At 32.6% G+C, this 51616-nt stretch overlaps 8 protein-coding genes across 8 annotated transcripts in view; 4 read left to right on the top strand and 4 right to left on the bottom strand.

The window, feature by feature from the left end:
- LOC107916767 (allene oxide cyclase, chloroplastic) overlaps positions 1-121 on the top strand; it is a 1246-nt gene extending 1125 nt beyond the window's left edge. The window contains exon 3 of the mRNA XM_016846139.2: positions 1-121. This exon is cut by the window's left edge and continues 552 nt beyond it. The gene's annotated coding sequence lies outside the window, so the exon portion shown is untranslated.
- Positions 122-6108: 5987 nt separating this feature from the next.
- Positions 6109-7119, bottom strand: LOC121220211 (allene oxide cyclase, chloroplastic). Its single transcript, XM_041099582.1, has 3 exons — positions 6966-7119; positions 6712-6833; positions 6109-6643 (listed from the first exon to the last, which is right to left on the bottom strand). Exons 1-3 carry the CDS (start codon positions 6976-6978, stop codon positions 6242-6244), a joined length of 537 nt encoding a protein of 178 aa, XP_040955516.1. The 5' UTR covers positions 6979-7119; the 3' UTR covers positions 6109-6241.
- Positions 7120-12081: 4962 nt separating this feature from the next.
- Positions 12082-13168, bottom strand: LOC107916775 (allene oxide cyclase, chloroplastic). The gene is made up of 3 exons (XM_016846148.2): positions 12898-13168; positions 12688-12809; positions 12082-12614 (listed from the first exon to the last, which is right to left on the bottom strand). The coding sequence occupies exons 1-3, from the start codon at positions 13112-13114 to the stop codon at positions 12213-12215; spliced, it is 741 nt and encodes a 246-aa protein (XP_016701637.1). The 5' UTR covers positions 13115-13168; the 3' UTR covers positions 12082-12212.
- Positions 13169-15152: 1984 nt separating this feature from the next.
- On the top strand, positions 15153-16241 carry LOC107916790 (allene oxide cyclase, chloroplastic). The gene is made up of 3 exons (XM_016846166.2): positions 15153-15425; positions 15514-15635; positions 15709-16241. The coding sequence occupies exons 1-3, from the start codon at positions 15209-15211 to the stop codon at positions 16108-16110; spliced, it is 741 nt and encodes a 246-aa protein (XP_016701655.1). The 5' UTR covers positions 15153-15208; the 3' UTR covers positions 16111-16241.
- A 1509-nt stretch (positions 16242-17750) lies between these two features.
- On the top strand, positions 17751-19007 carry LOC121220210 (serine/threonine-protein phosphatase 7 long form homolog). Its single transcript, XM_041099581.1, has 2 exons — positions 17751-17829; positions 17937-19007. Exon 2 carries the CDS (start codon positions 18054-18056, stop codon positions 18504-18506), a length of 453 nt encoding a protein of 150 aa, XP_040955515.1. The 5' UTR covers positions 17751-17829; positions 17937-18053; the 3' UTR covers positions 18507-19007.
- A 1151-nt stretch (positions 19008-20158) lies between these two features.
- Positions 20159-26889, bottom strand: LOC107908561 (histone acetyltransferase HAC12). The gene is made up of 12 exons (XM_016835771.2): positions 25405-26889; positions 24421-24720; positions 24054-24332; positions 23468-23596; positions 23039-23245; positions 22786-22928; positions 22351-22648; positions 21927-22066; positions 21405-21483; positions 20916-21302; positions 20612-20817; positions 20159-20508 (listed from the first exon to the last, which is right to left on the bottom strand). Exons 1-12 carry the CDS (start codon positions 26887-26889, stop codon positions 20457-20459), a joined length of 3705 nt encoding a protein of 1234 aa, XP_016691260.2. The 3' UTR covers positions 20159-20456.
- A 13882-nt stretch (positions 26890-40771) lies between these two features.
- LOC107930467 (plasmodesmata-located protein 7) lies at positions 40772-42732 on the top strand. The gene is made up of 2 exons (XM_041099580.1): positions 40772-41638; positions 42431-42732. Exon 1 carries the CDS (start codon positions 40802-40804, stop codon positions 41615-41617), a length of 816 nt encoding a protein of 271 aa, XP_040955514.1. The 5' UTR covers positions 40772-40801; the 3' UTR covers positions 41618-41638; positions 42431-42732.
- A 2726-nt stretch (positions 42733-45458) lies between these two features.
- On the bottom strand, positions 45459-48340 carry LOC107916751 (ADP-ribosylation factor-like protein 8c). Its single transcript, XM_016846120.2, has 6 exons — positions 48031-48340; positions 46521-46602; positions 46407-46439; positions 46198-46319; positions 45900-46061; positions 45459-45827 (listed from the first exon to the last, which is right to left on the bottom strand). Exons 1-6 carry the CDS (start codon positions 48066-48068, stop codon positions 45710-45712), a joined length of 555 nt encoding a protein of 184 aa, XP_016701609.1. The 5' UTR covers positions 48069-48340; the 3' UTR covers positions 45459-45709.
- Between the last annotated feature and the right edge of the window lie 3276 nt (positions 48341-51616).

Genomic DNA, 51616 nt, shown 5'->3' with positions numbered 1-51616 from the left:
ACTATATCCCAACAATCGCTCATCCAAAGGAGGCCTTGGTATTATTTTTTGTTCTTTTTAATCTTCTATTGTGGAAGATAGAATAAGATTAAAAGTGAATAAATAAATAAATGTTGTCTTATTCAAAGTTTTTCTGTAATAAGATTATTTTTAAATTATTTTAAATATATATATATCAAACATGTTGACAATATATTAAAAAATTATTCATCAACAATAACCAAAAATATTCTAAATCTTACAAAACTAAGAGAGTTACAGTAAGAATAATAGAGAAAAGTAGAAAAATGGAAGGATAATTCAACTTTCACTTGGAATACCAAAAATCTTATACATGCCCTTTATTTATAGGGTCTCAATCACCATAGGTTACAAAAAGAGAATTAATGCACCTTATAAGTTTTTTAGGGATTACAAGAGTTACAAGAGAATGAATGTGGAGGTTTGGGAGTTATATGGGCATCCATTTATCAATGGATTTACAACATTCCCCTTTAGATGTCCATTAATGAAAATGTGTCTCGTTAAAACTTTATTAAAAAAAATCCTATGGGATGAAAAACTAATAAAGGAAAAAGAGTATACAATCTCCCATTACAAGCTATCTCATTGAAAACCTTTACCAAGAAAACCTAGTAGGATAAAATTTTAATTAAAGGAAAAGAGTACAATGTGTTTTAGACTCCCCCAAATTCCAATGACATATTGCATCTTTAAGTCCAAGCATTCTAATCTTGTACACTATACTTTCAAATGTTGTGGTTGGCAATGTCTTGTTAAGATGATTAGTCAAATTATCACTAGAACGAATTTGTTGAACTCCTATGTCACCTTTGATGTAATCACCCTTCAATTGAACTATACATGTTGCATTTTGTTCGTATAAGATAGTTGATATCTTTTCTTGCAGAGGCAAATCATATATCTTTTGGATATGTTAGGTCAATAACTTAGCCAAAAATACTCTTGACTAGCCTCGTGCATTGTAATTATTTTTGCATGATTTGAATAGGCAACAACTAATACCAACTATTAGAGATCTTGAATCACTTGAATAAAATAACCTCATTCCAACGGTTTCTCTAAAATATCTAAATACACATTTAATTTTGTTTCAATGCCTATGTGTTAAAGAAGAACTAAATCTTGCTAACAAGTTCACAACGGATGCCTATGTCTTCTCAAATGGGACAAATTAGGAGAACGATGGTGTAACATTTTGAACGAAGATTTCCAAGACAAAACTAATATGGGGAGTCGATTAATAATGGAACAAGCTACAAACACACATTTACCCCAAAATTTAGTAAGTATACCAAATTGAAATTCAAGGGCTCGGGAAATTTCTAACAAATGTCTATGTTTGCGTTCAACTATGCCTTTTTGTTGAGAAATGTGTACACAAGAACTTTGATGAACAATTTCGAAAGAAGAAAATAAAGAATTACATTTAGAGTTGAAAAATTCATATCCATTATCATTGATACAAGTTGAGAATTGAGTTTGACCAAGGTAAGAAATTGTTTCAAGTGAAGAATAACACCACTCTTGAGCCTTGAAAGATACACCCAAGTCATTCTGGTATGATAATCAATTATGGCTAAAAAAATACCGATGATCATTATGTGTAGACACTCTATACAGTCCCCATAGGTCAATGTGAACAAGGGTAAAATGTGATTCAGCACGAGGCAAACTAATAGGAAAATGTAAACGTGACTATTTTGCTAAAGGACATATTAGAAACAGAGTAACATGGTTGTTTTCCACCAACTTACAACGTAATTGGGACATTTTATTCAATTTGGGCAATGGAGCTTGACCCATCCGTGCATGCCAAAGAGATGAAGTATCATGAACACTTAAAAAAGAAAAAAAACAGAAGATGAAGTAGAAGGTTGTGGTGAGGTAAAACAATCTTATTGTGGTGACAGAATATAGAGACCTCCTCGTTCCCTACCAATCCTCTTCGTCTTGCCATTGTAAAAGTCTTGTAATAAACAAAAGTCAGGTGTAAAAAGAAACAAAACAATGGAGATCACGGGTTAACTGTGAAATGGATAGCAAATTGTAATCGAAGTCTAAGACATAAAGAATGTTGGTAAAAGTATTATGAGGAGCAAAAGTAAAGTTACCAATATGTGTTATAAAGGTAGATTTTACATTTGGCAATTGAACAAATAAGGAGTTAGAAGCACAAGTAACAGGAGATTTCAAGCAATGAAGATTAAAAATCATGTGGTTAGTGGCTATTGTATCTAGGATCCACTCAAGTGAAAAGGGTGCAAAGTTAGAAGTTGTGCTTGCCATATGTGCAACTACTTCAACAGGAGGTTCCTTGCTTAACAACCCCGAAATCTGCTAGTACTACTTCGGAGTAAAGACTAGAGCCTGACAGTTTGGCTGAACTATAGAACTAGATGAAGGTTTAGAAGCTGAAACATTATTTGTTGAGACATTGTTTTGTTTTTTTCGTTTTGTAAACTTGAAGTTATGTGGATACCAAATCACTTGTAACAAAATTCCTGTTTACGCCCCTTAATCTTGTAGTGATCACAAACACCAGTAAATTTCTTCCTAGGATCCATATGTTGCACATTAGAGGAATATAAGGCAGTAAGTGGCCACGCCCTGGTGCACGCGTTTAAAAGCGACTTTACTGCAAGTGTGACAAATTAGTTGTAATATTTATATGTGTTACAATGGCACACATAGAGTATTTCAAAGATTGAACCCAAGGAATTGCCAAATTAGTAAATGTGTTTATCAAGCTAACTATAAGTTAATCAATTACTAATCTAATCAAATCGAAATTTATTAGTGCAAATTCAAATATAAAATTCTTTATAAACTAAATTTAAATTATCAATTAAACTAGCTAATCTAATTTTCTTCCCTATTATTTTGAACAACGTAAATGATAAAACGATGGGTCAATTGGTTCGTTAATCACTAACTAAGCTAATAAACCTAAGTCGATTATATTGTTTGTCACTCTTAGCTAAGAATCTCCTATCGGTCTCATCCTAGACTAAAAGATACCACCTAGGTTTTCCTTTTGATCTCACTTAGAATCTAGATCTCCTCTCGGTCTCACTATTTAGCACAATTATATTGAACTATCAAATGATAAACTCTCCTTTCGATCTCATTTATCTAGATTTTCCACTAGAGGTGTCAATTCTAGTGTAATAAGCATTTCGATATAATCGAACAATCAATTAATCAAGACAAGAATAAATATTAACTTAAACTAATAAATAACCAAGCAACCAACCATCAACCAATGTAACACATAATCAAACTTAAATTTCAAACAAGTATTTTATTAAGCACGTGATATATATATAATAAAAGTAAAGAGTTTAAGAAAATGATATTTCAATTAATGGAAATCCAATGAAGCCCAAGAGTTTGATAATCTCCCTTTTGCATAATCTTAAACAAGAAGGAAGAAATAAAACAATAAATATAAAATCTATTCTAAAAAGAAAAGAGAAAACCTAATCTAAAAATGAAAAGAAAAGACAAAGAAACCTAACCTAAAACTATGAAACTAAAGAAAGATGTTCAGCTACAAAAAATATATATCTTCAAAAACTTATAAGGTATTATTTATAGTCTACTAGCATTTAACCTAACATTGACCATTATGCCCTTAAATGGAAAAAAAACTTAAGCTTGTTTTGGCATAAAATTGCCTCGACAGTTTTTCACCAGTCAGGCAGCAGTGTCGCAACACCTAAAACCATGGAGAACTTGTGTATCTTGGGGGTCTCGGTGTCGCGACATCATTGGAGTTGACCTCAATTTTCTTCACTTTAGCACCTTTAGGGGTATCATGGCTTCCATGATCTCAGTGCCGCGATACCCACTCTGAATGACGATTTCCTCAAGCTCGGGCCATTATCAATTTCCCATATCAACTCAATCACATTGTTAGGTCCCCCATAGCACCATTTGGCCAATTTGGATCTCAAAAGGGCATAAAACTAATAAAAACTATTTATTAATAACAAAAGCTAAAAATCGACAAAAGTAAATAAAAGACTAGTGTAATGGAGAGCCTAATTTAATGTATTAAATTACGAAAGGTCAATATGTTTATTAATCATAACTGGCTCTAACACATGTTGTTGAGCTTTGTCCTGAACAATCATCAAGTATGATTGAATGATCGATGACAGGGGATCTGCATTAACAATATTTGACTCCTAACAGTTGAATATGTTTTATTTAATCCTGCCAAAAATTGAAACAATCATTGTTGTAGCAAGTGTTGGGCATTTTTACGAGATAAGTCACAATCACAAGTAAAAAATGAGACTAAGGCATTATACTCATCCCAAAGAAGTCACAACTTTGTAAAATAAGTGGAAATAGAAGAAACACCTTTAACATTATATCAATCTCTCCATGAAGAAAAAAAATACCCCAAGAACCATCAAATTTGTCATACCTCTTTTTAAGATCTGGTCAAACCAGTGCTATACTAGAAACAAATACTATACCAGCAGAAAGTTCCTTACAAATAGTGTTAAGAATCCAAGATAATACTATGGCTTTGCATATTTCCCATTGATATTGTAACCAAGAAGGGAAAGAACCTTTCTTGCAAACACCATCTATAAACCCCAAATTGTTCTTTGCTAACAATGCTATGCGTATGGAACGACTCCAAATGCTATATTTCTCAAATTCCAAAAGCTAATGGGATACTAAAAGAGAACTCGGTGTATCAAATGGATGATTGAAATCAATGGAAGTACAGAATCTTGATCATTGACCATTTCTAGAAATAACAAAGAAACAACAAAACTCTAACCAATAATTCACAAGAATCACAAAAACTAAAGAAAACAGAATTAGAGAAAACTTATCAGAAGAAGAGATCCAAAATTTTTCTTGGCTCAATTATTATGTTGGAGTAACTGATAGGAGACCAATCGCTGGTGGTGAAAGAACAAAAAAGAGAGAGAATGTATGTTTTTTTTTTATTGAATCAATAAGATTACACAAACTAACTCTCAAAAATTTATTTGTTCTTAACATTTATAGTTTCAGGTCAACAATGATGTTTCCATCATCATCGAAGTGAATACCTTAAAAGGGGTGACTTGTTCACTTTGATGGTTGTCTCTCTATCCATCTTTCTTATTCGATAATGGAAGCCTAATTCAGGTATAGTTTACTCTTTTTCAATATGACTTGACTCTCCACCAAGCAGTCATATCACTTTATTAATTTGTCTTTTCTACGTGCTTTGCTATTGTATGTGAAAACCTAGGAGTCTCTCCATTTGTAATGAATTTAAATTCCTCCTTCCATATTTTTTACATGTAAAATGTAAAAACCTTTAATTATTAAAATTTGACAACTCATATAGAAGTGGTGCCACTCACTTCAACTTTATTGTTCCCACCAAAACAATATTTTTCAATATGATATCTAGCGCTCACACGGGGCCAATTGTCTTTGCGTGTTTGGCCATAAATGAAAAACCTACAGCATCATAATAGTGTTGAGCAAAATATTCTAACATATATAATTTTTTCTAAAATATATTTATTAACAATAAGATTTGAATAATTTATCTTCTTAGTTTTATATTAGAATTATATCATTTATTATCTATCAATTATCAAATTATTTCATCCAACATTAATTCAATTAAAACTTTCGCACCTTATCAATGTTAAGAAACTTAATTCAATTATATCGAATTAAAATAGATAGTCAAGAAGCTATTCAGGTTATTTAGTAATCCTTCTCAAAGTCATCTTTCTTAGCACTTGTCTAACGTATTCAACAGGATTTGCTGGACATTAGTCAATAAAAGTTTAAAAATATTCCTCGTGAAAGGAATCCAAAAGTTAATTATATTGCTAAAGTGGCTTTGGACATCAACGAGGATCTTGATAGAGCTTTGTAATAATTTTATTTGTTCTCACAAAAAAAAACAGAATGCTTAACACGTTTATAATAATTTATACTAGAAACCCTTCTTTCTATGACAAGTCTCCATGATTTTTTTAGAGAAGTTATTCATTGATGGAAAGGGATGGATGTGATTCATGTTGGTAATAGTGAGGACCACTAACAGAAATATCCACGAAAATAACAAGAAATAACAATTTAATGATATCCTCTTAAAAAGGTACAAAATATTAAAATGAAAATAAAAATACTAACACCATTGGATTTGCAAATTATTTAAAATTACATAAGATTCATAATTTATTTAATTAGTGAAATTTGCAATGGCGGCATGTGGCTCGCAAGCCTTAGCACCCGGAGCGGCTTCAACAGCTGGGTGTGGGTCAACCGGCTTGCAAAGCAGCTCTTCTGGGAGTTCACCAATTCCCTTCAAATAGAAAGTGTAGAAAATCTTAAAGGGGAAGACGATTTGGTGGAGTTTGACCTGACCAGAGACACCTTCAAAAATGCCAGATCCACCAGTAATAGCGAGATACGAGTCCTGGTAAGTCAAGTAAGGTCCCTGCACCGCTATGTGACCGTAGTCTCCGAAGTAAAAGCTGAAGATGGCTTCGTAGCGGTCACCTTTCAGTTCGGGTTTATGCTCTATCAATATACACATCCCTGCTGTTATTCCTATCCGTTTCTCCAAATCTCCCCTATATATCTGTAATTACATATATATCAATAACTATTTGGTTAATTCGATAAATTAATTCAGAAAAAAAAACTTACTTTGTTGCTAAAAGGGACAATATCACCAAGTGAGTTAACAGGTTTCTGACTTAAACGAAGGTAAGCTGGACTACCACGATCTCTTTCATTCATCTCATATACATGCAGTTCTTGAACTTTATCTGAAACAAGCACAAAACCCCAGAAATATTAAACATGATCACCCCAAAGTGACAAATCATCAAATCGAAAATATGAATGTAAAAAATGGATGGGTTTCTTTCAGAACTGGGAAAATTGGAAATTATATTTACCCGAGGCGGCCATTCCTTCTTCTTCTAGCTGTCTTTGCTTTAGTGAATTGTGTTTGGAGAGAAGGAAAGTGGAGGATATTGTTGAGAAAATGAGGAAGAGTGGAAGTAGATTTATATAGAAAAGTGGTAACGTTGGTGGACGGTGAAATCACACGTGGAGGGATTGATGGATTTATATATATTTACAATAATAAAAAGTCTTTCCCTCAAAGCAGTCTTCACATGTGAACTATTATTACATGTGAAAAAGGTGGGGTGGCGCGTTAGATTTTGTATATTTTACAAAACACGTGATTTTATTTTAAATAAACAATTTTTTTATTTTGTTTTTAAAATAAATATGATTTTTATTTAAAAAATAATATTTTAATAATAAATAAATAATAACAATATTTTGGCGACACCCTTTTTATAAATTTTTTAGTTTTATATTTATATTTTATAGTTCTTATAATTTTGTTTTATTTAATAAAAAATAGTTAAATTGTTTTATTTTCATATTTTTTTATCATTTTAAAATTTTAAATATTTAAAATAATGAACAAATTGATAAATTTTAATAAAATTAACATAAAAATATTAGGGTAAACTATTTAAATAGTCACTCAAATTTTTTAGCGAGTTCCTATTTTGGTCATCAAATTTATTTAGTTAATTTCGTTACTTTCGTTAAGTCACTCCACTATTAAAACGTATTTGGTCATCAAAAAGAATACATTATATTTTCAACGTTTACACATTATCAACTCGGTAATTATTCTAAATATTAAAAAATATATACTTATAAAATATTAAAAATTTAAAATTATAAAAATAAAACAACTCAATTATTTTTATAAAAATAAATTAAATTATAAAATATAAAAATAAAAAGTACAGGTGAAAAAGGGGTGTGGTCACCACTCTTTTTAATTAAAATATTATTTTTTTAAGTAACGTCATCTAAAATGTTGACTATACCATCTTATTAAAACTTAATGATGCTGTTAATTTACCCACGTGGATGTCACATGTATGTATATATTATTGGTGTGACATTATTTTATTTTATATGCGACGTTAATAATTAATTAAAAAGCATAATGATTTATTTTGTTTTTTATTTAAAAAATGTTTTAAATTTTTATTTAATATTTTATTTTTTAAAACATTTAAATTTGTGTTGTTTGTCAATTTATTTCAAAATGGATGAAAAATTTAATTTTGTTAACTTTGTTAATGTGACATATACATAGATTTTCACACGGATGTCACATAAACAATTATTTTTTCTTTTAAAAATTAAAAATTATTAAAAATAATATAAAATTATAAAATATTTTTTAATGTTTTTAAATTTTTTAAAATTAATTAATTGCTAATATGGTATACATGTGGATTGCCATGTTGATGTCACGTCAGCAAAGTTAATACGCGTTAACTTTACCATTCATTTTAGGATGATTTGATAAACAATGCAAATTTAAAGGTTAAAAGAGATGAAAAATTAAATGGGTAGCTAAAATGATTTTTTTTAAATTGAAAGATCAAATAAGTCATTATACCTAAAAATAAAATTATAAAACCATGTAAATATTATTAAAATTTTTAAAATTATTAAAGAATATAAAAAATTCTTCATTGCTTTGTCAAAACATGTTGATGGATACTTTTAAATATTCGAGAAAAAATGTTTTAGACTGTAATATTTAAATATTAATTATAATTAAATTATGTGTTTTTTCAATGTTATTTGAATTGGATTGGACTGTTTGATCGGATTAGTTGGACTGAGAATCGTTAGGGTGACTAGTCCGAACCGATTAAAACTGATTGAATCAACAATTGAACCAATACCAGTTGAATCAACAAAAAATATATTGATATGGGGTTTCAGAATTAATAGTGGTGAGGGACTTGGGAGAAAGAAAGGGGGCGGGTAGAAAAAATTAAGAAATAAATTAAGAGCTTTTTTATGTAATTTAATTTATTGATTTTAAAATAATTTAAATTAAATCTTTTTTATTACATATTTCAAAATCTGATTATCTTTTAATGCACGTGGCATGAAAGGATTGGTTAGGTCTGTAAAAATAAACGGTGTTAGTTAGATACCTAAAAAAAGTACCAAGTTGGTTTACAGTTCTAAGTTTAGGTACCAATTAAGTCTGAAAAAAAAATTTAAGTACTAAGTAAGTTAAAATTTCAAGTTTAAGTACCTCCACATATATTAACCATTTTTTTATGTTCTTATTTTTATTGTTTTATATCATTTCATTTAATGTCGAAACAACTATTACATATATTGTAACAACTCTAAAGAAAATTCACAAACTGAATTCCATAAATTGAATCAGTGAGATTATGAATAGAAGAATTTATGTATTTAATTTGAAAATATATTAGTGAATGGTCGAGTTAATAAATTGAGAAAATTGTTAATTATAGTATAGGGATTAAATTATAAAAATATAATTGTTATTGAGTTTTAATTTAGAAAATAAATGAGGACTTATATGATAATTCTTTAAGGGGCTTCATGGTTATTTAACCACAAAGAATTCATGGTGAGTGGATGGATTGCCACTAATAATAGTTGGTTTTAACCATTCAATAAGCATTAATTAAAGTTTAATTAAATTTAATAAAGATATTAATCAAAGTATAAATAGGTAATATTAGTGGGAGAGAGAAACATATCACTTTCTCCATTTTGCCATCCTAATTTAGGAAGAACACAAATAAAGTAATTGTGGTCCATAATCAACAAAGGTAAGAAATTTTTTCCTTTGAAATTTTCATAGATTTATCATCAATTAAACTTGATTAAGCTAGTCCACACTTTAGATTCTTCAATTATTAAGTACATGTCAAGTTATTATTATAAGGGTTTGGAGAGATTAAGCTTGAAAATAATAATTCTAATACTCTGTACCCGACTCGATCGTTGAGTCTGAGTTATAGGAGGCCACATTTATAGCCGGAGCAACTACGATCATTTACAATCAATTTATACTATTATATGATTAAATTCAACCAAAACATTCATTCAATACGATATACAATCATATCTGAATCTTACACGAGCTTAAGAAAGCCCTAAAGCTAACCTAAGATAGAAATATGACCAAATTGTAAATAATTCAAAATATAGGATTGACGTCGTGACATGAGGGGGTTCCTTGTTGCGATGCAATATACTGTCAAGCCTCATCGCAACGACCAAAGTTCGATGTCATGCCCTATAAAATGTTTTAGCTGATTTAGGGGCGGTATCAATGTCATGCCCTATAAAATGTTTAAGCAATTAGGTCTTGGAAAACCCAAACAAACTAGGATGAGTATTCAATTAGCAGATAGAACCATTAGATTTCCTAGGGGTATTATTGAAGATGTTCTTGTCAAAATTGATAAATTCATATTCCTATTTGATTTTGTTGTTTTAAACATGGATAAGGATAGTGACGTACCTTTGATTCTGGGTCGGCTCTTTTTAGCATCTACTAGAACTATTATTGATGTTGATACAGGTGAATTAATACTTCGTGTAGGTGACGAAACGATTACACTTCAAGATCATAATTCTGTTAAGACATCTAATGATCGAGATGATTATACGAGTTCTGTTAATATGAGTAACCTTGTAGCTCAAGCTTCTTTGCCGGAAACACCTCAGAAAAACGTGATGGAACCATGTTCCAGTCCATGGGACAGAAATAGAATGACTCATGAAGAACGAATGCTACAAGTCGATGAACTAGATGAGTGGCGGACACATGTCAATGGGAAACCAAGAAAACACGATGAAGAGCCAAAGCGGCACTATGATAAGCATGTAGATAGAACGAACCAATTTAAGGTGTGAGACCAGGTACTGCTAGATAAAATGGATCCTTGAATTGCCACTTCGGAGCTTGATGTAAATAGATTAAACCCCTTTACAGTACTGAATGTTTTCCCATACAGTATAGTCGAGGTAACTCATTCTGAATTTGACACATTTAAGGTAAATAGTACTCATCTTAAACCTTATTTTGGTAATAGAATTGATAACGAGAAAGAGGAGTTTCGACTCCGTGAACCATTGTGACAGTGCGAATACGAGGTAAGTCGAGCTTAGACTTTAAATAAGCACTTCTCGGGAGGCAACTTGAGTGTTAATACTACTAATTTTCATAATTTTATTTCATGATATTTTTAAAACTAATTAATTTTCAAATTTAAAAAAAAAATGTTTCTGACCCATACGGATAGGACACACGGGTGTATCCCAAGCCATGTACACAAAACATGGTTCGACAATGAGTTACATGGCCTGGTGATATGGCTATATGACCCACACGGCTTGGACACACGGGCGTGTCCTTGGTTGTGTGGATCTTGGGACTTAAAATTTCCAAAATTCGATTGTCACACGGTCTAAAATAGTCCACATGACCTGGGCTCACGGGCGTGCCCTAGGCCGTGTAAAACTTGGAGATAATTTTTTTCATTTTAAAATCAAGTCAGAGAGTTACACGGGCAAGACACATGGCAGTGTGCGAAACATGGCCAAGCCACATGGGTGTGTGGGAGTTCACACGGTAGTTCAAGAAGCGAAGAAGGTTGCACACAGCTGTATGACACGACATTGTGTTCCACACGGCCTGGACACACGGACGTGTCTGATGCTGTGTGAAGACTGCGCCTATATTTTTAAAATGTACATGGGCTGAAAACGCCTCACACGGGCGTGTGACACGGCCGTGTAGCCCAACACAGGCCCTTACACAACTATGTCCCCCTTTTAACCCCCAAACCCCCTTAGCCACCATCAACCAATTCTCATCCACCTCTCCGGCCACCGTCATCTTCCTCCATTACCCACGCCCTCTCCTACTTTCCTCCACCCTTCGAGCCACCCCAATCCCTAAATCCCTTACCCTTCCCTTTCCCTTTATTTTCCTTTCTCCCCACTCCAACGTCTCCTCCATTCCCACCATCGTACCTCCTCGCCGACATCGTTTTTATTAGTATTTTGCCCATCGTTTTTATTTCACAAATAAAAATAAAGATGGGTAGGGCTGGGTGATTTATGTCAGTAATAATGACAGCCACTAAGGTAGGTCTATATGTATGTAAAATGCAGACCAAAGGCTAAAAGCCAAAAATCATCCATTGCACAAAAAAGTTTAAAAAGGACAACACATTCATTTCTTTAATTCATTCTAATCTTAAACTCTGCTACAACAAAATTTATACTAAGATCCCATTGACATTGCAGATGATTTAATTAGTGAAATTTGCAATGGTGGCATGTGGCTCACAAGCCTTAGCAGCCGGAACGGCTTCAACAGCTGGGTGTGGGTCAACCGGCTTGCAAAGCAGCTCTTCTGGGAGTTCACCAATTCCCTTCAAATAGAAAGTGTAGAAAATCTTAAAGGGGAAGACGATTTGGTGGAGCCTAACCTGACCGGAGACGCCTTCAAAAATGCCAGACCCACCAGTAATAGCCAGATACGTGTCCTGGTAAGTCAAGTAAGGTCCCTGCACCGCTATGTGACCGTAGTCTCCGAAGTAAAAGCTGAAGATGGCCTCGTAGCGATCACCTTTCATTTCGGGTTTATGCTCTATTAATATGCATATTCCTGATGTTATTCCGATCCGTTTCTCCAAATCTCCCCTATATATCTGTATTTATATATATATATTGAAGATTAATTTCATAAAATTAATTCAGTGAAAATAGAAAAAGAAAGCTTACTTTGTTGCTAAAAGGGACAAGATCACCCAGTGAGTTCACAGATTTCTGACTCAAACGAAGGTAAGCTGGACTCCCACGATCTCTCTCATTCAACTCATACACATGTAGTTCTTGAACTTTTTCTGAAACAAGCACAAAAACCCAGATATATTAATCAACAACATCAACCCAAAGTCACCAATCAATTGACGGGTTTGAATCAAGATTTACCCGGAGCTGAGTTATCAGATGGAATAGCCTGGCTTTTGCAAGTGAAACCTCGCTTGGGAGCTGAGAAAGTGTTGGAGTTTGATGTGAAAAGCTTGTGGGTTTGAGGTAAACAAGGGTTTTTGATGGGCTTGAAAGATGAAGCTGCAGGCAACAAGGAATGGGTGGGTGAAGTTGATCTGATTATCCCAGAAGAAATGGTGGATCTTAAAGCAGACATACTGAGAGTGTGTTTGGAGTGAAAGAAAGTGGAGGAATTTGATGAGAAAATGAGCAAGTCTAGGGACTAGATTTATACAGGAAAGTGGAATTGTTGGTGGACGGTGATTTTTGACACGTGGGCTTTTAGCTTTTGGGTGTACCCAATGACGGTGCAACCATGAATAGTCAAAAGCAGTCTTCGATGTACAGCCGTTATCCCATGTGACGGAAGAACATGGTGCGTTAGATTCCGTATATGGTATAAATACGCCTTTCTCCTTTTTTAATATTTCACGTATTTTCCGATAATTAAATTTAAAGTCTTCGAGGACTGCATTTTACATCCACGTGATTTTTCTTTTAGATTTGGACTCCTTACAATTCGATCTAACAAACGATAGTAATAAATAGTAGTTACCTCATTATGGTTTTTCTTTTACCATCTAACTATGAAAAATTATAAAATAGTCATTCGATTATTAGTAATTTTTTCTTTTTTGATAACACAATTATGAAAAATTACAAAATGACCACTCAACTATTCAATTTTATCTTTTTTTGGTTACCTAACTATCTTGGATTTTTGGGTGTTTCATTTTTTCTGTTAGCCAGCTGTGAATCAAAAAAATTAAATTAAATACTTGAGTAACTATTTTATAATTTTTCATAGTTAGATGATCAAAAAAGAAAAAAAATTATAATTGAGTGAACTATATTATAATTTACCCTTTTAAAAATATGTTTATTTGGACAGGTAGGGGTTTCTTTTTTCTCTTTGAAAAACTGTCCACGTATATTTTGGGCAATGAATGGCTAAATGATGGAAAGAAATTAATGTTGCTCAATGACTAAACAAAACTAGAATTAAATTATTATCAATACTATTATTTTTTTATACAATGTTTAGAAGTACGAAGATAATGTGTTTCAGTGCACTTAAATTCACTTCTTCTTGCACTGGCAACAATGTCGATGCCAATTGAGTAAAGACTTAATCAACATTTATACTATTATTTAAATGAGTGATTAAGTTAGTGAAACGAGTCAATTCGACAAAAAATTGATTAAGGAAATTATTAAAATAATCTTGGTAAGGATTTCTTTAATCCCTCTTACTTTCGAAATTGAGTAAATTAGTCCATCTCAAAAAAATCGGAGTAAATTAATCCTTATCAATTTCGAAAGTAAGCAATTAAGGACAATTAATCATGACGTTAATGTCTTTCGTCAATTATGCATAAATTTGATTGGTATAATAACAAGTTTAATTCTTGATATACATATTTTGCTAATTTTTCTGAAATTAATTGTCTTTAATCACTCATTTTCGAAATTAACAAGGACTAAATTGCTCAATTTTTTCTGAGAGGAACCAATTTGTTCAAACTCGAAATTGAGAGAGACTACAGAGGTTTTTTTACCCACACCAAAAAGAACTTGTCGATTATATTAATCGTATATAGATTGGCATCCTTTAAATCGATTTCATATTAATAAATTCCAAAAGATTTAATAATTAATTCTATGACAATTTAAAGTAAATTTAATAAGAGAAAAATCTCAAAACTATACATGAATTTTGGTTTAATGTGTAAATTTATACATGGATTTTACTTTTGTGCAATTTCATACATGTAATTTTGATTTGATCCTATTCTCACAAATTATTAATACAATTATTGATATAGCATCATTTTATAATTATTTAATATTATCTATAATGTGCAATGGTAAGGCACGTTGCATTTCGGAGAATATAATTTCAAACTTTTGAAATAATTACGAACTCCAAACATAAAATGTAAAAATAAAATGATGCTATATCAATAATTGTATTAATGATTGAAAATAATAAACTCACGTGTATTGTACAATAATACAAAATCTAACGCACCATGTTCTTCCGTCACATGGGATAACGGCTGTACATCGAAGACTGCTTTTGACTATTCATGGTTGCACCGTCATTGGGTACACCCAAAAGCTAAAAGCCCACGTGTCAAAAATCACCGTCCACCAACAATTCCACTTTCCTGTATAAATCTAGTCCCTAGACTTGCTCATTTTCTCATCAAATTCCTCCACTTTCTTTCACTCCAAACACACTCTCAGTATGTCTGCTTTAAGATCCACCATTTCTTCTGGGATAATCAGATCAACTTCACCCACCCATTCCTTGTTGCCTGCAGCTTCATCTTTCAAGCCCATCAAAAACCCTTGTTTACCTCAAACCCACAAGCTTTTCACATCAAACTCCAACACTTTCTCAGCTCCCAAGCGAGGTTTCACTTGCAAAAGCCAGGCTATTCCATCTGATAACTCAGCTCCGGGTAAATCTTGATTCAAACCCGTCAATTGATTGGTGACTTTGGGTTGATGTTGTTGATTAATATATCTGGGTTTTTGTGCTTGTTTCAGAAAAAGTTCAAGAACTACATGTGTATGAGTTGAATGAGAGAGATCGTGGGAGTCCAGCTTACCTTCGTTTGAGTCAGAAATCTGTGAACTCACTGGGTGATCTTGTCCCTTTTAGCAACAAAGTAAGCTTTCTTTTTCTATTTTCACTGAATTAATTTTATGAAATTAATCTTCAATATATATATATAAATACAGATATATAGGGGAGATTTGGAGAAACGGATCGGAATAACATCAGGAATATGCATATTAATAGAGCATAAACCCGAAATGAAAGGTGATCGCTACGAGGCCATCTTCAGCTTTTACTTCGGAGACTACGGTCACATAGCGGTGCAGGGACCTTACTTGACTTACCAGGACACGTATCTGGCTATTACTGGTGGGTCTGGCATTTTTGAAGGCGTCTCCGGTCAGGTTAGGCTCCACCAAATCGTCTTCCCCTTTAAGATTTTCTACACTTTCTATTTGAAGGGAATTGGTGAACTCCCAGAAGAGCTGCTTTGCAAGCCGGTTGACCCACACCCAGCTGTTGAAGCCGTTCCGGCTGCTAAGGCTTGTGAGCCACATGCCACCATTGCAAATTTCACTAATTAAATCATCTGCAATGTCAATGGGATCTTAGTATAAATTTTGTTGTAGCAGAGTTTAAGATTAGAATGAATTAAAGAAATGAATGTGTTGTCCTTTTTAAACTTTTTTGTGCAATGGATGATTTTTGGCTTTTAGCCTTTGCTCTGCATTTTACATACATATTGGCTGTCATTATTACTGACATAATCACCCAGCCCTACCCATCTTTATTTTTATTTGTGAAATAAAAACGATGGGCAAAATACTAATAAAAGTTTTTTTTTAATTATTGAAATAGACTCGGTAAAAAATTAATTATCGGAATGGCTTAATTTCCCAAAAACATATTCAGGTCAGCGCGTTATCAGGTGACAAAGCATGAAAACGCTTCCTTTTGTCCACGTGTCCTTGAGGGCGCGCTTTGCGTCCACGCGGACAAAGCTCTTCCTTGAGGAAGCGTTTTTCCGTGTCGCTACAGTACAAAAGGTAAAAAAAATCGCCGTTGGTACCCCCCAACGGTAAAAAAAAAACTATAAACCCCCATTTCATTTTTTTCACACTTAAATCCTTTTTCTCAAATTCTCTCATATTTCTCTCTAATATTCTCTCAAATTCCTCTCAAATTCCTCTTAAAGCTCTCTTTAATTATTAAAAAAAAAAGCTCTAATTTTATTTTTTGAATTTTTTTTAAATCATAAAAATTTGATCGTGTTAGCAATAGCCAGTGAATTAATTTGTCTCGATAACAAGCACATGTTCGTAGAACAAATGAAAATGGTAAGTGTTAAATTTAATTTTTAAATATTATTTAAGATTTTTTTCATTTATGCAATTTTAAATAATTTTTATTTTATTATTTCTTATAAAAGTCTGTAGATCGGATATTGCAATGCTATATCCGTAATATGCATGGTCCTCCATCACCGTTGATAGAGAATTACCTGCGGGAAGCGGATTTTTGGCACGTGGCGACGGTAGGCTGGGGATGCAAGTTGGACCCGAAACTCATTAGTGCGTTGATAGAGAGATGGAGACCCGAGACACACACATTCCATCTTCTATGTGGAGAGTGTACTATCACGTTGGAAGACGTAAATTTGCAATTGGGATTACCGGTGGACGGGTACGCAGTCACCGGGTCTGTTCAATCTAGTGATTGGGGAGCGGTATGCTACGAGCTTTTGGGCGCTATTTCGGAGAATATTAACGGAGGTCGAATCGAGATGGGCTGGTTACGAGACACATTCCCGAAGCCAGATGATGATTCTACCGAACTAGAAAGAATCCGATATGCTCGGGCATACATTCTTGAGATAATTGGAGGTTATCTGATGCCGGACTTGTCACGGAACCTTGTACATCTGAGATGGCTGTTGAAACTCGTTGATTTTAGAGCAACTAGTAAATTTAGTTAGGGGTCTGCCGTGTTGGCAACATTGTACCGGGAGATGTGCGAGGCAACACGACCGAATAAAGTGAAAATCGGAGGTTGCCTATCACTACTGCAGTCATGGGTACGGTTTCGCTTTCCATTTTTACGTCCTCGAGTAGACCACTCATATACATTCCCACTCATAACGAGGTAAATTTTATATTAGATTTTACAATTATTACGTAGATTTAAAATATAATTGTATGCTAAAAATTTATTTAATTAGGTGGAACCATTCGGCAAGTTATGCTCGATTACCTACCTCTCTTGAAGATATACGGCTTCTATTAGACCAACAGTCGGAAGCACAAGTAAGTTTTAAATAAAATAGATATACATATTGAGATAGTCGATTCGTATTTAGTATTTAGTATTTAATATTATGTATATAACTAATCTTTCCATAATGTTCATATAGTTTCAATGGACACCATACGAGGATCCGACAATTCGGGCAGTAATTCCGGATGAATACTTCCAAAATCCGAACGCTTGGCATGTGAAAGTCCCATTGGTCAACTTTGCGATCGTGGAGATGCACCAGTCGGACAGAGTATTACGACAATTTGGATTCCGACAACCGATTCCCGTGGCACCTGAGGTATTGGATGATCATCACAGAATTGACTTACGGCAATTGCATACGGATTGGCCGAGATTCTGGTCACACTATATCCAAATGTGGGAAGATCGGTATGATTATATACCTACTCGGGAACCGATCATCGTTCCAAAGTTAGCGTGCGTGCCGGAATACATGCCATGGTTTAGGATCCATGGCAAGCCGTATTTACTATCGGAAGAGGAGAGACAACAGCAATTGCGTGTCCAAAGGGAACGACATGGCCCTTTAAATCCAAGAAAAAGGGACGACGACGCAGGCGCATCAACAGCGCCCACACAATCACCAGACCAACAACAGCACCGACACAGTCACCCGACCCAACACTTCAACCGACGACACTCACAGCACAGCCTTTTCAGATGATGCCAGGTGCGTATCCTAGCCCTTTTATGTATCCTAACCCTTATATGTTTCCTTCTTCTTGTCCTAGGCAGGTTGGAGTCAATGGCCTGATTCATCTCCATTTTCGATTACGCCAAGTAGATCGCCGATCTATAGGCCACCGTTGCACGAGGGATCGTACGAGGGGTCATCGGGGAGCTCTTCTTTTTACCAATCCCCATCACCTTATGGGTTTCAAACACCTTCGTTGTCGATGATGCAAACACCTCCACAGTCACTATTCTATCAAGGTGGGTCATCCTCCCAACACCGACAACCAGATCCCTTATCGGAGGAACCATAATCCCCCCGGAGCAACCACAACCCCTGCCGGAAGCTAGACAAAGGAGGAATCCAGCACGTAACCGTTGACGACCGCCATGTGGCACTGAATCCGGCGGGCATGGAGATTGATTTTTATTTTAATATATTTGTACAAACATTTTGAATATTTTTATATTATTTCATATAGTTAATTTACTCAAAAACCCTAAACCCTAAACCCTAATCTAATTTTTTTTAAATTTATAATTAATTTACTCAAGTAACCCTAAACCTTAATTATTTGATTTTTCCTTAAAAACCCTTAACACTAAACCCTAATATGATTTTTAAAAAAATTATAATTAATTTACTCAAGTAACCTTAAACCCTAATTTAATTGATTTTTTCCTTAAAAACCATAAACACGAAAACCTAATCTAATTTTAAAAAATTTATAATTAATTTAATTAAGAAACCCTAAATCCTAATCCCTTATTTATTTAATTTTTTCTTTAAAACCCTAAACTCAAAAACCCCAAAACCCTAACCCAAAACCCAAAACCCAAAACTCTAACCCTAACGCAAAGACACGGGGAAAACGCTTCCTCAAGGAAGCGTTTTGTCCACGTGGACACAAAGCGCGTCCTTGAGGATGCGTTTTCTGTCCACGTGGAAAAACGCTTCCTTTCCTGCTTTGTCACCTGACAACGCGCCGACGTGGATGCGTTTTCAGAGAAATAGGTCTATTCCAGTAATTGGTATTTTGTCCAAAAACGATTCTACACTAAATTACACGGAAAATTTGAGGGATACAAAGAAAATCTAAAGCTTTTTTTGGAGGGTGTCCAACAATTGTAAATCTTCTTTATTTGCGGGGTCAACTTAGCTAAATAATTCACGTTTTCTTGAAACAATATACAATGTATTTTTCTTATCAGAACAAAATTTGAAGTCTTCGAGACACTTTGATATATGACTTTTACACATTTTTATTCTTTAATTATATATATTTTGAAAAAAAAGTTTCCAATTATATTGAATATTTTTATTAATTAAATAGTAATCCACATGTGGCTTGCTTATTCATTCCCATCTCCAGTTAGTATAATGTAACGATTGGCTACCTTAAAATTTTCAGATATCAACTTAAAGAAAAATGATCAAGTTTAGTGTATATTAAGCCATTAATTTATGTTTGATAGTAATAGCACTAAAACCAAGTATTAAACACAGATGAATTTATTTTAGTTTATGTTTAATATTTGGTTATATTATTATAAAACTCATAATAATGTTGTTTTTCAATAGAAACAAATACTATTTTAGTCTATTAATTCCAAAAGGTTCAAACATTAACTCCTCTGAAACACAAACACTAAAAACTGACACGATTTTATTTAAATCTGTTTAAACAAAATAACTGAAAATTAAAAAATTTATGACAACCTACACTTGTAGATAAAATGTGCACCTCGTCATCCATGTTTTCCGACGCTTTTAAAAAGCATCGATGACGAGGTGCAACTATTTCACTAATTTTTTAGGCATAATATTCAAGAAAAAAAAAACCCCTAAATCAATTATTTTGAATTGATCTTGTCAAAACATAACCTGAGTGCTCTGACCAATCCCAAGTGCCAAGAGCCAGTCCTAATATAGATATCTTCATCAAAATGCTGCAGGCTTCAGTGCCAAAGATTGTGCATGCTGCTTTATATCCCTATTGAATTTAGAGAAAATGAAGGAAATAATTTCAGGGGAACTGGTTTTAAATTAGTTTTAAGTGAGAATTGGCTTCAGAAAGGTCGCAAGTTGGATCTTACCTGCACCGTGGTACGTTGCAGTTGGACTCTTTGCAACTTCTGGAGTGCTGTCTCAGTATGAACCATATCTTATTACAGTGTTTACAACCTCCAGCAGCTCTAACAGTGCACACTTTTGAATGGAAGAATAGCTTTTTCATAAGACGGCAATCGGGGTGGGAGCAGTGATCACATCCAGAGGCATGCAACAAAACTTCCAGCAGTTTCTGTTAACACGCATGCATGATTTTGACAAAATAAAATATCAGATTAGGGACATCGGAAACCAGAATTTATTAGTATTTATGTGGAACAAACTTCCTACCGATAATCCCTTCTTCAGAGTCTCTCTATTCTTGGCCGAGGAATCGACAGCAGAAGGATGCAGAGACAACTTATGAACATGTAAGGAACAACCATGTCTGTGATAGCATGCAGCACAAACAAAAAAATCCGAACAGGTCTTGCATTGCCAGCACTGGTCTAGTGGTGTGTCTTTGTCACAAATACAGCAGGTAGTTTCAGCAAGCAATGATGTTGGATTGTGAAGGTAATATAGGATCATCATCGAGGAATGCTTGGCCCGACGAAGCGTGTCGAACTGATAGTTGTTCTTCTGACAGAACAACAAAAACCTATACCTATTTTCAAATAAACCACTATCCATGCTGGCATCATTATCATCGGTATCATAAGGAACATCCACCATGATCTGTAAAAAGAGACACAGTTGTACTTAATTTAGATATATGCATTAAATATTGCAAATTCTTAGTAATTAAGGTAAAAACAAATGGTTAAAAACGGAATTTACCCTAGAGAGTGAATGTTTTTCCCCATTGCATGAAGTGTGAGTGGAATCCTTGTAGACATATTGCTCTGCATCATGGCACCTGAAAGATGGCATGAATTAAATAGACCAATGCATAAAACATACATCACTAGAAGCAGCGCAAATAGCAAAGCTGGAAAGAGTATGATAACATTATGAGAATGCTAATTATATTTAAAGAACGAGAATAAACAAACACAGACCACAGCATACAGAATTGCCACAATGATATACTTTGATGCTTTAGTTTTAATATGTATCCCAAGATTCCATTGAAAAAACTTAAGGCATATCATATTATAGGTTTATATTATCAAATTTACTGCCAGACAGTGAATAACCATCTAAAAGTTAGTGTGTTCAGGCTACTAGCCTACTAATAACTTGATGCCTAAATGGAGCTCTGAGGAGGAAATATAGTGCCAACCAGAAGTCAACAAGAAAAAAAATGCATAAACACTGACAGAGCATATTCTAATAAATAAGAGGATAAAGAATGATTACCTTCCACAAAGCTGAAAGCTTTTACACATACGGCAAAACCATCGCCATCCATCTAATATAGTTCTATGGCAGCATACGCAGACAAACTGCAGATGGGCAATGATGAAGTCCTCCTTCATAGGTAAAATATTTTGGCCCAGCTAACAAAGCAGGAAGAAAAGAAATGAAATAATTAGTGACGATCATAGTTGCATAAGAAAAGAATTCAATAGAAAGCTATACTAAACAGATTTAAAATAGTATGTTTTCATAATAGAAACCATCACAATGATTTAATTACAATTTTCCTTCATGTAATTCCAGTCTGCTCAAAGGAATAGACAAAAAAAATAAGGCTCCTTTTATAACATGAAGGAAAGTGGACAAAGAATGTGCCAAAAACCATATGAGAGTAAAAACTAGAGGATGGTTTGTAAATTTTTACCTTCTGCATCAGCAGAATATCCTTAGTGGCATGACCTGGTGGATTTGTGTGTCCCATGGCTTTCAATGTTCTTTTTGACACAATTTTCTTATTCTTTTTTGAGTCTTCTCCACTTGCTTTCTCGATATGCTTTATCACATCCTCAGCAGCACCAGACCAATAGTCGCCATCAAAATATGGCAAATTAGCTGCTGTGACCTTGGAGTTGTATTGCCCGGTGGAGAAAAATTGATCATATAAGTTAGTCAAACCAACCACTATGCCCATTTTAGCAGCTTTTAGTAGCATGGTCTTATGCCTGCACTCACATAAAAGCTGCTGTCAAGATATATATACAAACAAGGAAACACATACAAACAGATACAAAGCAACATGCACACACAAAAGACATGCATGTATAAGAGATATGTGACAGGGAGAGAGAGAGAGAGAGACCACTGCCGCAGCTTATCAGACTTCGGTATTTTCTGAATCTCTGGGTGGAAATAGAAGATATAATCTTCTCCTTTCGTAGGTGGACAGGCCCATATGTAGCAGGTTGCAAAACCCCGTTTCTTGCAGTAATCAAGGTATCCTATCTAAAAATGGAAACAGAACAGAAAAGCAAGAAAAATCTCAGGATCCAACTATAACAACTAACGAAATTTGAAAAGCTACAATAATTAGAGCAGAAAACTATATATTATACCATTATTTCATGATAAACAACAGTTCGAAGAGGTTCTCCACTAGCAGCAGCAGTTTCTGTTTCGGGCCTAAAATACTTAACAGAATCAAGATATGAGATATAAACACAGCGTTGATTTGGTTGACTGCATTCTGCACCAAACTCTTGGGCGTACATGATAAAAAGGCATACATCTGCCCCATCAATCTTCTGAAACAGAAGAATAACCTGAAAAAAGAAAAATGATCATGGTATAGTAAAAATGACAAGAATCTAGAGAATGATCCAAAAAGAAGCAAATTATAGCTAAAGGAAAACAAACACAGTTCTCATTAAGACAGTTTGGTAGAAATCAATCTTTTAAGAAACCTCAAGGTCAGGGCCGCATGTTAAAATTTGGGAATACCAAGTTACCTTCAAAACATATAATAATTTCAAAAGATATCTCACCTTTGACTTGTATGGAAATTCAGCAGGGTAATTCCCATCCTTGAGTATATCTAAAAGCTTCTCATTCACTTTTACAAGTTTCTGAGCAGATAACACCTCTCTGACAACAAGACCTTCTACTTCAGGAACCTAGTGAATAATAGAACGTCTATTGTCAATGAAACAGCTAAATTAAGTACGAATAACATTGTGCAATATAGAAAAGATGTAGCGGTCAAAAATGAAAACCTCACTGCTGAAAATGAAAACAAAAACGGCTTAGGAATGAAACACAAGCAAAAGGGCAAGGGAAGAAGAAAAAAAATAGAAATGCCTAAAACTATTGGTTTACATGAATAAATTCATATTCGAACGAGTATACGTATATGTGTATATATCTTTCACCTTCTAATATTAATGTAAGTTTTAAAATGGGCATCTGACCTTAAACCAATTTAGCAAAAGGTGGATCTTTCCAACCTTCCAATATTAATAGAAATCCAACCCTTGATTCATGACCGATAACAAAAGAACGATTTTATGTACATTAGTTCCAAACAATGCTGCTACAAAAATGAGTACATTACATTCATACTTTCAATCTTACCTCATCAATGCTCATTCCTGTATCCTTTGCTTTCTCTTCTCTGTTTTTCTGAAGGCACCTAAACAGTCTTTGCTCTAAGTGGTCACTAAGCATGGTTGGCGGCAGATCTTTTGCACCGAAAACAGTCTTCACCAACGGGGGCTTATGTTCTCCATTTTCAATTTCTTCTAAGCAGCATTTTGGGCAAAGGAAACAGTCTTTTTTCTCCTTATTTTTTTTCTCATTAAAGAGAGCACATATCTGGTGTTGCCAAGATTTACATTTATCACACTGAACCCACTGCAAGAACACAACATTACCAAGTGAGTCTTTCATCAGTTTGAAATTCCAGGAATATGAGATAAATACTGTGGATTAGCCTGCCTACCCATTCTTCTGCTTCCTCGTCATTGATCTTTTTAATCAGCTTTGCCTTGGAAACCAATATCCCAGAAGTTGTGATACTCTCAGACCGAGATAACTTGTAGCATGAGGAACAAAGACAATATCTGATACCATCTACTTCAGGAATGCTGTAATACTTTGCACTCCGTCTGATACGAGCACAACATGATGAACAATATATTGGTGCAGGAGCAAGTGAAAGCTTATCTGCTCCACACAACTGGCATGAGTTCTTACTGTCGACATTGACTCTTCTGTTTGCCCCTTCTTTCTTTCCAAGATCCTATTTTAATAAGAGAAGACAATGTCACCTTCCCAAGCAAATGCAAAGTCCATGCTTTTGTAAAATGGGTATCAGCAGCTATTATAATATGACAACCAACTTCAGGAAGATAAAATACTCCGAAAAATATTAACACAACAAAAACCAGCTACTGCCAAAATGATTGAACAAACTCGTGCAGCTCTTATGCAGATTTGTTAAAGGAAAGGGTTTGATTAAGATTAAAAAGGTTCATACTTCATTATATAAAATGCACGCAGCAATGGAATATGGAAAATTAAGAGAAAGCACTATGACAGCAAGCAGAAAATGGCAGCTACCTACTGCCCTTACCCACCCATTTCAAACTTGTATGGAAGGAATTTTCAAATGTTTCAGGGGTTTCAAAAGAGACAAATTGACATGATGTTAGATGCATGCTGACAGGCACTTTAGTTGAGGTGTGGCTGCATATGTTATAAAGTTATTTATGCGCCTATCTATTATATTATTTTCTCCAATGAGATGTTTGAATGTGTGCAATTATGCGTATCCTTCAATAGCATAAGTTCTATCCTATCCATGTTTAGTCAAGTTAAAGCATTCTAACAGCAATTTTAAGTAGATTATTAAAGTAGGATATCCATTAATCAAGACAGCACAAAATGGAAAATAAAAGCAATAAACAACAATGAAAGCACAAACCTGATCAATACACTCTCTAAGACTTGATATATGCTCCTTGATTTGCTGTGCTGTGAAATTTTCTATTAAGGACACACCTCTTTGTTTTAGACTCTCCAACTTAATTTCCTTTCTACCATTTGATTTTTGGGCAATGAGCTCAGTTTTTGTTGCTAACTCTGCCTGGGTGGAATTAGCCCTGGCTTCTGTTTCTCCCTCTTCACAACCAGCTGCAAGTTCTTCAGAGAAGCTGGGCAAAGCATTGATTTCCAAATTGTTAAAGTGGTATCTTGCATTATCTGCATTGTCAGTAACATTTATGAATCCAATATCCTCTTCTCTATGACTACAAACAGGATCAGTTTCCACCACTTTATAACCAGCGATAACCACCTCTGGAGGACCAGGAAAATTTTCTGCCACATCCTTATCCATCTCTTTAGCATTTGAAGAATCTTCTGTAAGCTTTGACATCAATTGAACGTTCTCCTCCTCCATTTTCATATCTATCTCTTTAGCACTTGGAGAATCTTCCATAAGCTTTGATATCAATTCGATGCTCCACTCCTCCATATTATGACCCATCTCTTTAGGACTTGTAGAATCTTCTATAGGTTTTGGTAACAATTCAATTTTCATCTCCATAGTCTTATCCATCTCTTTAGCTACTGTAGGCTTTGGTAACAATTCAATGTTCATCTCCATAGTCTTGTCCATCTCTTTAGCACTTGTAGAATCTTCTCTAAGATATGGTAGCAATTCAGTGTTCACCTCCATATTCATACCCATCCTGTTGGCAATTGTAGAACCATCTAAAAGCTTTGGTAGCAATTCAACGCCCACCTTCGTAACCTCAGAATTATAAGATACAGGAGATTCTGAAAACTGCACCATGGGTGGAAGCTCGGCATAACTTGGTTGAACATGCGATGGAGCCATTGTATAAAACATACCATGACAAGGAAAGCAGGGAGCGGTAGGATTTTCCAGCTTCAAACGCTTCAGGAAAGGTTGCATGGCTTCTGAACTACCATATGTGGGCTGGCCAGAGTCTCCACTACCAGTAACTCTTAGAAGACCTCCTTTTACATGTTCAAAGTCAGGACGAAATGTATCAACGACAGCATTATACCGAACAGTGTTGCAAATGTCACATCTAGCATCATGACAACCATCATAATGGGATGCAAGTGAGAAGAATTTGGTGCATCTACAGACATATTGACAGCAGACAGTCGAATGCATATAGTTGGCAAAATAAGCCGGAGCATCATTCCCCGACAATGCCGCTGAATTCTTGTACTGGATATAAGCAAGTAAAACCTTCCGTTGGATAGCTCGATTCAACCGATTAGTAGCATCTGCCAGCGGTTCTTGTAAATAAAGCGGAGGAAGATAACCATGGTTCGCAGCTTGTTCAGTTACGGGACAAAATGATTGATTCTGTCCGGCGAAAGGAAATCTAGCATCAGCCACAGATGGGTCATAATATGTAGAATTCGACATTCTCGGTCTCACGGGAAGCCATTTATTAGGAACCATCTCACCCCAACTTGCAGTCCAAGTTGGAGGACTCCTTATTTCCAATCAAAATTCTACACAGTGAATATTACCAACGTATCAGATATTCAGATTATCACAAACAAACAAACAAACAAAGAAAACACTTGGTTACTGAACAAAGTTTCAATTACAAGTTAACCTTTTTTACGAAGCAAATTGGTAATTAGATATAATAGAAACCCCAAACTATAAAAAGTTTATACAAAAATAAAAAAAAAGTCATTTAAGGTTTCAAATGGCGGCGGAGAAAACGATAATAGTTCCGCTTTTTGCTAAACCGATATCATAAGAAAAAGTTTACTCCTAAGTAAAACGAAAACAGAAAATCAAATATGGAAGTGAAGCAGATAACTCAAAATCTCATTACTCAAGTAGAAAACTTCTAGTTAAGTTTAGTGATTCGAAGATTCCCTTATCTAACTTTGTCTTCTATGGGAAACTTAGAAAGCAAGAAAGAGAAGGAGAAAATATGAGGAAAAGAAATATGAAGCTAGTTGAATTCAATTTACGTAGTTTATGATTTTATATTAAAATTTGGGGTGATATTTTTCATTTAATATTTATTTATATTTTTTATGAGGTTACTTTGGTAATTATAATATTTTTAATAAATCACTTTTATATAATTAACTAATAATGTAAATGCTTTTATAATTTTATATGTTTATATTTGTTGCTTTCCAAAAAATTATATATTTATATTTGTTAATATGCGATTAAATAATAAATTATTATTTAATAATTAAAAATGGTAATCATTTCTTATTTGGTAAAACAGTAATGGAGAGGATCTCAATCCGTAAAACAAATCTCGTTTTTTGTAACGTTCATCGCCGAATATTTTAAATTATTGGTTCCGGTTCAATTTATCAGTTTGATTTTAATTAAAAGTCATAAAAAATTGAAAAACAGATCAAATCAATTCAATCAGTTTTTATTCTAACTTAACTGGTTCCGAATGGTTCATTCAAAATTCGATTCAAATATATATTTGTCAGTTCATCCCGTTACAAGTATATATTATATTTATAATATATAAAATTTTATTAAAGGGATAAATATCAAAGCTATACATTAACTTTGGCCTAATGTGCAATTTTATATAAGAAATTTTAATTTGATCCAATTCTCACAAATTATTAATACAATTACTAATATAGCATCACTTTATTTTTATATATTGCATACACAAATAATAATTCATCCAATATAAAAATAAATTGATGTATTTATTTCTTTAAATATGTATAATTGAATCAAATTAAATTTTCATGGATACATTTGAACCACAATCAATGTTTCATGTGTATAATTGCACGAAATCAAAGTTTATGTATCAAATTGCACATTGAATCAAAACTCATGTGTAATTTTGAGATTTATCTCAATTTTAAATAATTTTAATTTTAATTTTAATATATTTTTTGTCAAACCTCAAAGAATAAGCGAGTGTTTTCCAAAACATAAGAAGGTAAGTGAATTTTTTTTATCAAACCTCAAGGGGTTTGAATACTTTTTCTTAATAAATTTTACAATAATCTATATAAAGAGAAGAGATCTACTCATAATAATGTAAAACTATAGTACTTTTACGCATGTGCATAATTTTTGTACGAGTACTATTTATACAATTTGACCATTGCATTTTATGTTATATGTAATACCCCGAAAATTTCTACAGTAAGGAAAGTAAGATAATATATCTGATATAGTAAAATAAGGAAATAAAGTGATAATAAGGGTAATTTTGACTTATGGCAACATTGTGAAGTATATTATGACATATTAATTCAAGAAAGGATTAAATCGCAAAAGTGAGAAAAGTTTTGTTGCCCAAGAGTAAATACTCAAAATTTAAAGGGTTAAAGTGTAAATATAAAAAGATGAAGGACCAAACGTGTAAATATTTTAAGGGTGGAATAATCTAGAAACTAAGGAAAATGGATGAATTAGGACCAAATTGAAAAGGTGAAGAATTTTGAGGGACTAAATTGCAATTTTACCAAATTAAGTGATGACTCAAGGATGGAATTTTAAAAGATTATAAAGGGAAAAATGGTCAATTAGAAGAGAGCGAAATCTAGAAGGCAATGATGATGTTGGTGATATTTTAGATTAATTAATTAAATAAATATTAGTTTATTAATATTTTAATTTGATTTTTAAATGATATTTTATTATTTTATTATTAATTTATTTAGTATATATATATATGTGGAAAGAAAGATGAAAAGCCACCATCCCACCATCTTTCCATGCATTTCACGTTAGAAGGGAAGAGAAGAAAGAAAGTTTTGCTTTCTTTACAATTTGATCCTTCTACCAAAAATTTATCATTTTCACCTAAAAATCAAAAGAATTTCCATATCCCTCAAGAGAGAAAGATAACAAGGAGACCATGGGGAGCTAAAATATCAAGTTAGATTCAAGAAATAGAAGCCAGAGGAGAGAGAAAATCAAGTTAAAGGTTGGAACCAATAGGACAAGGTAAGGCCATCAAGATTTCAATATATTTTTAAGTTTGATATTATTGAAAAAGCATGGAAATGATGTTATAGTGAGTTTTATTATATAAGGTCTTATGTTCTTGATATATTAGTGAAGGAAAATAAGTGAAAGTGATGGGAAATATTATAGAGAAAGGGAATAAGGGAGTTATAAACTTAGTAATCAACATCTTGCACTAAAACAGTTTTGAACAGAAGCAGTAGGTTAACTTTGAAAAATCACCATAAATTGTGGAAATCGAATTAGAGGATGATAAAAATATTGAATTAAATCTTATTGAGCCTAGTTTCTTATAAAAGAAATGGTTCAAGTAATGAAATTATAAATCATGAGATATAATAAATTTTGTGAGACAAGGTCAGAATGAATTTGGGTTGCCCTATTTTGACTTTGGAAAATCATAAAAAATTGGAGAAAAATAATTAGGGGCTTAAATTTATATTTTTAAATCCTTAATGGGTATATTTTCAATATAAACAAACAGTAACATCATTCGAATCTCATACAAGGAGATAATTAATTTTTAGTGAAGAAGGGTCGGAATTGTCAGACGGCAGAATAGATGTGACTTTAAAGAATAAAATGTACTTATTAGATAAACCAAAAATTCTAAAAATTTTATTGGAAGAATATATGTGAGTATAGTTTCATATAAAATTTTCGGATCTCAATTCGGAGTTCTGTAGCTTAAAATATAATTAATTTAGTGATTATGACTCAAGTGAATAGCTTGTTATGAGTAAACAAGTAAATAATGGTATTATATATATCAAGGATGTGGAATGGAGTGGAGGAGGAGGAAAAATATATGTAAATATTCAGCTAATATGAGTTTATCTTAAAATAGCTAATTTACATGTTATAGGTTCAGGGACTAAATTGAATAAAAGTAAATTTTTAGGGTAATTTTGTAAAAATGTCAAAAGTGACCAAATTGTATGAAATGAATTGTTTTATTATTTAAGTTAATAAATTGAATGAAATATTAACATAGATCAAGATCGGGTAGAAAATCGAGGGAAATAGAAAATTACCAAAATGCCCCTGTATCTTGGTATTTCTGTAAATTAACCTGGTAAGTTCGTATGAACTATATTCTGTATAATTTTGATTAAAGTGAATGTTATTTGGTGATGAATAATATATATGTATATGTGTTAGTATTGAACTGAATTTAGAAAATTGAATGGAATAAGAAATATGTGTTAGTATTGAATTGAAATTTGATTCGTGAATGAAAAAGTGAATTTGATATTGAAAGTAACTTTTGGAATGAATGTGAAATTGAATTGAGAATTGAAAACCCTATTAACTAGTCTGGCTGAGTCGGATATAGTTGGCATGCTATAAGATTGGAAGAGTACGAGAATTTATCGGCTATGCCGATCAGGCACTTTATGTGTCGTATTTCAGGCACTTTATGTGTCGTATTTCAGGCACCTCGTGTGTCGTATTTCAGGCACCTCGTGTGTCATATTTCAAGCACCTCGTGTGTCGTATTTCAGACACCTCGTGTGTCGTATTAGGCAGTTATGTGTCGTATACTAATCAGGTACTATGTACCGTTTTAAGCACAATGTGTCATACTAGTGTGTTTGGTTGGAATCCACGTATCCGCCAAAGCCCGAGTCTGTTAATAGGGGTAATTAAATGAAAAGTTAAATCAAACAAAATGAAAAAGTTGAGCCATTGAAAAGAAACGTGATTGTGGAACATAATTTGAAAATGTGAATAAAAAGCATGAACTAATTGTTCATGAGATAAATAAAGGCTCAACGTAATAGTATATGATGTTAACAAATGAAAGCCAAATTGAATTATAAATATTGAGAAATGAATGATATATGCCAATGAAGAAACGACAAGAGAATAATATGTATCATGACATGTAAATGTATGATTATCTTTAATATGTTGATACAAGAAAAATTATGTATGATGAGTTTATATGTAATGTATGCAATTTCTTATGAAATGCCTTATCATGTGATCAATTCGAAAAAGGCGTTGGTTAAATGCACTAGCTTGTAACCATGATATGTTTATGACTTGAGTGTCATGTATATGGAATAAGCGTGGAAAGTAAAGAAATGCAAATGAAAAAAAAGAAATTATGAAGAGCTAAAGTTATATAAAATCCTACTAAGCTTGGGATAATATGTAAGTGATATTGTAGATTTATTCACCTTGTGAGTTATTGAATATAGCTTCATGAGTATTATGGTATTAATATTGGATTATTCTTGATATGTATAGATTTCATATTTTAAATGAACTAATATGATTAAAGACTACACGAGCTTACTAAGCATTCATTGCTTACGTATTTGTTTATTTTTATTTACCCTACAGATTATCGGAAGCTCGATTGGGTTGGAAGCTTGTCGGAGATATATCACACTATCCATTGGTTATATCAGTATGTTTGAATGATTGGATTTTGGATATAGTGGCATGTATAGGTATTTTGTTTAATAATGACCTATTTCCATTCACACGAGCAGAGATACATGCATGTGTTCCCTACTTCTAAGAAAAATTTTGAAAAGTTGAGAAATGACCGTATTTAATTTGTAAACTCTGGTAATGCTCCGTAACCCTATTCCGGCGACGGATTCGGGTTAGGGGTGTTACATTATATTATGTAGATCATACGTGTCGAATTTTGAGTAAATTAAAAATTTTTAATTATATTTTTATATAAAAAATTTGCGATCATTAGATATACTAGAAACTCTATAACATGTGTATGCATATGGAAACCATGTATCTAGAATACAAATGTGTGTTTAAAAATAACATATAATAAATAATAAAATATATGATTTGAAATTAATTACTAATAATAACATATAAAATATGTACGGTATTAAAATAAAAAAATAGATTAAATTGTAAGTAAAACGAAATTTACACATATGAGTACATCATATTAAGAATACTAAATTAATACAATTATTTATCAGTGTTGCCATCAATCCTAAGTTGGTGTTAAGTTCATTTGTGACACAATCTTAATCAGTAATATTATTAATACTAGATTTTATCACGTCGAATGAATGAAAATATTTTATATTAAAAACTATAGTTATAAAAATATATTAACAAATGATTATTAGTGGAGTGGCAAGGGTTTTCAGATAATACAATGTTCTTAATAAAATTAAAATGTATAAATAAATCAAAAAGTAAATTACATATGTAACAGTCTGCCCAACGAAGACTCAATATCAAGTTATTGTTTGGCATTTACGTAGGTTAAGTTAATGGTAGAATTAAGTAAATTATTCGTTTTGGCGGAGTAGTACACTCTATGGGATTCACCATGCAGTTAACTCCAAATCTGGCAAACTCCGGGGCCAGTTATTAGTGTCGTTTGGAGTGCAACATGCAAGCAACTGCTAGGGAAGGTGTTGAACAAGTTTAGGGGTAGCCGGATCAAGATGAGATGGTTGGAGGAAACTTCCAAACTATCGAGGCTTCTGCGAGTGACGTTGAAAAGGAACAATTCGCGCGCACATTCATCTTGAGGTTGATCAAGGGTCTGCTAATGCCAGATAAATATCGCAATCTAGTACATTTAAGGTGGCTACTACGACTAGTTGACTTGAAAGAACCGGGATGGCGTAGTTGGGGGTTAATGGTGCTGACGACATTGTACCGAGAAATGTGTCAAGCGACGATATTGGATAAAGTTAAAATCGACGATTGCATGCTCCTTCTTCAATCATGGGCATGGTATCGACTACCATTTTTACGCCCCTAAGTGGAACTCCCTTACGAATTCCCACTCGTCATATGGTAAAATTCATTTGATAATATCATTACTGTTTTTATTTTTCATTGTTATAATTTTGAAATAACAAATTATTTGAATAGGTTAAATGGATTGATAATATCATTTGGTAAAATTCATTTGATAATATCATTTCTCACACTGGAGTTGGCAAAATCTTCGAATTACATGGATTGATTCAGGTATAATGACAAGTTGTATCTACTGTCGGCGGGATCAACATTTGCTCCATCTGTACCGGAGGACCAGATTGTCGTGCAACTTCCCAATCAGTATGGTTAATTTATTTTTCTTTTAACCCAGTTTTTTTGTCACAAACATCACAACACGCACACTCATTCCCTACATCATCCCCTTCAGCTCCAATTTATTTTACATAACCACCACAGCACGCCCAATCGTTCACTGCATCATATCATTTAGCACTACTTTATTTTACACAAGCACCATAGCACGCGCAATCATTCACTACATTAACACATTCTCCAAGGATATATTTTGCACAACTGTCACCCACTGTATCATATTACATATCAATCTCGTTAACAACATCGATGCATCTGGTATTGCCAATAATTCCCACCTTCTATCAGCAATTGGGCCATGCGACACCATATAGTGGCCTGCTGATAGTGTCGCAAACACCCCCAGCATCGTTGTTCTACCCCGATAGGTCATCCTCACAACTGCGGACTTAAATAGTGGGAATCTACGATGGGCAGCTAGAACACAGTCGCAATCAACCATGGAGGAACGAGATGAAGTCAGCGATCAACCTTGAAATGCACGTGAAGATGAAGTTGAAGTCGACGAAGAGTCACCAAACCAAATAGTGCGACGGAACCCTAGGCATGTCCGACGCCCACCCGGTTGTGGCACATATTCGAGACGCCTATGATTATGTTATTTTGTAATTTTTTGTATACTTTGTTTTACATCCCAAATGTACACTTATTTATAATCTACAAAACGAATTTATTAAATTGGTTTCATTTGTACACAATCATATTGTGAGTTTAAAATTTATAATTATTTGTTGCTTTTTCATTGAAGTTTTTATTTCGTCCATTTGTTAAGTACAATATTGTAATGACTCAAAAGTCACGGGCATCGGAAAAAGTACATTATCGGACCTCCGTATTAACGAAATGGGTTTGTAAATAATTATTAGAAATATTTATGAGTCTAGTAGTGTGTTTAATTAGGTTTTAATTAAGTGAATTTAGCTTAATTAAGAGAAAATAGGAAGAAGGACTAGATTGAATAAGGGGTAAAAGTTGAATTATAGATCAAAAGCAAATATTAAAGACCAAAATGGCAAATATGCCATTAAGTAATAGTTGAGGCGGCAAAACAATGAGAAAAATGTAAAGATTTTTAATGATTTAAGTTATTATTAATTAATATTAGAATATAATAGTATAAATTATTATTTAATTGATGTTATCTTATTAAATTAATGAAATATATATATAAATTAAAGCCAAATGTATGGTAATAAAATATACATGTGTAATAAAAATAAGAATACAATTGTAATTCATGGATTTAAATTACTTATTATTTAAGTAAATAGATATTTATTATTTATTATTTATTATTAAGTAAAACATGACAAATGTATGATGATGATATAACACATGTGTAAATATAAGTAATATTACACTTGTGATAAATATATTGATTTTTAAATAGGTATTTACTAAGTTATTATATTATTATTAAACAAATAAAGCATAAAAACAAAAGGAAATAAAACAGAGAAGGAAACCAAAACAGAATAGGCTATTCGAAAGTACCAGGGGAAAAAAGAAGAAAAGAAAGAAAAAGGAAAAACTAGGGTTTGGAAGCTTTAAGCTTTAATTGGTAAGTCAATTAAGTCCTTTTTACTTAAATTTGATGTTTTAGAAGCTTTAGAACAAAGTTTTGTTGAAGTTAAGTTGAGGTTTTGGAAGTTTTTAGGTTTTTGAACATAGTTCATGTTGAACAAAATAATGAATTAGGGGTTTAATTGGATGAATTTCAAGATAGAATTGAAAAAGGGGATTGAATTGTAAAGTAAGTTATAAGTTTTACATGGTAGGGATTGAATTGAAAGAAGTTTAAAATTAGGGTTTTAATATGAACATTGAATAGTTAAGTTGAATATGGCAAGATATTAAGTAGAAATGAAGTGTGAATTGAGTTAGAAAAGTAAATGAGTTAATTAGGATTAAATTGGAATTAGGGTATAAATTGGATAAAAATTCAATTATTATTATTAATTAGTGCTGTAATTAATAGTATAATTATTTTAATTTCCGTAGCTAGAAAAGAACCCGAGGCATCGACACTAGAGGTGCTCATGGGCCGAGCCGGGCCCGGCCCGGCCCAAAATATGGGCCTAGAATTTTGCCCAGGCCCGGCCCGAGAAAAAAATCATAAGCCCAGGCCCGGCCCGGCCCGGCCCGTTTTTTAAATAAATACTAAAAAATTATTTTAAAAATTAAAATAAAAATTAAAAAAAGTATTTTAAAAATATTTTAAAATTAAAAAAATTAAAAAAGTATTTTAAAAAAATTTAAAATTTTAAAAATTTAATAAAAGTATTTTAAAAGTATTTTAAAATTAAAAAATAATAAATAATAAAAATATTTATTATATTCGGGCCGGGCCGGGCCAGGCCCGGGCCAAGAAAGTTGTGCCCGAGGCCCGGCCCGTTTTTTAATCGGGCCTCGTTTTTTTGCCCAAGCCCATATTTCGGGCCTATATTTTTACCCAAACCCTCCCATATTTCGGGCGGGCCGTCGGGCCGGGCCGGGCCGCCTGGCCCATGAGCACCTCTAATCGGCACACAAAGGAAAGGAGAAGGCTATCGAGGATTAAAACGAGAAATTCATGGTTTGTGTTACTATAATTCAAACTACTATTTATTAAATGTTATATTTAGATTTATGTGTATGGTAAGTAAAATTTTAAGGTAGGTATCAATATTGAAATGAATGAAACTGAGATGAAGTATGATTATGTATGAATATTTGATAGTATATTGTTGGAAAGTGGAAAATTGTATCGAATTGAATTGTACATTGAAAGTGAAAATTGAAATTGAGAAAGTGATTTGAATACCCTATTAACTAGAGGTGATCATGGGTTGAGCTACCCGGCCCGGCCCGGCCAGAAGGCCCGCTCGAAAAATGGGAGGTTCGGCTAAAAATATAGGCCTGAAATATAGGTTTGGGCAAAAAAACGAGGCCCGTTTAGAAAACGGGTCAGGCCTCGTGTAAGACCTTTTTGGCCCAGGCCCGGCCCGGCCCGAATTATATATTAAATATATATTTTTTATTTTATTTTTATTTTTAATCAAATATACTTTCTATTAAATATATTTTTTAGACTTTTAATCTGAATTATATATTAAATATATATTTTTATTTTTAATCAAATATGGGCCGGGTCGGGCTAGGCTTGGGCTTAGCAATTTTCCTTCGGGTCAGGTTTGGACAAAATTTTAGGCCCATAGTTCTGGCTGGGCTGGGCCCAGGCCTAGGAAACGGGCCTAAAATTTTGTTTGGGCTCGGCCCGAACTCGACCCGGCCTAGCCCATGATCACCTCTACTATTAATTAATTGGGCCTAGTCGGATATAGTTGGCATGCCATAGGATTGGAAGAGTACGGGAATTTATCAGCTTTTCCAATCAGACACTATATGTGTCGTATTAGGCACCACGTGTGTCGTTTTAGGCATTTTATGTGTCGTATACTGCTTCTGATATATTGATCAGGTACTGAGTACCGTTTTAGGCACAATGTACCGTACTGGTGTGTTTGGTTGGAATCCGTGTATCCGCCAAGGTCCAAGTTTGTTAATAGGGTGAATAATCGAAATGTGAGAATTGAATAAATTTGATTGGTCATATGACTGGAAGTATAAGAAAGAAATTGTTAGTTGAATTGTGAGATTTGAAAGCATGAACCTAAGGTTCATGAATTGATTAAATTCAAGTTATTAATATATGATATGGTTGATGAATTATTATATATGAAATATGAAACTAAATGTAAATTAGTTCTTATGAGTTATAAATTTTACATGTTTAATGTTATATGATTAATATTTATAATTCATTAAAGTTTTATAGTTTGAATTATGGTAATACCACTGAGTATGAAATACTCAGTGTACGGTTGTTTCAGTGCGCAGGTCAGTAGAAATCAAAGGTCCCGGTTCAGCATCTAGATCAATCCCAACTTCAGAGACAATTTGGTGATGTAATCTTTTTTTTGTAAAAGTGGCATGTACTTAGGTATCATATAAGTTATGTACTTAAGTCTTGTAACTTTGGTTGTAAAATGACGTCTAATATGGATTATAAGTATGAAATGAAATAATATGGCATATTTGGTAAATGTGGCATGAAACTAAAATGGAAATAAATGAAATTATTAGTTCAATTAAAAATTATTTATGAATGATTAAGTAGATAAATTGTTAAATTAATGTTGTAGGCATAATTAGGCATGTTTGAGTATGGAGATGAATAGATTATTATATTGGTTGCAAATTGGTTGTGGTTTGAATTTGCAGGGAAGGTTAGTTAATTATAAAGGGGTTATATTGAGTTTTTTAAAAAAAAATTTCCGAAGCACTCGAACAAGTCCCGATTAATTTCTAATACGTATTCTGGGCCTCGAAGGTCCATGAAAGGGACTAAATCATTAAATTATAATATGTATGTTATTTATTTTTGAATTTAATCGTAAAGTATCCGATATGTTCGGTAATGCCTCGTAACTTTGTTCCGACGACGGTGTGAGGTTAAGGGGTGTTACAAATATTTTCAAAAAGCAAAGAATTGCTTAGAAGGTTCGGAAAAAGATTAAAACTTTGGCTTGCATATTGTAATATATCTTACTTCAATAATTAATATTAACTTACAATTTATAGAAAAAAAATTAATGAATAAACGAATAAGTTAGTGTTTTAATTAGCTCTTCTCCTTGATGCTCCCGAATTGTGTGGACATGTTGGCTTCGTATGCCCTGAGTTTCTACAGTAATTGCATAATTTCGGTGTGTCTCTATGCTCCTTAATATCCATATTTCCTCGTATCTGAGTTGACTTCGGATGACCTTTCAGCTTGTACAGCGAGTTTTTTTCCAGTACCAACTCGAAAGGAGCATGCGAGTTCCACACATGCGATTTCTACATTTTCCCCAATCAAGCTTATCCCATGATTTCCGAGTTGCAGGGGCTCAGAAGCAATCAAGTTTGGTGGTTGAAACGCTTAGAGAGAAAATGCTCCCTACAGAGGGCATTTTCATCTGACATGGCAGTGAAAATGCTTCCTGTAGAACGCGTTTTCTACTAACATGTTTGACATATGGGTTGAAAACGAGTCCTACAAGAAGCGTTTTCACTGCAATGTCAGATCAAAACTCCCCCTATAGGGAGCGTTGTCTCTTTGGACATTTCAACCAACCCAACTTGATTTCTTCTAAGCCCTACAACTCGGATAAAAAAAATTTCCTTTATACCCCGCCCCATCCCCTATATAAATGCTCATTCTTCATCCCCTACTCACCTACATCTCAATCTCCTCCAATTTTTTTTCTTTTTCTTATGTGTTAAAATTTTCATATTTAAAGATTTATTTCTCTCTCGCTTTGAGGGAGACGTAGTCATAGTTTTAAGTTGTGTTTGGGTTCATGGTGATGTCATAAAGCTCAGTAACCTACAAATTTCATCTGCCGTGTGAGTATGGAGTCATCACTTGAGAAGTCGAGATCGCTTTACAACTCAAGGTCTAAATTGACGGCAATTATACCATCTCAGGTTGAAATGTAACTAAGGCTTCAAGTTTACAAAGTTTATACTATCAACGGATGAAGTATAATCAGGGTCATAGTTGACGGTGCTAATGCGAGCACCACAAGGAGTTTCTCCTCATCAGATGAGCATACTTCATAAAACTCAAACATAAGCATGAGGGAGGAAAACACAAGGGGCCTTCCAATATAATCAAGTAATTCGTGTTGTCCATCTCCACCGAAGGCAGTGACCTTGTTAGTATAATCTGTTACACCCCTAGTGTTGTCACAGGTTATAATAATAGGGTCACCTCATTCGGTGGTGATGGATAAAATACATTACTTGATTATACTGAAACGTCACTGCGTTTTTCTTCCTCGTACTTATGTTTGAGTTTTATAAAGCATCCTCTTCTGATGAGAAGAACTCGTTGTCGTTCCTACATAATCACTATCAACTATAGCCCCATTTATGCTCCATCCATTGATAGCATAACCTTTGTAAATTTGAGGCCCTAGTTACACTTCAACCTTAAACTGTATAATTACCGTCAACTGAGACCTTGAGTTGCAACGTGATCCGGCTTCCCGAGTGATGGCTCCATACTCATATGGCAAACGAAATTTGTAGGTCACCCAATTCCACGGCACCACCGTAAATTCAAACATTCCTTAAAACTATAACTTGTCTATCTCAAATACGGACAAAAATAAATCTACAAACTTTTAATTTCCAATAGCAAGAAAAAAAATTACCAAAGTAAAAACGCACCCTATAGGATGCGTTTTTATTCTCTCTCCTAAAAACATGTCCTACAAGGCGCGTTTTCACTGCCACATCAGTGAAAATGCGCCTTATAGGATGTGTTTTCAGGAAAGAGAATAAAAACATCGTAGATCGATAAATTTTTAGAAAAGCAACATAGTTTCTCAATTGTTTTTTTTTTCAGCATATTTTGTTAAATCAACCTATATATATATGGGTAAATGTGACATTTTTGAATGAGATCATAGAGATGTTAGATGGATTTGAAATTTTACTTATATAACGAGTACAATTATATTAATAAATTTAACGACAAGATTATTGAAATATTATTCATGAAAAAGATTTTACACAAATATAAGTGAATCACTCCTCAATAATATATATTTATAAGGTGAGATCCACCTACACTAATGCAAATTTAAAATTGTTTTACATGTGTTCGTAACTTTTTGTACAATTAATGTTTTAACAATATGATAATCTTTCATGTTCTATTTACGTAAATAATGTATGTCAATTAGTTTCAATTGATATAATATATCATACTAATTTTAAACTTCAAGCGCATGATAAAGTTAAAATATGTCGTTAGTCCTTATACTATAATAAAATTTGAGATTTAATCTTTGTACTTAAAAAATTAAAAATTTAAGTCGTCCTAATTTTTTTTATTTAAAAATCTCAATCCAATCATTAAAACCATAAGTTTTTTTTTGGGGTCAAATTTTGTCAAAACTTGAAATTTTGATTTGGCTATCATCATATAGCATGACATACAATTGATGGAGAATAAACATGTTAAATTGACAAAAACTACCAACGAGGCAAATATGATAATGATTGGACTAAGGTTTTAAATTAAAAAAGTAGGACTTTTGTAGTACAGGGACCAAATCTTAAATTCTATACAAATACAGGGACTAATAGCACATTTTACCTGCATGATAACTATATATATATATATAGTCTCTTCCTTCTCTTACCACCAAGCATGGCGATAATGGCAGCTAATGCTCTACTCTCGCTCTCCATATGCTTCGTCTCTTTCACGTTTCTCTCCATCCAAACAGTGGTTTCTTCATCTACAGATTCATTCGTCTTTGGAGGCTGTTCTCAACAAAAATACACACCCAACTCACCCTTCGAGTCCAATCTCAACTCACTATTCACTTCCCTAGTTAACTCAGCCACTTACTCCACCTACAACACCTACACCATCATAGGCTCAAGTCCCCAAGACGTTGTTTACGGCCTTTACCAATGCCGCGGCGACCTTTCTATGCCGGATTGCGCCACCTGCGTCGCCCGTGCAATCACCAAAGCTGGCTCCTATTGCCCATCCGCATGCGGTGGCGCGGTTCAGCTGCAAGGCTGCTTCGTCAAGTACGACAACGCTACCTTCCTAGGAGTCCAGGATAAGAACGTGGTGTTCAAGAAGTGCGGGCCGTCGGTGGAATACGACAAGGAATCGGAGATCGTGGGCCGTCGAGATGCGGTGATGAACGGGTTGATGAACGGCGGTGGATCATTCAGAGTGGGCGGGTCAGGGGATGTCCAGGGTTTGGCTCAATGCGTGGGGGACCTTAACGCCGACGATTGTCGGGATTGTTTGTCGGAAGCAATCGGACGGTTGAAAACCGAATGTAGAGCAGCGGCGTACGGCGATTTGTACTTGGGCAAGTGTTATGCCAGGTTCTCCACTTTTGGGGCTTGGGATAATTTAGCTGAAAGACATAATTCGCCATTTTCATTGGTTTTTTGGCTGCTAATGCCATTGTTGTCTTCCTCATTTTTCTTGCTTTCTTAACAAAGGTGGTGGACTGAAATGGTAAAACACTAAGCTTTTTTACTTTATTTAGATAAGTCCTTATTTTAATTTTAATGTTAAATTTGGTATTTGAATTTTTTTCTCAATTCTATACATGATTTACTTTCGTATTTGAGTTTTCTTTTATCCCAATTAAGTCTATACATGATTTACTTTGGTATTTGAGTTTTCTTTTATCCCAATTAAGTCTTTGTGTTTGATACTTATGCTTTTTTTTTTATCCCAATTAAGTACCTATATTTTTTTACTAAAGCACATTTGTTAAACATTTATTAGGTTACATGATGCCATTTGATCTAGCTGCAAAGTAAACATTAAAGCCAAACTCATCTATCAAAATGGAACAAAGAAATAGTCAGGCCGGGCCCTGGGGTCGTCTGGATGTACGGGCCGCCTAAGGTCTAAGGCTAAAAGGAGTCTAAAATATTGTTTTTTCAATTTTTAAGAGGCCCAAATTTTTTTTTTAACTTTTAAAAGTAAAAAAACTTACTAACTTTTAAAGGGCCCCAAAAAAACTTTTTTAAGTTTTAAGGGACCAAAATATGTTTTTACTAACTTTTAAGGTACCTAAATAAAAAATTTTCAACTTTTAAGGAGCTTAAAATCCCATTTTATTGTTTTACCTAGGGCCCAAAAAATACCAATAACAGGGCCTGAAAATATTCAAGTACCAAATTGAACATTGAAATTAAATTTAAGTATTAAATAATATATTAACCCAAAAAAATCTTCTAGTAAAATTAAATTAAATTCGGATTTAAATAAATAAATGATTGTTCCAATGCAATGCAGGAGGTAAACAATATTCCAAGAAATTCCAGAAGAAGAAAGGCAGAGTTGATTTTACTTTATTTCACGAAAGGTTGCTGTCTTCAAAAAGTGTCCATTATGAAGAACTAAAGGAGGATAAAGGGGCACTCTTCCCTTCCACTTAACAAAGCTGTCTTGTCTTAATGTGAGAAAACAATGGGATATTATTCTTTTTTGTAAAGGTGGTGGTGCATAAATGGTGTTTCTTCTTTCTTTTTCTTCTTTCAAATGGTGTTTCTTTTTTCTTTCTTTTTTTTTTATGTGAATGCCATTCATCTTTTCCTTATACTCTAAGTTTTCTTCCTTAATCATTCCTACTAGGCTTACTTCACAGGTGATTTCATAACAATTCATATCATTGATTTGAATGGTAAAAATTATATATATATGTTTGAGTTGTGTGACCTGAATCTCATCACTTGTTAAATAAATAAAATACGATGGTAAAATAAGGAGATCTCCGGCTCTCACAGTATGGACCATGCCGCACAAGTAGAATCCGTATAGAACTACACTTCTTCTATTTGACATTGATTAGAATAAGGTTTTTCAACCTTTAAATAGATGTAGGCGAAACTCCTTTTGTATCATTTGTTTTTCAATATTAGTGAATATTTTCTTCTCTGCCCGTAACTTTTTCCCAAAAGGGTTTCTACGTAAAACTTGTATTCTTGCTTTTCTTATTTTTGCGATCATTCTATTGTCATTATCAACATCTTTTATAGCAATATATATACAAAGTGGTTTCATAACAATCCATAGATTCGAATTGTAATAATTGTTTATATAGAGAGAGAGTGATTTCATAAAATTCATGTCGTTGATTCGAATTGTAGGGATTGTCTATTTATGGTGTGTGCATAGTCAATAGGCCAAACACAGGGTTACTTTTTATATTATTTTAACCATTATTTAAATCTACACTTTGAAGTTTAACTACCCGTTTAATTTAAATTTTTGTCTAATTTATGAAAAGGTTTGGATAGAAATATTAAATCTAAAAAATGAATTTAGACAAAAAGTTAAACTTTGATGTTTAATGATTAAACTTGACCTAGTTGAACTCCTTTTCAATTAGGTAGTGTATTGTTAAGTTTTGATTTAATTTATTTTTATATTTCGATGACATAAAATTTAAAGCTATAACTTTAAAAAACATGAAGTTGTCTACATTTAAAATTTTAATAAAAGAACCAACTGTTTGGGTGCAACACATTGTACTTTTAAGGGGAGAATACAAGTTCGAAACCTTAGAGACAACATTATTGAAAGGAGTAATTACAAATCTTGAACATGGATCATAAAACAGACATGAAAAATATCAAAAAAAAATTAATACAAGAAAAAAACATATTAAATTAAAAATAGCACAATTTTTTCGTAAAAGATTAAAAAATGCAAGTGAGCCTAAACTGCAATTAGGTTAGCCATTTACAAATATGAACAAATTTAGACAAAAATTTGATGTTCATATTTTGGGTTGGGCAACAAGAGTTAGACAAAGCATGAATTATGATAATACCATGAATAAATATGATTTGAGCTTGATCTGACCTAGGAACACCTTTCTACTTAAGGCTAGTTTAACATTAGTATTGTAGTCGATAAAGTGCTCCTAAAATATATTTGGTTTGAAGACAGTGTTTTGAAAAAGTCTTTGAAAATGTTAGTTTTTTAAATTTCAAGTTAGCATTAATGTCAAAAAAAATACAGTAAAAAGTTAAAATATTTATTTTACATATGATGTTGGAATGCAAAAAATAAGTTAATTTAATGATAGTGGAATTAGTTATATTACAATGCATTAAATATAATTTTTAAATGATTAACATAAATTATTTGACAAATTTAATTTAAATATAAAAATCATATTTTTAGATTTCAAAATCACGTAAAAGAAACCAAACATGATGATAAAACTTTTATTTTAAGCGTTGGGATTATATCGATAAGTCCAATTGGGTATAAAGATTTAATAATGGCTCAATAAGAAACTAGTGTTAATTAAAAATTAATAATGTCGACAACAATATAAATTAGGTTATATTTGTTTCATTGAAAACAACTGCAATCAGCAATCAACTATCAACTATCAGCCAATTGTCAAACATGACCAATAACTAATATCTTATATAGGCTTAATAATAAGCAATGAAGGTACAAGAAATAAATGAAACTAAACTATTTTTAAACATTTACTCTTATTTATATTATTAAAATATTTATATTTTATCTATAGAACAGTTCTGACTAGATATTTATAAATTGTATATATATTTACTATTAAAATATTAATAAAAATATTATTATTAAAACTGAAATTTGTTACTAAAATAAAATCTTAATATTAACTAATTTTATTAAAATAATAAATTATATTAACAAATTATTATATTATTAAATATAAAATTGTATATTTAATAATATTGAAAATTATAATATTTCATATCAATATTTTAATAACTTTAAATATTAAAATTAAAATTTTATTATTAATTTAATAATATTTGACTTGATTCAAGTTAATTTTTATATAAATATCAATATAGTCATAAGCAGCTCTTCTCTGAAAAATTATTTACCCTTTCAAAAGGAAAATCAATTTTCAAAAACAGGAGTTAGTTATTATTCACCCGTAAATTATTTTCCGTTAATTAAATTATTTTTCACAAATTAAACGTAAAAAAATATAAAAAATATTTTCCTATTTATATTTATAGTCAAATTCACTATTAAATGATTTGAGAATATTATATTTTCCAATATTTCACCGTTGAACACTAAAGCATCTAGTATTATAGGGACTAAATCAAATTAATCCCTCTATTATTAAATGGATCAATTTCATCGCTGAATTGTACTTTTCCCAGGTGTGGTATATGAATCTGTTTCCAGTGACCCTTTCCCAAATTCACTTTGATATCTGGAATTTAGCTGGGGGAAGTCTCCCATAACCATTTCATGACAAGACACACATTTGGACACCAATCACACTGAAGTAGATCATAACTTACATTAAAAACTAATTCACTCTTTGGACTCCATTAAAGGAGATTAATGCCTCCCTTAATATTCTGCAAAGGGGGCATTAATCATACATCCAAGCTAGGCCTAAATCGTTCGAGCAGTTCACGAAAAACTTGTTCGGATCACACACAACATAAATCGAAGGGAATTTCAATGAATAATTTCAACTTGTAGACACGGGTCCTTTCCTTCACCTGCAAGGAGACAAAATAGGAGAAAACATTCCACCCCTGCTTATTTGGCGGATCTCGAGTGCTTGATTAGCCAATCGATGACGACATCTATATTTACGGAATCTTTGCATGAAATCATGTAGCAGCACACCTCTCTATCACTGATTGATTCCAGACCTCTATCAAATGAAATAAAAACACATTTTTTAGATAAACAAGTTTTGTCTTATTGTAAAGCTTGTAAAACTTACAGCTGATCCACCAAAGCTTGCTTCGAAAGAGCTTCTGACTTGTCAATTTTGTTACCAAGAACAAGCAAAGGAATTCCACTCAAGGAAGGTTTTGTCAAGAGGTCGTGTAACTCAGTTCGGGATATCGGAACACCGTCTCTATCAGCAGCATCAACTACATATCTGCCATTATATTAAATGAGTGATTTAAGTATATCAAAAAGGATGCTAATAATACGTTTGCACGTGTTCATTCCAAACTGAAAGAAGTTAATTGATATACCATAAACATAATAGATTACGAGAATGAAAGCATTACACGATAGCAGAGACCCCACGGCAGTAACGCTCCCACATGGTACGAAACCTTCGTTGCCCTCCAAGGTCCCAAAGCTTTATCGTCACATTTCCCTTTGTAACTTTTTTCATATTAAATCCAACCTAGATTCCACATTTGATGAATTTTCTTTTAAGATATCCTCAAGGAGAATCATTATATCTGATTAGTCTAAATAAAAAGGTACCTACGGTGGGAATCATGTCTTCACTATAGCCCCCTGTCTGGAAAACATACGAAAGTAAAGATCAGATAAAGCCATTAACAATGCTTAGGAAGAAAGAGGAAAAAAACATGTTACTCACAGCAATGGAATTAACAAGAGATGTTTTTCCTGCATTCTGAAGACCGACGAGAGATAGTTCCATTTCCTGCTTAAAGAATAAGCTGCAATACAGATACTCAGAAAGAAGCATAGACTTACTATTATTTCAGAACAAATTATACAATGAAATGTGGTGGTCTGATGATTTTACAAAACGACTACCTCAATAAAAGAAGAGTAAACTACATTAGTAGTTACCCAACTATGAAAAGTTACAAAATGGTCACTCAACTATGCAATTTTGTCTTTTTTGGTCACCCAACTATCTTGAATTTTTGGGTTTTAATTTTTGCATTAATCAGTTGGTAACCAAAAAAGACAAAATTGAATTGGTAGATGAGCATTTTGTAACTTTTCATAGCAGGGTGACCAAAAAAGAAAAAAAAACAGTAATTGGGTGACCTCTACTGTAATTTACCCAAAAGAGAAAGAAGCTAGATGGCATGGCCTATATTCCAGGCATAAGGACAATCGGGTGACGAAAAATTGAAGAACATACGAGAACTAATGACTACTGAAAACCAAAGAAACAAAGAAAACTGTTTGGTCCTATATTGGTTAACAGTTTAAATTATTAACATCACTATTGTATAATTCATAATTCGGAATGAGCTGCTCCGGAAAATGTCTACAGCGTCTAGTTGTACCGAGTTTCAATAAAACACTTGCAGATTAACAGTTATTTCTTATTGTACACTTAAAACATTAGTAAAGAGTTACTAATGTAAAGCTAAAACATAACAAAAGAATTTGATTTAACTAAGAAGTTTACTGCCTTGACTCGCTTCGACTATAGAATCTCAAAGAACAAATTGTCTCATGCAAATAGTACCTTCAACAGTATTAGAAAATCGACATTAAACATCAACTATATTTCCAACTACCACACCAGTATTTGCAATCACACTATGGCGAAGAATGGATATTTTATACCAACATCAAATGTTTTCGAGCAGTTTGAAGCTTAAGCTAGTCAAAACCATTAGAGTAGTTGGTATTTCTAAAAAAAAAGTTATGGTGTTCATTGATGGGGAGTGTCTATTTTACAAATTTTACAAATCTATAATCAAATGTTTAGTCCAAAGTAAGAGATGTAAAGTTTATTAAAATCCTGCGATTTTCCCAGCAGCCAAACACGGCAAAAGAAAATTATAACCCAGTCTCACATTGTCATACAGAACTAATATCGGGATTTCTCCCGGTTATTCCTAGTGACGTAATCAAGCCTAAATTCGAAAAAAATATATACTTACTAAACTAAATTGAAAGTTTATAAATTCAAACCATAAATTTTCATTAAAGAAAACAATTCCCCTAATCCCCCAATCTCATATTGTACTTGGATTTATTTGCACAAACTATTAGTAATTAACAGAATTGAAGCCCATATCAGATACTAAATCACAGTTTTCTTTAAGGGAAGCAATATGAGAGAAGCAATTAAGTAGCACTTTCTAAGCAACCAAACAAGTGGCAGCACTATAAATTACCTGCGGAGCCAATTGAGAAGTGAATCCAACAAACCCATTTTCAGAAAATTGCAGAGACAGAGTGAGAGAGATAGAAAGAAGGGGAAATAGAGAAGAAGAAGAAGAAGAAGAAGAAGAAGAAGAGGAAGGAGTAGGGAACAAGAAAGGTAAGGAAGGAAACTTCGCCGACCAGAAACGTCTCTGTCTTTTCTTTAGAACGTGTCGATTTTCCCTAGTTTTGTCTTTGTAAACAACACCTTACGTGGTTATCGCTATATATATGATGATGATGATGAACTAAGCTACATAACAAGATTATTTGATGAAGTATGGCATACATAACCTTGTCGGTATTCAATTAATTAGCATTTAAATTTAGTTGATGTGATTTTTTTTAATCTATAATTTGAATAAAATTTAAATTTTATTATTTGGACTAAAGTATAATTTTACAATATGCCAATTTTAAAAAAATATGAATTTTAAAGGGTTAAAATTAAAATTTTTCATTTTAAGAAGTTCTACCCTGACGTCGTCCTTGCGAATTTTCATGTCAAGACTTATTGGTCCAAATCAAGTTAATTTTATTATCGGATGGAATAAACAAATAACATCATAGCTATTCAAGAGGTTATACACATTATGCAAACCAGTAAAGGTTACGAAACATGAATGACTATCGATGTGGATCTAGATTAAGCATATGATAGAATTCGAAGAGACTTCTTCAATGATTCAATGAAAGAGACACTGCTTCTTGTTAAGTTAATCATTTTGGTCATGAATTGCATCTCGTCATTAATTATGCAGTTGCTTTGGAATGACGAGTTTATTGTAAAGCTCAAATCCACAACCTCATTCTTTCTTGTCGAGCAAATATAGATCATGTTACTGAATACTTTCTATAAGTTTTCAAGACATAAAGTGAGTGTAATGTGAGCCTTAGTTTTTTCGAGAGCTGATGATTTAAGGAAGTATTTGGGCAGGCCCCTTTTGATACATTCCAATTCATTATTGATAAAATTTTAAGTAGATTAAATTGATGGGATTTACGCAAACTACTTTTCTTGTGAGATCGCGAAATTTGTTTGGGGGTCATTTGCGAGGAATAACTGGTAAAATTAATCAATATTTGTTGATTGAGTTTTAGTTCGATTAGTATGAGTATTGTTGCTGATGCAGGAGGACGTAGGTTGAAGCGTATTTTCTTCCTATTTATGAGTTGGAGAGGAGCTATGAGTAGTTCTCCACATTGTATCAAAAAGAGCAGATTTGATCAAAATCTATAATGAGATTGTTTCAAATAATAATTAATTGTTTCTTTAAACTCATGCTTTATTATAGTTTAATAATTTGTTTTTGTTGATTTTACATGCTTTATTTTATATAAATAGAAATTAATTATGAATAAGTTGATTAATGATAAGGTTAAAATATGTCATAAATCCTTATCTAAATTTAGAATTTAGTTTTTTTATTTTTTAGATTCTAAAATTTACGTCCAAATGTTTAACAGTGTTAAAATTATTCGTTAGAACATCATTTTGTTAGTTACATTGCTACAAAGTGATTTTTTTTTTAATTTCAAAATATCATACCAACAAATTGAACAAAAAAAAACAATATTAACAATTGAACTTGAATTTTGAAACCCAAAAATGGATAGATTAAATTCATGAAAATAAAAATACGACTGAATTTTAAGTTTATGAAGAGTAGATAGACCAATTTCATATTTTAACCTTAAAAACATTTAAATCATTAATATCCAAACCTAGAAAACCAGTTGAAATTTCTTTATTAATATTTAAAATGGAATAATTACACTAAAGAAAACATATTGAAGAGCAATTATTTTTTTAATAATCTCATTGTCGAAACCATTTTTTATTTTGAAAAAAAAATTAGTTGTCGACTTTAAAAAAATAAAAATTGGGAATTGCCACCAATATTTTATTGAGGTGTGATTGGATCACCTAAAAAATAGCTTTGGTCTACGAGTTTTAGAAAAATGGATCCGGGAGTCGGTTACGTACGAGGAAGGATTAGCACCCTCGTAACGCCCAAAATTGGTACTTAGTTAATTAATTAGTGTCTTAATGTCAAAAATTTAAAAATATGATCCTTAATAAAAACTTAAAAAACGTTACTTATTAAGACTCTTATCATTTCGGAGAAAGAAAATGTCACACCCAATGCGTTAGGGCACGACATTCTAATTCCTCAAAAATGAATTAGTCCAAAATACTCGTGTAATAAAATTTAAAAGAATATTCATTTGTTGAAGATTTATAAAGAAATCGCGGCCCAATACGTTAGGGCACAATTTCTCAAAATCCTAAACTTGGAATATTTCCTTTGTTATTATTATTTTTTTAAAATCTTTGTCTCGAGAAATCAATACGTCACATCCAATACGTTAGGATACAACATATTAAATTCCCGACAACAAGCATTTCATTTTATTTTTTGATTAATGAGCAATTCTCGATTGTTAGATTTAACGAAGAAATTTGGAACTCAATATTTTAGGACTCAATTTTCTTGAAAATCCTAAATACGAGTATTATCTCAATTTTGAAAATTTTAAAATCGAGTAAAAAAATGATGTAATGCTACATTAAGTGTAAAAAACAATAATAAATACAACAATGGCATAGAAATAAACGAAATTAATGTACATAAAAAACAACGACATGTAAAGTATCAAATGAACAAAATATAAATGAAAACATAAATCAATAAGCAAATGAAGGAAATAAACAAAAAATATAAAGAGAAAAAAGGTACAAAATATATACATGAAATTATAAAGAATAAAAGACATACACATGGGTTTACATATAAAATTTTGGACTATAGAATTTATAACAAAATATATACAATGCATTTATGAAAATAAATAAATATATATATGTATATATATATATATATTATAACATATGTGTTGAAAATATAAGTTTGTATTTAAGCAAATAAAAAACATAGACATGTGCGTGTATATATATATATATAAATATTCATTAGAAAAATATATAAATACATACATGTACATATATACAAAAGTAAAAAAAAAATTGAAACTAAATATAAATGTATATATATGTATATAAAAGTTAGGAAGTAAAATAAAAATAAAAACATATGTATAAAATATATATAAGCATACGTATACTATATATAAAACAATATATATTACATAAAAACGATTCATGGACATGAATAAAAAATAATAAAAAAATATAAGGAAAAATAAAATGTAAACAAATTTGAAAATAATGAATTTGAAAATGAATAATAAGGGAAAAAGAGATTTGAAATCAACAATCTACAAATCAATAAATAAATTATACATAAATCAACAAAATAAGAACGCAAGAGAGAGAGAAATTTGAGTAAATACTCTTAAGAATTATTATTACTCCCAACTCTCCCCTTTACAATGAAGGGAGAGGCACCTATTTATAGTTGAGCCTCCCCAAATCCAACGGTACAGATTAATTACATCAACGGCTAAGATTAAAATGTATCTACAAATTAAATCTCTAAGATTACAAAATCATATCTTCTAAGATTGCATATCATATCTAAGATTGCATATCCTTGA

This window comes from Gossypium hirsutum, chromosome D08, assembly GCF_007990345.1.
Source record: "Gossypium hirsutum isolate 1008001.06 chromosome D08, Gossypium_hirsutum_v2.1, whole genome shotgun sequence".
Classification (NCBI taxonomy): Eukaryota; Viridiplantae; Streptophyta; class Magnoliopsida; order Malvales; family Malvaceae; genus Gossypium; species Gossypium hirsutum.
Note: the sequence above shows the minus strand (reverse complement) of the source record. Positions and strands in the feature narration are given on the sequence as shown.

Coding starts and splice junctions, on each gene's coding strand:
- LOC121220211 (XM_041099582.1), bottom strand. Junction 6,644..6,711: donor TTGTCCCTTTTAGCAACAAA/GTAAGTTTTTTT, acceptor ATGTAATTACAG/ATATATAGGGGAGATTTGGA.
- LOC107916775 (XM_016846148.2), bottom strand. CDS start 13,114: ATGTCTGCTTTAAGATCCACCATTTCTTCTGGGATAATCAGATCAACT. Junction 12,810..12,897: donor ATCTGATAACTCAGCTCCGG/GTAAATCTTGAT, acceptor TGCTTGTTTCAG/AAAAAGTTCAAGAACTACAT. Junction 12,615..12,687: donor TTGTCCCTTTTAGCAACAAA/GTAAGCTTTCTT, acceptor ATATAAATACAG/ATATATAGGGGAGATTTGGA.
- LOC107916790 (XM_016846166.2), top strand. CDS start 15,209: ATGTCTGCTTTAAGATCCACCATTTCTTCTGGGATAATCAGATCAACT. Junction 15,426..15,513: donor ATCTGATAACTCAGCTCCGG/GTAAATCTTGAT, acceptor TGCTTGTTTCAG/AAAAAGTTCAAGAACTACAT. Junction 15,636..15,708: donor TTGTCCCTTTTAGCAACAAA/GTAAGCTTTCTT, acceptor ATATAAATACAG/ATATATAGGGGAGATTTGGA.
- LOC121220210 (XM_041099581.1), top strand. CDS start 18,054: ATGCACCAGTCGGACAGAGTATTACGACAATTTGGATTCCGACAACCG.
- LOC107908561 (XM_016835771.2), bottom strand. CDS start 26,889: ATGTCGAATTCTACATATTATGACCCATCTGTGGCTGATGCTAGATTT. Junction 24,333..24,420: donor ACGAGGAAGCAGAAGAATGG/GTAGGCAGGCTA, acceptor GTGTTCTTGCAG/TGGGTTCAGTGTGATAAATG. Junction 20,818..20,915: donor CTCTGAAGAAGGGATTATCG/GTAGGAAGTTTG, acceptor GCGTGTTAACAG/AAACTGCTGGAAGTTTTGTT.
- LOC107930467 (XM_041099580.1), top strand. CDS start 40,802: ATGGCGATAATGGCAGCTAATGCTCTACTCTCGCTCTCCATATGCTTC.
- LOC107916751 (XM_016846120.2), bottom strand. CDS start 48,068: ATGGGTTTGTTGGATTCACTTCTCAATTGGCTCCGCAG. Junction 46,603..48,030: donor CTTCTCAATTGGCTCCGCAG/GTAATTTATAGT, acceptor TCTGTATTGCAG/CTTATTCTTTAAGCAGGAAA. Junction 46,440..46,520: donor CTCTTGTTAATTCCATTGCT/GTGAGTAACATG, acceptor TATGTTTTCCAG/ACAGGGGGCTATAGTGAAGA.